The 71,859-nt window shown below is 41.0% G+C and overlaps 1 protein-coding gene and 2 pseudogenes across 6 annotated transcripts; 2 read left to right on the top strand and 1 right to left on the bottom strand.

Annotated features, from left to right (window-relative positions):
* The first annotated feature begins 3,347 nt into the window (after positions 1 to 3,347).
* LOC114697147 lies at positions 3,348 to 3,818 on the top strand (annotated as a pseudogene).
* Positions 3,819 to 15,560: 11,742 nt separating this feature from the next.
* On the top strand, positions 15,561 to 49,343 carry Hnrnpr (heterogeneous nuclear ribonucleoprotein R). 6 transcript variants are annotated; one of them, XM_028875415.2, is made up of 11 exons: positions 15,561 to 15,671; positions 18,734 to 18,902; positions 21,069 to 21,187; positions 21,762 to 21,869; positions 25,270 to 25,383; positions 32,863 to 33,039; positions 34,806 to 34,941; positions 38,934 to 39,148; positions 43,830 to 43,979; positions 45,964 to 46,085; positions 46,205 to 49,343. In XM_028875415.2, the coding sequence occupies exons 2-11, from the start codon at positions 18,746 to 18,748 to the stop codon at positions 46,812 to 46,814; spliced, it is 1,908 nt and encodes a 635-aa protein (XP_028731248.1). In that variant the 5' UTR covers positions 15,561 to 15,671; positions 18,734 to 18,745; the 3' UTR covers positions 46,815 to 49,343. The 6 variants fall into 6 exon arrangements, with proteins under 6 accessions (XP_028731248.1, XP_037058976.1, XP_037058977.1 ...); XM_037203081.1 differs by having other exon boundaries at positions 38,943 to 39,148; XM_028875414.2 differs by having other exon boundaries at positions 15,562 to 15,671; positions 18,737 to 18,902.
* Positions 36,870 to 36,971, bottom strand: LOC114697262 (annotated as a pseudogene).
* Positions 49,344 to 71,859: the final 22,516 nt, after the last annotated feature.

Raw genomic sequence — 71,859 nt, forward strand, 5'->3', positions numbered from 1 at the left:
AAGGAAGTGCAGGGATTTTCATTGTAAGTGTTTGGCTTTCGAAGCTGGTGCCATGGTCAGAATCTCAAAGGTAGTTTTGCTCTGTTTTCCACTTGGCTGGAGTTGAGGTTGATGGCATCACAATCCTTGCTTTGAGCTCCACCACAGCCCCTGTCTCTCAGCAGCTCCTGGTGGGAATTCTGATGCCTTGAAATCAAACTCCACAGCCCACTTTACCCTTCTCCCACTGACCCCATGGCTTCTCCTGAACTTTCCAAGATATCCCAGATGGAAGCTTGCATATTATCATTGCTACCTGTTTCCCTCCCCAGTCAGTGACAAACGTCAATTGGATAATTAGCTGTTCAGTCCTGTCCATGTCATCTCCTAAATATTTCATGAATCTAGTCTTCTTTGTCTGTCTGTCTGCCTGCCTGCCTGTCTGTCTGTTTAATTTTTCGAGGCAGGGTTTCTCTGTGTAGTTTTGGTGCCTGTCCTGGATCTCACTCTGTAGACCAGGCTGGCCTCGAACTCACAGAGATCCGCCTGGCTCTGCCTCCCGAGTGCTGGGATTAAAGGCGCGCGCCACCACAGCATTTCTACTGCAACCACCACTGGCTCAGTAAGCACTCTTAACTACTGAGCCATCTCTCCAGCCCCACTACCCCTTTCTCCCTTCAGTGCTGGAGATCATTTAGGACCTTGGGAAGGTTTACTCCAAAGTGTGCCATAGAGAGATCTGCCTTTCAGAAAGATCAGTAGAGCTGTAGAGCAAAGGAGAAGGGACTAAAAGGGACTGACATCAAGGGAACCCACCAGGTGGTTGTTTCGTTAAGTAAAATGTGGTCCTGGTGACAGTCTGATAACTGCCAATATCCTGAGTCCCAGTGTGTCATTTAACTCCTGTAACTTGGTGAGGTAAATATTCTAGCCATAACTTGCCATTAGTGGATGGGAAACTGGAAGAAAAACGCTAAGTAATTGCCCAAGTCATGCGGTTATCAGTGGCAGTAGACAAAGGCTTGATAGCCAGGCATGGTGGTGTATGACTTTAATCCCAGCCCCCGGGAGACAGACCCAGGAGGATCTCTGTGAGTTCGAGGCCATCCTGGTCTACAGAGCGAGACCCAGGAAAGGCACAAAGCTACACAGAGAAACCCTGTCTCGAAAAACTTAAAAAAAGAAAAGAAAAGAAAAGAAAAAGAAACCCTATCTCAAAAAACCAAAGAGAGAGAGAGAGAGAGAGAGAGAGAGAGAGAGAGAGAGAGAGAGAGAGAGAGAATGCTCTTGCAGCTTTGCAGCTTCTGGTCTCAGTACCCACACTGGGTTACTGGCATCCACATCAGATAGCTCACAACCACGTGTAACTTCAGTTCTAGAGAATTCAATGTCCTCCGGCGTCCACATGTGCTGCATTCATATGGTGCAAATAAGCTCATGAAGGAGGCACACATATATACTATAATAAGTCAACGTTTTTCTTTAAGTTAAAAAGCGGAGTGGAGGAAAGCCGGGTGATGGAGCACTTGCCGAGCATTTGTGGAGATTGGAGTTCACCCCTCGGCACTACAAATACAAAAATGAAAATTAGAATAAAGCCTTTGCAGTTGAGCATGGGGTCACATCCTTTAATCCCAGTGCTGAGAAGGCAGAGGCAGGTGGATCTCTGTGAGTCCAAGGCCAGCCTGCTCTGCATAGAGAGTTCTAGGACAGCCAGGGCTACATAGTGATACATCAAGAAAAAAAAAATCAAATAAAGCAAAGCCTTTGCATGTTAGGATGGAAGAGAAGACCTAGCAGTTGTGTGCTGGCTGCTCTAACAGAGAACCTGAGTTCAGCTTCGGGCTCACACAGGCATACACACACACACACACACACACACACACACACACACACACACACAAATACAAATAAAAACAAATCTAGACAAACAAAGCCCCTTTCTTCAATGCTTTCCGTAGCCAGCTCCAGACAGTGAAGCTCCTCCCCAGTGCCTGAGGAGGAGGCCGATTGCCTCTGCCTCCCAGCACCTGAGTAACTAACTACAGCTGCTGCTGTCCACTCTCTCTGGCTGGCTTTAGCCCTTTTCAGGTTTCCGTCCCAACTTCTTCCAGAAAACTGGACCGCGTGCTTCTTTTCCGATTTTCCTGGGTTGAGCACAAGTGTTTATCCCTGTTCCTCGAAGAGGACGTCACTGTCTGCTCCTTCTCTCCATCCCTTTCTTTTCCTCCCTTTCCTTCCCTCTCCCTTCCTCCTCTTCCTTCCTTCCTTTCTTTTGACAGAGCCCAGGCTGACCTTAGACTCCTGATTCTCCTGTGTCTGCCTCCCAAGTGCCGGGATTCCAGCTGTGCACCCCCATGCTCAACAACGCTTGTGCCCTTGCATCTTCAGGCCTTAGGGAATGTTTGGCCTGCAGTAGGCAGGTAGCAAATACTTCTTCGATGGCTAAGAGAGGATTTTACATTTGTATGGTGACTTAGTTCTGCTTTATCACCACACCAAACTAATCTTGAAAGAACTGTGGGGTATTTGTCATTGGAATATTAGGGAGGGACTTGTGCAAGAGCTCCCTGTGGTGATACACTGTGTACCCCAATATATTGTGTACCCTGATAAACTTATCTGGGGATCAGAGGACAGAGCCAGCCACTAGATTAGACATAGAGGCCAGACAGTGGCGGCACACACTTTTAATCCTATCACTCGGGAGGCAGAGATCTGTCTGGATCTTTGTGAGTTCAAGGCCACACTGGAAGCAGAATCAGGCAGTGGCGGCACACGCCTTTAATCCCAGCACTTGAGATCTCATGTCTTCGCTTGGGAAGCACACACGCCTTTAATCTCAGGAAGTGACATGGCTGGGTGGAGAACGTTATATAAGGTGTGAGGAGACAGGAACTAAGCAGCGGTTCAACTGAGACCCTCAGGGGTGAGGACTCAGGCTTTCAGTCTGAGGATTCGTGGAAATGGGATCAGCTGAGGAGTTGGCGAGCTGAGGTTGGCTGTGGCTGTTCTGTCTCTCTAATCTTTCAGCCTTTACCCCAATATCTGGAGCTGTATTTTCTTTCTTTCTTTCTTTCTTTCTTTCTTTCTTTCTTTCTTTCTTTCTTTCTTTCTTTCTTTCTTTCTTTCTTTCTTTCTTTCTTTCTCTCTTTCTCTCCCTCTCTCCCTCCCCACCTCCCTCCCTCCTTCCTTCCTTCCTTCTTTCATTCCTTTTTTAAAAATAAGACAGTTTAGCAATTCATGTCACAATTCAGCACATTTGACCCTTTGTCAGCTTGATACACAAACATATCACTGTTAAGCCACAACCTGTCCGTTCTCATCCATCCCCAATAGCTCACATTACAAACATAAATAACGGCGCACGGCGGGCAAGCCCCATGGAGGCGTAGGAGCAGGTCCAGAAGGGCCCCCTGAAGCTGAAAGGCATTGCAGAGCTCGGCGTGACGAAGAAGAAGAACAAAGACAAGGCCAAGCTGCTGGAGGCCATGGGGATGAGTAAGAAGAGCGAGGAGGAGGAGGAGAAGGAGGAGAAGAGGCGCTGCCTGGACGAGCGCACGCCGGCGCAGGTGGCCTTCAGGAAGATGCAGGAGAAGCGGCAGATGGAAAGAATCCTGAAGAAGGCGTCCAAAACCCATAAGCAGAGAGTGGAGGACTTCAACCGCCACCTGGACACACTCACCGAGCACTATGACATTCCTAAAGTCAGCTGGACCAAGTGACCTCCCCCGTGTGAAAGACAGGCCATGTGGGCTGTGTCGCGCCGCTCGGTGTTTTCTAGAATGTTCTACAGCTGCCAGTGCATCTGCTGAAACCAGGCTTTCTGAAACTTGACCAAAGTCAGGCTGTCTTTTAAAAATATATAAATAAATAGTTTTAAAAGTCCACAGTCGGGAGCTGGAGAGATGGCTCAGAGGTTAAGAGCACCGACTGCTCTTCCAGAGGTCCTGAGTTCAATTCCCAGCAACCACATGGTGGCTCACAACCATCTGTAATGAGATCTGGCGCCCTCTTCTGTGTACATAATAAATAAATAAATAAATATTTTTTTAAAGTCCACAGTCTTTACAAATTTAAACACATTAAAAATTCAGTCCCACCAGGTATGGTGGCACAAGCCTTTAATCTCAGTACTCAGGAGTTAGAGGCAGTAGATCTGTGAGATCTCTGAGTTCCAGGCCAGCTTGGTCTGTAAGAGTGAGCTCCAGGATAGCCAATGACTACACAAAGAAACTCTTATCTTAAAAAAGACAAAACAAGAAACAGAAGTTCAGTCCCTTTAAAATATCCAGTCTCTTTAAAAATCCAACCCCCCCACCCCCCCACCCCCCCCACCCCCTGTCTCTGTGTCTGTCTTGTTTTTGTTCGTTTGTTTTTTTGAGACAGGGTTTCTCTGTGTAGTTTTGGTGCCTGTCCTGGATCTCGATCTGTAGACCAGGCTGGCCTCAAACTCACAGAGATCTGCTGGCACTGCTTCCCAAGTGCTGGAATTAAAGGCGTGCGCCACCACCGCCCGTCCCAATATCTCTTTTAAAAGTTCAAAATCTCTCAACTATGGGCTCTTATAAAAATCACAATTAAGCCTGGTCTTCTGGGTTCTTCCAAAGGGGTCGGGTCACTCCCCAGGCTCCACCCTCTGCAGCACACACGACTCTGGCTGGCTCCACTCCCATGGTACTGACATTTCCACAGTGCTGACGTCTCTGCTGCAACTGGGCTACACTTTGACTAACAGCCTCTCTTCTTGGCACCTTTTCCTGGTGCCAAGCCTCAACCTCTCTTCATGACCTCGTCAGTCGTGGGGCTTCAACTGCTACTGAGGCTGCACCTTTACCAATGGCCTTTCACAGTGGCTCTCCATGACCCCTTCATGCCTTCAAAACCAGTACCGCCTGGGTGACTCTCACACATCATCAAGTTTGGCTGCCGGCATGAGGTACAGCCTTGGCTGTGTCTAGAACACAGCTCCTCTGTGCTCTCAGGAAACACTTCCCAGATTTCACCTGAATGGTGCTAGTGTCTTCTTGATCACTGCCTATTTCTTAGTTCCCGCCACCCAGCATTAAGTATCCCAGCAAAGCAAACTTTTCACTTTAGTAATTCTGATATCTCGTTAATCACAGCTGATTCTTCAGCCCCAGCCAACCAGAACCACAGAATCTTAATTCAAAATAATAAATGGCCCCCATAGAGTCTTTAAACTTCCCTCTGAAACTTGACAAGCCAGGCCTCCATCTTCTGCACTGCCCTCAACATTCTTATCGTCCAAGCTCCTAAAGAACAGCTCCCTGAGCTCTCAACACTCAGTGACTTACCTAGCCCAAAGTTCTGCAGTCTTCCCCCAGACACCATATCTGTCACAGCAATACTCCACTTAGGATACCAACTTGTCTTAGTTTGGTTTACTTTTGCTGAGATGAAACATCATGACTAAAGCAATTGGGCAGGAAAAGGCTTTGTTTTGCTTACACTTCCTCATTGTAGTCCATCAGTCAAGGAAGTCAGGACAGGAACTCAAACTGGGAAGGAGTCTGGAGGTAGAAGGTGATGCAGAGGCCATGGAGGGGTGCTGCTTCCTGGCTTGCTCCTCATGGTTTCCTCAACCTGATTTCTTACAGAACCCGGGACCACCATCCCAGGGGTGGCACCACCTACAATGCACAGCACCCTCCCACATCAATCACTAAGAAAATTCTTAAAACTAAAATTAAATTATTAAAATTAAAACCTTAGTCAGGTGGTGGCGGTGGTGCAAACCTTTAATCCCAGCACTCGGGCAGAGGCAAGTGGATTTCTTTGAGTTCAAGGCCAGCCTGGTCTACAGAGTGAGATCCAGGAAAGGCACAAAGCTACACAGAGAAACCCTGTCTCGAAAAACCAAAAAATAAATAAATAAATAAATAAAAATAAAACCTTATAGGCTTGCCCACAGACCAATTTTTTTTTTCCTGAGACAGGGTTTCTCTGTGTAGTTTTGGTATCTGTCCTGGATCTTACTCTGTAGACCAGGCTGGCCTCAAACTCACAGAGATCCGCCTGCCTCTGCCTCCTAAGTGTTGGGATTAAAGGTGTGCGCCGCCGCCGCCGCCGCCGCCGCCGCCGCCGCCGCCGCCGCTGCCACCACCACCACCACCACCTGGCTACAGCCCGGTCTTAAGGAGGTCTTTTCCTAATTGAGGTTCCCTCCTCCCAGACAACTTTAGCTTGTGTCAAGTTGACATAAAATTATCCAGCACGCTGTATTTGGAGAGTTGACAAGAATTTGGTCAGTGTTTAAATTCTTCAAGCCCAGTGCATAAACCAGTGGTTGCTTCTACTTAGTGGAGGATCCTGATTCCTTTAGGAATTTAATGAAAGTTTTGGGTCATCTGTATTTTTATTGATTTTTGAGAGTTTTTTTTAAAAAATATATTGTGGATATGAGCTTTTTAAACAGGTATTTGATTTGTGAATATTTTCACCAGTCTTTAACTTGCCTTTTCATATTTTCTATCTACCTATTATCTATTATCTGTCTGTCTGTCTGTCTGTCTCTCCTCTCTCAGCAGCATGATGTGATCTCAAGCTCTCAATCCTCCTGTCCTTCCATCCCAATTGCTGGGGTTACAGATGTATGCCAATATGTATGGCTTTGATAGGATTTTTATCCAAGATTCTCATTCCTGATTTGGTAGCTACTAATAAAAGTTTCATCTTCTGGCTGGGTGGTGATGGCGCTCACCTTTAATCCCAGCACTTGGGAGGCAGAGGCGGGTGGATCTCTCTGAGTTTGAAGCCAGCCTACTCTACAAAGTTTCAGGACAGAGCTACATAGAAACCCTATCTAGAAAAACACACCCACAAAACAGACAAATAAAAAAAGTCCATCTTCTGATTCAGGCAAGGGAGAGAAGAAGCATGCTTTCTGCACTCACTCCTGTATGGACATATCCTCTTTTTACCATTTCTCCCATTACCTCCATTCTCACTCAAACCACCATATAGCCATATATATATATATATATATATATATATATATATATATATATATATATATATTCCAAAGCCATGTGCCCATACACAGTCAACTCTTAGCCCCCTACTTCTATATCACAGTCTTTAACTGCCCAGGACCTTACAATTCTATGTCCAATTAAACAGCCCACTTCAAAGTCTTGTCTCCACATCCATTCTCTTGAGGGCAGATCAATCTGCCTGTGCGTACCCTGAGAGATTGTGGGAAGATAGACAGAGCTTGGAGCTGTGCACTGCACACCACACATGGATATGAGGACACCCCTAGAAGAGTAGAATCCAGGGGCAATGGGAAAAGAAGGGGTAGGCCTCCATTTAAGCCAGTGGTTCTCAACCTATGGGTCGTGACCCTTGGGGGGGGTTGAACAACCCTTTCACAGGGGTACCCTAAGACCATCAGAAAACATATATATTTTCATTATGACTCATAACCGTAGCAAAATTACAGTTATGAAGTAGCAATGAAAGTAACTTTGGGGCTGGAGAGATGGCTCAGTGGTTAAGAGTGTGGTTAAGAGCAACCGACTGCTCTTCCAGAGGACCTGGGTTCAAGTCCTAGCACCCACATGGCAGCTCACAACTGTCTGTAATTCCAAGATCTGATACCCTCACACAGTCATATGTGCAGCAAAACACCAGTGCAAATAAAATAAAAATAAATAAATTATATTAAAAAAAAGAAAGTAACTTTATGGTTGGGGGCTGGTCACCACAACATGAGGAACTGTATTAAAGGAAGTTTGAGAACCACAGGTTTAGACTCAGGCCTCAGTCCTGGTCCAGGCTCACTACTGTATGTTTTCATGAGAGACTTATTTGATAGAGAGTCAGAACCTTGAGACCCAGATTATGGAGGCCTGTGGTTTATTGTACAGTTTACTATGCTATTGTAGAATAGAACAAACAATGCCAGGTGGTGGTGGTGCACGTCTTTAAACCCAGCACTCGGGAGGCAGAGGCAGGCAGATCTCTGTGAGTTTGAGACCAGCCTGGGCTACAGAGTGAGTTCCAGGACAGGCTCCAAAGCTACACAGAGAAATCCTGTCTCAAAAAACAAAAAACAAAAAACAAAACAAAACAAAACAAAAGAATAGAACATACAAAGAAAGGGAGTGTAGGATGGAGAGAAAGACCACAAGATGCTCTTCTTTCTTTCATAGGCTCCAGGCAGGCACATGGTACACAGGCATACAGGCAGGCAAAACACCCATACACATAAAATAAACTGGAGAAGACAAAGATTTGGGTTTTATTGAGCTTGTATTTTGGTGGTGAGTTGGGCACCATGTCCTATGAAGAAATCAAGGCATATCAAGTGGTAGAAATGAAGAAAATTGAGGGGGGGTGGGAATTGATTTTATAGACAGTGGTCCTGGGAAATGTCTCTAAAGAGGTGCTGTTTGGGGTGCGGGCATAAATCAGTGGCAGAATAGTTGCCTAGCACATGAAAAGCTCTGGAATGGATCCCTAGGCTTGCAAACAAGCAAACAACGGCTGATCTCTGAGCAGAGTTCAGAGTGGGTGGGTGAGCGACCTGGGAGAAGGAGCTGAGCAGAGGTGGCTGAACTCAGGGATGAAGGGGTTGAACGGTGGGGGCAAAAGTTATCTTTTTTTTTTTTTTTTACAATTGTTTTATTTTTGTTGTTGTTTATTTTGAGACAAGGTCTCACACTGTAGCTTGAGCTAGCCTTGGAACTCAATGTGTGTAGCCCAAGCTGGCCTGGAACTTCCCATGGTTCTCCTTCTGTAGCATTCCAAGTGTTGGGATTACAGCTTTGAGCTGCACTCATGGGGTTAGAGACTAGTTGTTGAGTTGAAGTATGAATTCAAAGCTCAGGACCAGATAGAGATAAAGAGACATGGAAACTGGGCATGTGGCACATGCTGGTTATCCCTGTGCTTGGGAGGTTGAGACAAGAGGATTGCCAGCCTTGGGCTACATAGTGAGATCTTGTCACACACACACACACACACACACACACACACACACACACACACACACACCATATCTAGCAAATAGTGAGCCTAGCACTAATGTGGAAATGGTAGGGGCTGGAGCTGTAAGTTATTGGAGTACTTGGCTAGCATGCTCAAAAGTCCCGAGTTTGATCTCCAGCACCATGTCAGCCTGATGGGATGATTGGGACAGTGCACAGTCCCAGCACTGGTGAGGGCAAGTCAGGAGAATCAGAAACTCAAGGTCATTCTCAGTGCTACATAAAGAGTTTGAAGACTGCCTGGGTTACATGAGATCCTGTCAGGAATGAGGAATCCTGGATGGAGTGAGAGTGTTGTGAAGCATGGAATCCTGGGAACACCAACAGTTAGTGATCTGGAGGAGAGGACCCTGAAGGAAAGACCAGGACAGAAGAGTCACGGGGCAAAGGACCTGTATATTTCAAGATGTGCTAATGTGGGCAAGATATCTAGTGAAGTTTGGAATTTGGAAGGCTGTAAATGGAAAAACCTTATATTGTGGTTATTATTCCCGATAATTACAGAGCACATGCCCCGTCCTGCAGGGATATTTTAGCTTAAGGGTAATGAGGGCTTAGTTATATACACAGTCTATTTAGTGTTTTGTTGAATTTCCAAACATGTGCTAAAGTTAGACTGAACGCTGTAATTATTCCACAGCACCACACTGATGTTGGAAACAGGATTCACAATCCCTGTAGAATTGGATTTGTGAAGCTGTGTTTTTTTTTTATTTATTTTTTAAATATGGCTGGTGATACTTATCTTAGAATCTGACAGGATTTGAGTTAAAAACCTGCACCTCCATGGCCTGTGGCTCTTCTGCTTGCCTATGGGGAAGCCTGGAAATAATTAGGGTCAAAGGAGTTATATGAAGCAGTCTGCTGGGATGTGGCTTCTGGAACAGAGGTAATATCTCCTGCTGTTGCCTGTTCTGGTCTCTTTAAAATGGACGTGGAATTTGGTGTCACTGGGTGTGTGCTCTGAGACCATGGTGGTGAGTTGCCAGGGAATTCCACTATTGCAGAATGGAAGAATGTTGTGTCCGAGTATTTAACACTTTAAAATTGGATTTGATAATCCTAACTGGAATTAGAATTGACTGTTGCTTTTTTTTAAATTAGGCTGGGAAAGGAGAGATCTCTTAGCTAAATTTTCTGGTTTTCCTCCCAGTATTCTTCCTCTGAACCTAAGAAGAAAATTCATTTTTTAAAAAAGGGGAGATAAGCTGAAGGGGTGGCTCAGGGGTTAAGAATGCAAGCTGATTTCCCAGAGCACCTTAGTTCAGGTCCCAGCACCCATGTTGAATGAATCACAACCACCTATAACTCTAGTTCCTGGGGATTAGATGCCTTCTTATGGACTCAGAGAACACTTGTATTCACAAACAAATTAGGTTTATTAGTCAGGCATGGTGGCACACACCTGTAATCCTAGCACTCAGGAGGCAGAGGCAGGTGGATCTCTGTGACTTGGTCTACAGAGTGAGTTCCAGGACAGCTAGGGTGACATAGAAAGACCTTGTTTAAAAAAATAGATGTATTAATTTCATTTATGTATGAGTGTTTTGTCTGTCTGTATGCACGTATGTGTGCCACACATGCTTGATGCTCTTGGAGAACAGGAGAGGGTTAGATTCCCCTGGAACTGGAGTTATGATGGTTGTGAGACACCATGTGGGTTCTGAGAATGGAACCCAGGTCCTCTGCAAGAGCAACGCGTGTTCTTAACTGTTCAGCCATCTTTCCAACCCCTCCCCTAATTTTTTTTGTTTGTTTGTTTTTTGTTTTTTTGAGACGGGGTTTCTCTGTGTAGTTTTGGTGCCTGTCCTGGATCTCACTCTGTAGACCAAGCTAGCCTCGAACTCACAGAGATTCACCTGGCTCTGCCTCCTGAGTGCTGGGATTAAAGGTGTGTGCCACCACCACGCAGCCCCAACCCCTAATTTTTAAAAATATTATTGTAGGGGCCAGAGAGATGAAATCAGTAGTTAAGATCACTTGCTGGTCTTCCAGAGGGTGGGTGTTTGGTTTCCAATACCCACGTTGGGCAGTTCACAACTGCCTGCATTGCTTGCTCTAGAAGATCCCATTCTTTTTTTTTTTTCTAGCCTCCACTGCGCGCGCGTGTGTGCGCGCGCGCACGCGCGCACACACACACACACACACAACACACACACACACACACACACAAAATCTTTTTTTTTTTTTTTTTTTTTCTGAGACAGGGTTTCTCCTTGTAGCCATAGCTGTCCTGGAACTTGCTCTGTCGACCCGACTGGCCTCGAACTCAGAGATCCCCTGCCTCTGCCTCCTGAGTGCTGGGATTGAAATACACACAAAGGGCTGGAGAGATGGCTCATCTCAGCTAAGAGCACTGGCTGCTCTTCCAGAGGACCTGGTTTAATTCCCAGCACCCACACGGCAGCTCACAACTGTCTGTAATTTCAAGATCTGACACCCTCACACAGACATACATGCAGGCAAAAACCAATGTACATAAAATAAAAATAAATACATTATGTCTTTAAAAAATGAAATGGCAGCGGGAGGTGGTGGCTCACACCTTTAATCCTAGCACTTGGGAGGCAGAAGCAGGTGGATCTCTGTGAGTTAGAAGCCAGCCTGGTCTACAAAGTGAGTTCCAGGACAGCCAGGGCTGTTGCACAGAGAAACCCTGTCTCGAAAAAACTAATAAATAAATAAAATACATACCACAGCCGGGCCGTGGTGGCGCATGCTTTTAATCCCAGCAATTGGGAGGTAGAGGCAGGTGGATCTCTGTTGAGTTTGAGGCCAGCCTGGGCTACAGAGTGAGTTCCAGGACAGGCTCTAAAGCTACACAGAGAAACCCTGTGTCGAAAAACCAAAAAAAAAAAAAAAAAAAAAAAAAAAAAATTACATACCACAGTCTGGCTATAAAAATAACATCTTTAAGCCAGGTGGTTGTGGCTCATGTCTTTAATTCCAGCACTCAGGAGAGAGAGGCAGGCAGATCTCTGTGAGTTCAAAGCCAGCCTGGTCTACAGAGTGAATTCCAGGATAAACAAGGCTGTTACACAGAGAAACTCTGTCTTGGAAAAACAAACAAATAAACAAACAAAAGATTGATGCAAAAAGAAATCTGGAGTCACAATCCTGACCAGGTATGGTGTGTGGTGGTGCCAGCCAGTGATCTCAGTGCCTGTGGGTGGTGGGGTGGGGCAGGAGCTGGGGGGAGGGTCCCCCACGGGGAAGAGGCTATCATGCTGTATAAGACTGGTCCCCAGAATTCAGAAGAGGAAAGTCTGTAGAGGGAGGTATCTTCCTGGCTGGAGGAGTCTCTTCTAGAGTGTAGAATAAGGATTAAATCGAGCAGGAATTTAGAGTTTCACCAGAGTTTGGGTCTAGATCCCCTCACCTCACCTGAGCCGTCTTACATGCCAGTTCCATTTTAACTCTGTATGATGCATTTTCTCTACAAACCGAATTAATATTCCCAAGACATCTGGTTCCATATGAAAGCCAGCAATAGCATGTGTGACATACTCAATACAATAAATGATAGTGAAAATTATCTATAAAGATGCTCCAAGAAATGGAAACACATTTTCCATTTAAAAATACCTTTGATGAAGGGCTAGAGAGTTGACTCAGAGATAAGAGAAATTGTTACTCTTCCAGAGGATTTGAGTTTAATTCTCTGCACCTCCATGGTGGCTCACAACCATCTGTAATTCCAGTTCCAAGGGATCGGACACCCTCTTCTGATCTCTGCAGGCACCAGGCGCACATGCGGTGCACAGAATACATGCAGGCAAAATATTCACATTAAAGAGGAGGAGGAGGAGAAGAAGAAGAAGAAAAGAAAAAAACCAAAAATAAAAGCAAAACCAGAAAGAGTATATGGGCCAGACACAATAATATACACCTTTAATCCCAGCACTCGGGAGGCAGAGGCAGGCAGATCTCTGTGAGGCCAACCTGGTCTACTGAGTGAGTTTTAGGACAGCCAGGGCTACATAAATAGACCCTGGCTCAACAAACAAAGAAGCAAGTCTTCATTCAGGTTATGAACAGCACATGTGGAAGCTTTTATCTGAATATTCTGGTGTCCTGGAATTTCTCTAAGATACAAAAGCTTATTTAAAAATTTTTAAAAAGATTTATTTTTTATGTGTTTGGGTGCTTTGCCTGCAAATATGATCGCATATCATCATGTGTGTCTAGTGTCCAAGAAGGTCAGAAGAAGGAATTGAATCCTTTGGAACTGGAGTAACAAGACTTTTGTGAGTGATCATGTAGGTGCTGGAATTGAATCAGCTTCCAGAACTTTATTATTATTATTATTATTATTATTATTATTATTATTATTTCCCCAAGTTGGGGTCTGAACTTAGGGCCCTTTGTATGGAAGTACCCGCTTTAACATTGAGCTACAGTCTCAGCTCCCAGCATGTCTGTGTTTTACATCCTATAATATTGCCTTGCTACTAAACACCTAGTGGGTGCCATAGCCTCTTTAGTATAGCTATGGCAGAATACCTGTGATGGGATAATTTATAGAGAGCAAGGTTTGATTTTTGTGTTTGCGTGTGTGTGTGTAGGGAAGTGCAGACCAAGGGCAGAGGAGGATGCTGAGTGTCCTACTCTCCCACTTTCTACCTTATTCCCTGGAGACAGGGTCTCTCACTAAGCCTAGAACTAAACTGGCAGCAAGCTCCTGTGATTCTCCTGCCTCAGTCTCATCATCAGCACTGGGGGGTTACAGGTACATGTGGTGAGGCCAGGCTTTGTACACAGGTGCTAGATTCAAAGTCAGTTTTTTTTTTTTTTAAAGATTTATTTATTTATTACGTATACAGTATTGTGCCTGCATGTGTCCCTTCAGGCCAGAAGAGGGCACCAGATCTCATTACAGATGGTTGTGAGCCACTATGTGGTTGCTGGGAATTGAACTCAGGACCTCTGGAAGAACAGTCAGTGCTCTTAACCGCTGAGCCATCTCTCCAGCCCCAAAGTCAGGTTTTTTGTTTTGCTTTGTTTTTCAGGACAGGGTTTATCTGTGTAACAGCCCTGGGTGTTCTGGAACTCACTTTGTAGACCAGACTGGCCTCGAACGCCCAAGTGCTGGTATTAAAGGTGTGTGCCACCACCTCCGGCTCATTCAGGTTTCTAAGCTTGCATTGAGTCATCTGTCCAGCCCCGAGAACAGGGTTTAAATTTTTACAGTTCTGTGGGCAGGAGAGTCCAACGTAGTTGGGCACACGGGGTAAGAGCCTTCTTGAGGTTGTTACCCTATGGTGGAAGCGCAAAAGATGCGGAGAAAATCAGAGTCAGACATCAAACTCACAGCCTGAAGCCCTTCCATAGTCAGCACTAACCCATTGAGGGTGGAGTCCTAGTGTCTGAAACACCTTCCTTTAAAGGCCCCACCTCTCAACACTTTAACAGAGCCGTCAAGTTTGGCACACATGCATTTTTGCAGGTGCACTTTTAAAAGCCGGATGGCGGTGGCGTATGCCTTTAACCCCGGCACTCGGGAGGCAGAGCCAGGCGGATCTCTGTGAGTTCGAGGCCAGCCTGGTCTACAGAGCGAGATCCAGGACAGGCACCAAACCTATACAGAGAAACCCTGTCTGGGAAAAAAAAATACAGAGGTAGATGATCAATAATTACATTTTGGTTTCTCGGGTTTGAGAAACTTGATCTCCAGATACACTTGGAAGCAGATTCCTTGACCTCCACTGAGGTGGCGGTTGGGGTTGGGACAGGTGAGAGAGCGGTTTATGAATAACAGGAATTAGTCTCTTTGGGGGAATGAACGCTTTGCCCCCTGCGTAGATCCAGAGCCCTACCTACTCTGTGCTCCAAACTCTGGAGTCCCTTTGACTTCTGTGAACATGGCTCTTGAGTCAGATCCACTTTATTCTGTGCGGAAAGGAGCCAGGGAGGGGAAACAAGCAGTTTCCCCGATCGTTCCAAGGGATGCTTTTCTACAGAAAAACCTCCAGCCGAACGAGTCAAATCATCCTTCAGTTGTGTTTTGATTAGAGCCAAGATGATGTAGCGACGGAGCCGAGCGCGTGGCGAAGGGTGTGTTTGGGAACCTACGCTACCCGGCCTGCCAGCAAGGCGTGAGGGAGGATTGGGGAAAAGCAACTCCCGCGCCGGGCAGCAGCAGCAGCAGCGCCATTGCGGAGCGTGGCCGCAAGGACCCGAGGGGGCGGGGCTCCGGGGGCGGCCACGCGGCGCGAGGCCCAGATTTCCAGCTTCGCAACCGTGGCAGACGAAGTGGGAGGGGCTTCGGCCACGCAAGGCCTGCAGCCCCGCAGCCTCGCCACTACCAGGGGCTCCCACCAACAGACCCCTTTGTGTGCATGCCCCCGCCCCGGAGGCGCCTCAGCCAGGGGCGCTGAGAACCCTCATTGGCTCAGCCCGGCGGCCACACCGATTGGCTCTCGGAGTCACCGGCATGGGGGGCCGCTTTCCCTCTCTCTTATTGGCCCGCTGAACTGCCCATCAGGCAGCCTCGCGAGCTGATTGCTCGGCCGCACGGAGTCCCTGGAAGCAGTTCCGGGAAACCCCGCGTGCTGCCGGGATCGCGTCTCTGTCCATGAGGGGGGGGGAGGGGGTGGCGCGCGCGCCATTTCTAGTCGTTTTCAAAGCGCCTCGCGCTGGTTCTCACGGGCCAGGCCGCCGGCCCCCCGCTCTGCCCTGGTGAGTCTCGCGCTGGCCCGTGGGGGGAGGGGGCCGGGAGTCCCGGTCCGACCGGACTCGGCCGGGCCCAGGCTCTTGGCGACCCGCGCTCTGCAGTTCGGGTCTTTGCTCCGAGGCCCGAGGGTGGGGGTGGGGATGGGCCGGGGGCGGTTTCTGCTCGGGCCGGCCGCGCAGCCGTGGGCCTGAGCCCTGCCGCTGCGCCTCCTCTCTCGCTCCTTATCCTCAGCCCCTCCGGTGCCCGGCCCCTCGGTCCGCTGTCCTCCGCGCGGCCTGCCGGTCTCGCGGTGCTTTTCCCGCCTCCGCCCGCCGCTCTCGCCGGCCCGGCCGGGCGAAGGGTCCCAGGCGTTCCCCTGACTCCGTTGCCTCCCCCTAGGCCTGCGGTCAGGCCCGGTCGGCATCTCTCCGGGCCGCGAGTGGGATGTGTTGATAACCGGGTCGCGCCCGAGGGGGTGGGGTGAGCCGAGGGCGGGGTGCAAATCCTAGGGTTACCTGAGCTGGGAGCAAACTTTTGTGGGAGTCGGAGGCGAGGGGCCGAGGAGTGTGTGGGGTGCCTCCCACCCGATCCCCATCCTGCATGCTTGGAGCCGAGATTTGAAGGAAAAAATGACTACGTAGGGGCCGTGACACTTGGTTTTGAGCGGCGCCTGAGCTAGGTAATTCTGAGAATGTCATAGGCGCTCCAGATTGGAAAAGCGCTTCTTTTTCTTACACGGTAGTAACCATGTGGCCAGAATTTCAAGACGAAAGCCCAGGGGTTCTTGAAAGGTTCAGTCCTTTCTTGTTACCTGTTTGAGATCCACCCCCCCACCCACCCCGCCCCGTCCTTCAGAGGCAGAATGTATGTGTCAGGAATCAGTCGTAGTGATTAAGGCTTGACACTACCGAGCTTTGAGATAACGGTTAGCTTTCGTTGGTTCTTTTAAAGCCCGTCTCTTAACATTTTGCTTAGAGATGCTCGCCAAAAGTCAGGGAGGAGCTAGTACTGACTTCCCAAGTCTCCCAGCGGCCCTTATAAATCTTACTTAAATGGCTTTATTTTGTAAATTTTATTTTATTTTTTCTTTGCAAAAAAATGTTTAGGTTAAAGGATTCCAGTCACGTTAGTATATTTGCTGCATCCAGAAATATGGTTTGGCTGTGTGGCATTGTGTTGAATTGACATGAGTTTCAAATGGTCTCATAACATAAGTCTTTTAAATGAGCACTTTGTATTCGGCTTGAAGAGGCTTTTTACCCCCCCTTGTTCTGAAGGTTTTATTTTCTGGAGTCTATTTTACCCTTTTTTTTTTTTGTTAAAGTTGACAAAATGGAAAATTTAAAACAATTTCAGTATCGATGATAGTCATAAATATCTGTCTTGTGCTTAATACATAACTTGTCGTTTTGCTTCATGCATATTTTAAAAAACCACTTCACCTTAACAGTTGTTCATTGAACTTCTTTAATTTGCCTCTCCTGTAACGTAGTATTCACAGGTGCAGTGCTGTGAAGGTCTTGTGGTGATCTTACTGTAGTGTTTGGGAGGGATGGGAGGACAGTATATGTTTGAGGATTTTAGAATGCTTCTTCATAGGACTAGATTGTATTAATCAGTAAGTTATGCTCATCTTATGTGCTAATAGTTTCTTCCAGTTTTGGATGTTTCCATTTTTTGCTAGTTCATCAGACTCAGGCTTGCCTTATCCATTGCGACTTTAACTTCATTCCGCGACTCTCTAGACATTAGGGCTAGAGTGAGTTTTGTGATGATGGGAAGTCATGCTGTTCAGGTCATTCTCAGAGGAACACTGCTCACATTCTCCTTTCTCCTGTTGCCTCCCGCCCTCTTCGGCTTTTCCTCTTATTAACTTGAACTAAATATCAGTGGGTGTTCAAATGCAGAGTTGTTTAATGTCAGGAAACAGCCCCTGGCACATTTGCATAGTGTTTGATGAGTAATCTGGAAGTGATTGGTTATCTTCGGCTTTAGTGCTCTTAGGTGACTTGTGTTTTCTTCTTAGCTGGCTATCTGGAGTTTCTCTAAGGAAAGTAGGCATTTCTTGAGACTCACCTTCATCATGCCTTTATTTCAGTGTGTGCCGCACTGTCTTTATTGTGCCACCAGTTGTCTTCATCACATTATGATTTCACCACAAACACACTTAAATTCCCTGACTTTGAGGTAGTATAGACTGGCTTTGTATGTTTTTGTGATTTACTCTCTCTTCAGGGAATTGGTCCATTTCAGCATTATATACAGGCTGAACATACAAAATGATTTTGGTAGGTTAATCTGAGAAATCTGGCTGAAGTTTATGCCAACTAGATAGTGTTTGTGAAGTTTTTTGGAAGTTGTCCATTCTTCAGTATTTTTTGCAACTTTCTTTCACTGACAAGAAAAGTTTAATTCGTACTTCTGATTTTTTTTTTTTTAAGCAAGAAGCAACCTCAACTATAGCTCACTTATTTTTATGTAGACTTTAAACAATGGCTTAGCTTTTTAAAATTGGTCATTTTTTCTTTTAAATCTGTGAACGGGAATAGCGAATTAATCTTAGAACAAAATTAATGTGAAAGTTGTGTTTTTTAAGTGAGGTGGAGAGAACCCAAGCCACTAGCTCATTGAACTAGATACAACATGGATTTATTTCATACCTATGTTGTTTCTGAAGCAGAGCTAGGAAAAATGGAAAGCTCTTAAACCTTGACTAAGGGATGTGTGGGTGTTCATTCTGTTTTAAAGCAAACTTTTAGGCTTTTAGGATTTTGTGGTGGTTTGTTGATCTGCTCCCCAGAACACAATGGCTGCTTTTGTTACTCAGCAATTGTACCTTCAGTAAATTTAAGCCCTTTTAACCCAGAGTACATGAAGTTGCTTAAGGCTCTAATACTTCCATGTACATTTTCTATAGTTTCACAAGATTAATATTGAAAATTTAGATCAGATGCTCACAAAAGGCATAAAATATTCTGGATAGTTGTTATTAGCAGCATGTGTACAAATTAGTTCAGATAAATCATGCATTGTCCTACAAACTAGTTATTTCTGGCTTAATGTAATATAGCTCCTGAATTTTTTCCAGCAGCATAATAAAATGGCTAATCAGGTGAATGGTAATGCGGTACAGTTAAAAGAAGAGGAAGAACCAATGGATACTTCCAGTGTAACTCACACAGAACACTACAAGACACTGATAGAGGCAGGCCTCCCACAGAAGGTGGCAGAAAGACTTGATGAAATATTTCAGACAGGTATAATATGCATTTCTTGTTTCTGACTGGTTATGAAAGTGAGGGCAAACCACTTTGAATTTTATAGATTTTTAAGGTTAAATAATGCTTACTGTTTCTGTGTAGAATATACTTTCCCTTCATTGAGGGCATATTGGGTTTGACTTTGATATTCCTATTTCATTATTTTGAAGCCTTCTTAGTGTTGAAAATGCAGTCTTAGTTGTTTCAGAACAGATCATCAATTTGTCTTAGATTTACTACCAATTAAAATGTATGTTTCAGCATACCAAATTTTGCATTTCCCCCTTAACCTAAATCAGTCATCATTTTGCTTTACTTTTCTACTTTTAGCTTTTTTAAAGTGACTGTTAAATCAGCTTAGGTATGATTAGGTGGCATAGTAAGAGGAATAGTTAGACTGTATTTTCTGAAACGATAATATATGTCAGACTCCTGGAGAGTTTGTGGCCTGTCTAGTTTCTAACAGACAGAAATTCACATCTCTCGGTAATTTGGAAGTGTTTGGTTTGTAACAGATGTTTTTTGTTTTTGTTTTTTCTTTAATGTGTTAAGTCCCATGGTTAAGTGCTTAAGCAAATTTGAACATCTTAATATGGTCGGTTGTAAGTGGTTTGAAGTTTTAAAGAGGGAGAGAAATATTTACCCTTAGGGAATGGTGTTCGTAAATAAATGTGCCCTCCTTTGGGGCCATAGATGGAAACTTTCTTCCTCTGTGTTTGTGTGCCTATCCAGATCAGTAGAGAGAATTGAATTGTTTCTCTTAGAAATATGTCTTAAATACAGTAGACAAATAGCTGTGCTTTTTTTCCCTTAAAATATTTTAAATCTCAACAGCTGAGATTTAATTTTAGATACTAAAATGGCTTTTAAAAATGACTCCTGGGTGATGGTCCCATTTGAAAACCAGTTCTCAGGAACTTTCTGTGACATTCTGCCCTAGAGAACTGGCAGTGATCTGCTTAGAGATGCTCCCTTGTATAGTGTTTCGTTACTGCTAAGAGGCTGATGGTCTGGGTGTAGGGTTGGATTCATAGGATGGATTGATGATTGTACTGAGTTGTGGCTTTGGGTGGTGATGTGAAATATTCAAGTAAGGAAACTTTAGTCACTTAGCCATGCTCATTTTGAGCTTTTAAAACATGGCATGGCAACATTTTTTAGCAATAACTTTGCAAGTGGCATTACATTTATTTTCAGTTTATTTACTATAGGAAATAAAGTTCATTTTGGCTTTACCAAAATAGAATCACTTTCGGTGTTGGTTCATATGGACTTGGGGAGGGGGCTGTTAATCTGTCAAATATTTCTGTTTTACATTGGACCAATTCTGAAAAGGTGTCTTATATATTGTTATTTTAAACAGATATTCTTTGTGTCGTTAAGTAGACTACATATGTAGAATGCAGCACATGTATATATTCTGCATACTTTATTTAAAATTTGTAACATTTTTACTGGCATTTAAAAGAGATTGTCATTATTGACAGTGTTGTGAATGCCACAGCATCTTTTAAGTCTCAGCTTGTTACTTCAGAAGAAAAAGATTGGCTTAAAATACGGCTTCAGAATTGATTTAGCAAGCTGCACTTGCATTTGTAGAATAATTTAAAATTATGCCTTTCCACATTCTGACTGCAGCAAAGTAGATGCTTGGATAAACACATTTTAATTTATTTTTGGTGCTAAGGAAGGAAAACCTTTGACATGCCTTTGGAGTGGAAAGAATTTAAGTAAAATTGGTTCTCATATTTTCTCCTACCTCTTCTATAGTAAACAATTATAACAACCTGTAATTTGAATATTTATTCTGAAGAAATAGTGTATTCTTGCCACTCTAATATAAACCAGAATTCCTTAAATGAATGGTTCATCTGTAGTACAGTATGTGTATCAGACTTTCAGAACTTACTGCTGTTTGGGGAGTTGGAAAAAATTTAGGATTCTAAGTTTTTTTAAGTTAAAAATTCATGTTTCTAGTTGACATTTTATGTTTGATTTTTGTATTTATACTACCTATATCTTATTTGTATAACTGTATATGCATATAGTTAAATGAGAATGTAATTTGTCAGAGATGGTATTGAATGTAACAACTCTTGTTAGGACAGTGTAGCTTGCCCCTTTTATTGCAATAATGTTAACCCTTTTCAATTTGATTTTTAGGGTTGGTAGCTTATGTCGATCTTGATGAAAGAGCAATTGATGCTCTCAGGGAATTTAATGAAGAAGGAGCTCTGTCTGTACTACAGCAGTTCAAGGAAAGTGACTTATCTCATGTTCAGGTAAGGTCAGTACTAGCAAATGCCTCTGAGCAGTTGATGATCCGAAGCTGTTGAATTGTGACGTCCTCTTTTTCCCTGTGGGGAAGTGGTCTTTTTTGTTTGTGACTATCTCTCCTTTGAAAAACTTACGGGAAAAACGGTCAGTGTCAAAGTTTCAGAAGCATAAGCACAAGGCAAAAGCCTTCCCCCACCTTATACAGTAAGTTTCTTCAAAAACTTAAGGCCATGGTTTGATTAGTGTTACTGTTAAGTTTTGTATGTTTGAATTGCTTACATTTAAAAAATATTTTTTGGGTTATTTGATCTATTTTTGTATGAGAAATACTTTTAGACATCTTGGAAAGATAGTCCAGCTTCAATTAAATATTAACAAATGGAAGACCATTTTTTCCCAGTGTTGAAGGTAAGCTCCCTGAGGCACTGTCTTAATGTTGTCTGCTCCAGCCTCTGGTACATGGTGACTACTCATCAAAATATTTGTTGAATGAATGGAATGATTATTAAATTTCATTGTGTATTTGACCCTTCAGAGATTCCTGGTAATTCTTCCTTTTGGATTGCTTGCATGTTTTAGAACAAAAGTGCATTTTTATGTGGAGTTATGAAGACCTACAGGCAGAGAGAGAAACAGGGCAGCAAGGTGCAGGAGTCCACAAAAGGGCCAGATGAGGCAAAGATCAAGGTAAACGCGACTGGGGGGCTACAGCATTGATGAGAAGCCCTAATTCAGACTCTTCCTTTTCTGACCGAGGGGCATGTTTATTACTTTCTTTATAAGCACTGTTTATGTTTTGTTTGCTACAGGGTCCCATTATGCAGCTCAAGCTGGCATGGTACTCACTATGTATCCCAGGCTGGTCCCAAATTCATGGTGATCCTGTCTCAGCCTCCTGAATGCTAAAATGATAGACCTGAGCTATCATGTCTGGGACTTTTTCCCTTGGGAAAGAGCTATTGTATTGTAACTTTCTTCCTTTTGAATTTCCCCTGACCTCAGTTTATTTATAAAGTGGTAATGGTTGTGCTTCCCTCCTGGAGTTGTGAAGATTCAGTGGATTCATATGTAAAGTGTCCACCCTCCCCAGTCATTATTATTATTATTTAGATAACTGCTTTGAAAGACAAATAGGCTTTTCCTGAAAGACCTAATTAAATGGGTATTGTTGATGTTGCAGAGATTACCCCCCAACCCTAGCCCTGGGGGTCTGACCCAGAGCCTCACACTTGCTAAGCAAGTGCTCTATCCTGGTCTGTACTCCCAGATTTAATTGGAATGGTATTGAATATTGGCGTTGTTTGTTCAGGTGGTTTATGTTTAAGTATAACTAATTTTGTAAAGTACCTTTATACTTTTCTCCTCATCATTTATAAAATGACCTAGTCCCATTCTTTTAAAAATTCCAGACTACTATATAAAAACTCTGTTTGGCTGACCAACCTTAAATTGGGGGAGAAAGACCTCTCAAAGACCCTTAAAACCCCCAGCCCTTAAAGACTTTGGCTTCTTGAGTACCCTCTCTGTTTTGAAGAGGATCTTTCTCTGTGTATCCCCATTTTTCACATCCCTAATAAAAGCCTTTCTTTACTGCCCCCATTTCTGGTTTGAGGTAATAGTTTAAAAATTTACATTCTCTGAGTAGTTGAGTAGCTGGCTACTTTAGTAATGGGTAAATTATAGAAATATTATTGTATATTTTTGTCTTAGTTAAGCGTATCTATTGTTATGATAAAACACTATGATCAAAAGCAATTTTGGAAGGATAAGATTTATTTCATCTTACACTTTCCTATTACAATTTATCACTGAGGAAAGTCAGAGCAGGAACTCAAGGTAGGAACCTGGAAGCAGGAATTGATGCAGAGACCATAGAAGAATCCTTCTTACTGGCTTGCTTCCCATAGTTTGCCCAATTTGTTTTCTTATATACCCCAGACCACCTGCCCAAGGTGGCACTGCCTCCAGTGTACTGGGCCCTCCTATATCAGGATTAGTTAATCAAGACAATACCCCAGAGACTTGCCAGGCAGTTTTATAGAGGCATTTTTATCAGTTAAGATTCCTTCCCAGATATACCTAGGTTGTGTCAAGTTGACAAACCAACCAGTACAATTGCTAATTTGTATGTTATTTGTATAATATGTATACTTGGTTATGTTGCTATTACATATATATTTGTGTTTAAAGGCTTTGAGTCAAAGGTAGAAAAATGGAAGGCCCAAGATGTCTATCCCTGTGGAATCCCAGGGTTAACTAAACCTAATACACATAAATGTGGTTTTGCTCTGTGCAATTAAAAACCTTACATGCAAAGCTCTTCTCTTTCTTGGTAGATTGCAGATTGCAGGGTTTTTTTGGTTTTTTTGTTTTTTGGTTCTTTGAGACAGAGTTTCTCTGTGTAGCTTTGGCGACTTTCCTGGAACTTACTCTGTAGCTCAGGCTGGCCTCGAACTCAGAGATCCACCTGCCTCTGCCTCCAGAGTGCTGGGATTAAAGGCGTGTGCCACCACTTCTCGGCTTGATTGCATATTTTGTTTGCCAACAAAAGATGTTCTATAGGCCTTTCATGTGAATGCTATCTATATATAGTGCATGCTCTTTGAGGGCAAAGACATATTTTCTTTCTTTTTTTGTGCGGGGGTGAGGGGGTTGGTTGAGACAGGGTTTCTCTGTATAGTTTTGATGCCTGTCCTGGATCTCTCTCTGTAGACCAGGCTAACCTCGAATTTACAGAGATCGGCCTGACTCTGCCTCCCAAGTGCTGGGATTAAAAGTGTGTGCTGCCGCCGGGCGGTGGTGGCGGAGGCACACGTCTTTAATCCCAGCACTCGGGAGGCAGAGGCAGGCTGATCTCTGTGAGTTCGAGGCCAGCCTGGGCTACCAAATGAGTTCCAGGAAAAGGCGCAAAGCTACACAGAGAAACACTGTCTCGAAAAACCAAAAAAAAAAAAAAAAAAGTGTGTGCTGCCACTGCCAGGCTAAGGGCATATTTTCTTTTTTTTTTTTTTAGGTTTATTTATTTATTATGTATACAGTATTCTGTCTGTATGTGTCCTTGCAGGCCAGAGGATGGCATCAGATCTCATTACAGGTGGTTGTGAGCCACCATGTGGTTATTGGGAATTGAACTCAGGACCTCTGAAAGAGTAGTCAGTGCTCAGCCCCTCTCTTCAGCCCAAGGACATACTTTCTCTGACTTCTCTTAACCAATGTTAATGAGATAGGATGATAATCAAGAAATAGTAAGGTTTCTTCTTTTGAAATCTGAGTATTATTTGGTAGTTGCCAAATTTAGAGTCTATATTGTGAGATTGTCCAGTTTTTCTGGAGCTTGTGTTAAAGTAAGAATATGCAAAAAACAAATGGAACTGGAGTTAAGGACAGTTATGAGCCGCTGTGTGTGCTGGGAATCAAACCTAGGTCTTCTGCAAGACCAGCAGGTGCTCTTTATTACATCTCTCTGGCCACCCCCTTTTAGATATTTTATTGTTGTTTTTAATAATATGTATAGGTGTGTGTCTGAGTGTAGGTTTGTGCACATGACTATAGTGCCCATGGAAGCCAGGAGAGGGTATTGGACACTGGACCTGGAGTTAAACATAGTTAATTATGAGATATTTTACCTGGTTGCTGGGAATTAAACTGTGGTCCTCTGCAAGACCAGTAAACTCTTTTAACTGCTAAGCTATTTTTCTAGCCCTTTTGTTTTGTTTTGTTTTGTTTTTCAGGACAGAGTTTCTCTGTGTAACATTCCTAGCTACTCTAGAACTTCCCCTTGTAGACCAGGCTTTTCTTGAACTCACAGAGATTAGCTTTCCTCTCTCTGCCTCCTGAGTGCTGGGATTAAAGGCATGGACCGCCACAGCCAGACCCCATACCAGGTTTTTATGTAATACTGGGGATAGAACCCAGAGCCTCAAGCTAGCTAGATAAATACCTTTATCAACTGAGCTATATTTGCCCGCTTTTAATCTAACCATTAAATACATTTCAGAAAATGTTATAGTAACTTTCAGAAAAGACTAATGTGTTGATTTGTGTGTGTTTATAGTTTCAAGTATAACAGATGTGTAATTATGTTTAGGCCTTGCTTGAGAGGACTGGTTATACTCTGGATGTAACCACAGGACAGAGGAAGTATGGTGGTCCTCCACCAGACAATGTGTACTCGGGTGTGCAACCTGGAATTGGAACAGAGGTAAGTGTTCTTATCCCTTTGCCAAAAATCTTTCCAATCTATTAACTGTATTATCTAGTGTATGATGTGGGTAAAGTACTTCATTCCTTTCAAAGTGGCTAGTGTTATATTGGTGATATTTATGTGCACTCTGTGTCATTGTTAGCAAGGATAATCTTGGTATAGATACTTTTTTTGTTTTTGTTTTTGCTTTTTGAGACAGGGTTTCTCTGTGTAACAGCCCTGATTGTCTTGGAACTTGCTTTGTAGACTGTGCTGGCCTTGAGCTCACAGAGATCTGCCTGCCTCTGCAACCACGTGCTGGGATTAAAAGTGTGCACCACCAAGCACAGCTTGATACTTTTTAAAATTAAGAAATAACATATAATTCTTGGAGCTTACTGCTAAAGGGAGAAGTATTTTATTTTTTTGGTCCTAGACATTTGAGTTTGGGGCCTCATGCATTCTGAACATGTGTTCTACCACTGTTCTATGCTCTTGTCTCAGACAGACCTTTTATTTGAAATGGTATCTTAGTGTGTAGCCCAGACTGGTCTTGAACTTGCAAGCCCCCCTTGGGAGTGTTGCAGTTATGGGCATATGCCAGTGTTCTCAGCTCATGTTTATTTTAAGACAGCTTATATGTAATCCTTCCTGGCCTAAAGTGCTCTATGTAGACCAGGCTGGCCTTGAACAATTGGCAATTCTGTGTGCCTCCCAAATACAGGGGTTGTAGTGCTGGGGTGAGCCATCATGTCTGGCTCCATTTTTGTTTTGTAATGTTAGTACTTTGTAAACTGTGCTTGTCATTACTCTTTGCTTTCTCTTAACACATAAAATGCATTTAGTAGTTAATGAGAAACATTGTAAATGGGGGGAATTCCACAAGGGAAGGTGTAGCTGTAGAATCAGAGAAAAAGAGTTGAGCATATTGGTTCATACATGACTAAGGAAGTGACTCTTAGGCTTTTGTACAAGTTTCTCTCTTGCTCATACTGCTGGAGTGCTGGGGTGACAAGTTTACTCCATACCAGGTTTATGCAGTGCAAGTTTATGCAGGAGCCAACCCAGGGTTCTTGTGTGCTAGGTAAGCACCCTGCTCATTGGGTTCCTACCACATCCTACAGCCCTAGCCATGTGCTTTTAATTGTAGCATTCTCTGATCTTTTAAATGGAGAAACTAGGCAACAAAAAATAACCTGTTACAGCAGGGACTGTTTTCTGATTTGATGTCTCCATTGTCTATATTTAGTATTTAGCATAGTGCCAGGAACACACTGCACATAGTATTTGATGAAAGATTTGTGTGTGTGTGTGTGTGTGTGTGTGAGAGAGAGAGAGAGAGAGAGAGAGAGAGAGAGAGAGAGAGATAGAGAGAGAGACACACGGAGAGAGAATATATCACATGGTGTGAGTGGTGTGATGTAGGATATGTGTGTAAGAGTACATACAGGTCTGTGGAGGGTGGAGGTCAGAGAACTGCTTTTGGGAGCCTGTTCCTTCTACTGTCAGTTCTGGGGATTGAACTCAGATCATCAGACTTATATGGCAAGTACATTAACCTTCTGAGGTATTTTGCTGGATCTCATACAGTCCAGGCTTGAACTTGCTGTCTGGCCTCTCAGATACTGTGATTACAGGCATGTGCTACCTTTCCTTGTTTGTAGGAATTTCTTAAATAAACAACATTGATGGAGGTGAGGAGAATAAGGGTAACTTCTTAGTCATGGTGTCTGCTCATTATTTGGGGAATATTATCATTGTTAGACAGAGTTAAGTGTTTAGGTTGTCTGTTATAAGAAATTAAAAATGTATTCTCCTATATGAACAGTTTTTAAGGAGACAGTGATGTCTTTATACTGTTAGAAATTGTATGATCATAAAAGCTAAAGCTTACTTTTCAGATGACCAAAACCAAATATCATATTTTTTTTGTTTGTAAATGGATAAGCAAAGATGACTGTAGTTAGCATTACTCTAAAGAAAAAAGTGTGTGTTATGTCTGATGTGTAGATGTGTGTGTGGGGATTAGAGGACAACTTTGTGGAGTTGGTTCTTTCTTTCTTTCCACCCTTACCTGGGTTTGAGGATCCAGCTTAGGTCCCCAGGCTCGTGTGGGAGTACCTTTACTTGCTGAGCCAGCTCACTGCTGCCGTACCTATTTTATTCTCTTAGTATAGTATGCTCAGTGCCTTTTGTTCTTTGACCTTCATTATCATGATATAGTTAATATTCTCTTTCTTAATGCTTGATAGTAAAAGAGATCCTAAGCATTTTTGGGTTTAGAAACACTAAAACCATCTGCATATTATTAGTTTGACTGATTTAAAATCATATAATGTGAGCCTGTTAGAGGACTCAGTGGATTAAGGTGCTAATTGCCATGGCTGATGACCTGAGTTGGACCTCCAGGACACAAGATGGAAGGAGAGAACCAACTCCTGAAAGTTGTCTTCTGACATTAACATGTGTGCCATGGTGTGTACTCCCATCCCCAATATAAATGTAATGAAAGAATAAAATTGTGATTATCAGTAGGGTTGGAATTGGGATTCTGAGGCATCTAGGTTCTTTACAGAAACATGTATCCTCAGTGAAACATGGGATACAAATAAGTAATATTTTGGTCTTGTTTCTCTCTTGACCTCTTATTAACAGCTTTCTCCATCCTTCACTATTTTTTTGGGCAGGGAGGTGGTGGTGGTTTGGGGACATTTTTCTATATGATCCTGGCTGTCCTGGAACTCCCTTTGTAGACTAGGCTGGTCTCGAACTCAGATCCATCTGTCTGCCTCTGCTTCTCAAGTGCTGGGATTAAAGACAGGAGCAACCAATGCCTGGCCCCATCTTTTACTTTTTTTTTTTTTTTTTTTTTTTTTTTGGTTTTTCGAGACAGGGTTTCTCTGTGTAGCTTTGCGCCTTTCCCAGAACTCACTTGGTAGCCCAGGCTGGCTTCGAACTCACAGAGATCCACCTGCCTCTCCCTCCTGACTGCTGGGATTAAAGGCGTGCGCTACCACCGCCCGGCCCCATCTTTCACTTTTTAATATATAATTTTAATTGCATTTATGTATGTACATGTCACAGTGTACATGCGTAGATTAAAGGACAACTTGTGGGAATTGTTTCTCTCCTTCTACCATGTGGGTCCTAATAATGGAATTCAGGTCATCAGGTTCTGTGCAGCAAGTGCTTCTACCCACTGAGCCTCTCACCAGCCCCCTACCCACCCTTCATCTTTTCTGTCTGTCTCTCTTTTTTTTTTAAAGACAGGGCCTCTCTACATAGCTTGGCTGTACTGGAACTCATATGTAGACTAGGTTGGTCTCAAACTCACAGAGATCTATCTGCCTCTGCCTCCCGAGTGCTGGGATCAAAAGTGTGCATTACTATGCCCCGCTCTATCCTTCATCTTGATTTTTCGAGACGAGGTTTCTCAGTGTTTACAGCCTTGGTTGTCCTGGATCTCACTCTATAGACCAGGCTGGCCTGAAACTCACAGAGATCTGCCTGTCTCTGCCTTCTGAGTGCTGAGATTAAAGGTGTGCAGCAGCAGCAGCAGCAGCAGCAGCAGCAGCACCACCACCACCACCACCACCACCACCACCACCACCACCACCACCACCACCACCACCTGGCTTATTTATATACTTTTAAAGCAATGTAGAAATGTGGTTCATTTGGGCCTGGTGGCTCAAGCCTGTAATTCAAGCCTACTTGGGAAGTAGAGACAGGAAAGTCTCAAGTTCAAGCCTGTTTGGGCAGTTAGCAAAACCATATCTCAAAATAGAAGGGAAAAGAGGCTAGGGCTGGTGTGGTTGGTGAGGCGGCTTACACTTGTAATCCCAGTTCTTGTGGCAGGTGGGTCGCTGTAGGTTTTGAGGCCAGCCAGGGCTATATAGATCCTGCTTCAAAAAACAAACAAATAAATGGAGAGAGGGAGGAGATAATAGTTAGTGGTAGAGTCCTTACTTAATATGTTTAAGGCTTTAGGTTCTATCCTAACACCACAGGAAAAAAAAAGAGAGAGAGATTGTGATCCACTTTTTGAACTCCCAGTGTTTTTTTTCCCACTAGTTTTAATATTGTTTTTACTTGTTTGAGGGAAGGGTCTCATGTACTCTTACACCAGTATGATTTTGAAATCTACAAATACAAGTAAATTCATATAAAAATGCTCTAAGCATGGGTTAGAGATAACAGTTCTTACGGGTACTTGGCTACTGTGTGTGAGGCTCTAGGTTTAATTTGTAGTATCCTTCCGATGGATTATAGCTAAGAATGTAATTCAGTTGGTACAGTGCTTGCCTCCATTCGTGATCCTTGTGTTTGGTGCACAGTAGTACATAAAGCAAACATGGTGGTGTATGCTTGTCATTGCAGCACCAGGACAGAGAAAGAAGGATCCGAAGTTCACAGCCATCTTCTGCTGCACATTGAGTTGAAGACCAGTCCTGATACACATGGGACCCTGCCTTAAAAAAGAGGGAGAGGGCTGGGTGGTGGTGGTGCATACTTTTAATTCTAGCACTTGTGAGGCAGAGGCCGGTAGATTTCTGTGAGTTCGAAGCCAGCCTGGTCTATGGAGCAAGCTCCAGGACAGCCACGGCTACACATAGAAACCCTGTTCCTGGGGTGGGGTGGGGGGCTAAAGAGATGGCTCTGTGATATGTAGTTGGCAGGTATGATGGTACAGGCCTGTGATCCCTGCACTTGGGAGATGGAGGCAAAAGGATCAAGAATTCTATGTTATTTTTAGCTACATAGTGAGCACATAAGAACTTATTTAGAATAAGGGGGGAAAAAGATTACATGGACTCTCTGCTATCATAGAAGTTGAACCTTGAATGTGTGGTTGGAAAATGAGGAAATTGGCTCACTAATTAGAATACTTGTTCCAAGTAACTAGAAGTATAGATTTGAATTGGTCACCTGTCACTAAATTAAGCCACAATTGTAGCTTGCCCAGATTGTCCTGTTAACCCTGCCTGATGGGCTTGTTCATTTTCTACCATTATCAGTATGCTTCCCTTAGAATGTAAATCATGGCCGGGCGGTGGTGGCGCACGCCTTTAATCCCAGCACTCGGGAGGCAGAGCCAGGTGGATCTCTGTGAATTCGAGGCCAGCCTGGGCTACCAAGTGAGTTCCAGGAGAGGCGCAAAGCTACACAGAGAAACCCTGTCTTGAAAAAAAAAAGAATGTAAATCATACCTAGTCATTTTCCTGCCCAACACATCTTGAAAAAAGTTCTAAGCATGGTTTAACCTAAGATGGCACTATTTTCTGACTTTGCACCACTCTTCATTGAAATGGAAAGCTATAGCCTTTGGGCTGCCTGCCTCCCCCCCCCCCCTTTTTTTTTTTAAATAGCCAGGGTCTCTGGGCAAAATTACTGACTAGGCAGGACTAAAGGCCTATGCCACAATACCTGACCATTAATAATGATTTTTCTACTTTTCTTATTTGTAGTGCTAGGGATTGAACCTAGGGTCTTACTTGTTCGAAAGAGGCATTCTATCATTGAGCTATATACCCAGTCCTTTCAGAGTGCTTTTGTTACTTTATTCATTATCTGTGGTTTGGGTTATTGTTCTGAATTTAAAGTATTGAGGTAGATGAGTTTTTCACTAGAAAATTTTTCTCATGTAAATATTAATTTGCTGTCTCATATTTGTAGCTTATAAATGTTATATCAAAAGATTGTTTTAGAGCTGGGCATATGGTGCACATCTTTAAACTCAGGAGGCAGAGGTAGGTGAGTTGGAGGCCAGTGTGACCTGCAAAGAGAGTTCCAGGGCAACCAGAGCTACCAGGGCTACACAGAAACCCTGTCTGGAAAAACAAAAAGACAACAGCAAAAAGTTGTTTTCATGTTAATGTTAATGTTAATGTTGGAGAAACTTGAAAATTTTTATGTAAATGCTGATTTATTTTTACTTTAATGTTATTTTATAGCTGAGCTTTGTAATTTTATTTTTTTCTTTGTTTATAATTAAAGAAATGCCACTTACTTAAATGGTAAAAAAGAATTGTTTTCATACCTTAAAATTAAATGTGTTTGCCAAGCATGGTAGGTACTTAGAAAGGAGGCTGAAGGAGGAGGGTCATCTAAGCACAGAAGTTGGAAGCCGGCCTGGGCAACATAGTAATGCCTCATTTTCAAATAATTTCCTTATAAAGGAATAGACTGAAGACAAGAGTTTTTTGGAAACTATAAAGGTTGTCTTTTAAATAATGAAGATTTTAGTATTGAGAAAACTCAGTGAAAGCCTGGTCACTTTCTTATTAAATTATTGTTATATGAAAATGATGAGTTAGCCTTTAATCTGAGCACTTGGGAGTTAGAGGCAGTCTGATTTTTTTAAAGATTTATTTGTTTATTATGTATACAGAAGAGGGTGCCAGATCTCATTACAGATGGTTGTGAGCCACCATGTGGTTGCTGGGAATTGAACTCATGACCTTTGGAAGGGCAACCAGTGCCCTTAACCTCTGAGCTATCTCTCCAGCTCCCGAGGCAGTCTGATCTTTGTGAGTTCGAGGCCAGCCTGGTCTATACAGGGAGTCTCAGGACAGCCAGGGCAGTTATAATCCTGTCTCAGTAAACAAACAAAATGAGTGTTATATTTCTATGAAGGCACAGATTAGCTGTTCTATCTTCTTTCTTCTAAACACTATCTCACTGTATAGACCAAGCTGGCCTGTAATTGACAGAGATCTTGGAGACAAGGCAATTTTAAAATTTTGAAGTTTTTAGAACAGTTTTGTGCGGCTACCAGTTTCCATTTTATTTATGTGCTTAACTTTTTGTTGATAGCACTAGGCTTTTTTGTGTTTGTTTTATTTAATTTTTGTTTTTGTTTTTTGAGTCAGGGTTTCTCTGTATAACAGTCTTGGCTGTTCTAGAATTTGCTTTGTAGACCAGGCTGCCCTCTAACTCACAAAGATCCTCCTGCTTCTTCCTCTCGGGTACTGGGGTTAAAGATGTATGCCACCATGTCCAGGTGTTTATTTATTTGTTTGTTTGTTTGTTTGGAGACAAGATTTCTCTGTGTAACAGCCTTGGCTATCCTGGAACTCCTCTGTAGACCAGGCTGGCCTTGAACTCACAGAGATCTGCCTGCCTCTGCCTTGCAGCATTGGGATTAAAGGTGTGTACCACCACTGCCTGGCTTTATATTAATTTTTTGAGACAGGGTCATACTATGTAATCTTAGTTGGGCTGGAACTAGCTGTGTAGACAAAACTAGTCTTGAACTTATAGACATCCACCTGCTTCTGCCTCCTGAGTTCTGGGATTAAGGGTGTGTGCTACCATGCTTACCTGACTTCAAGATTATAATAAAAGAGTTCATATTTAATCTAAACCAGATTCAAATTGTGTTCATTCTACCTTAAGTACCTTATGCTTTTTATACCCTGACAAGACAGGAATTCTGCCTCTGCCCCTAAAATGAAACGCTTACATTTGGATTCTAACAAGGACATTTTATTTCAGGTCTTTGTAGGTAAGATCCCAAGAGACTTATATGAGGATGAGTTGGTACCCCTTTTTGAAAAGGCTGGTCCTATCTGGGATCTGCGCCTCATGATGGATCCGCTCTCTGGTCAAAATAGAGGATATGCATTTATTACCTTCTGTGGAAAGGAAGCAGCCCAGGAAGCAGTTAAACTGGTATGTGATAAATATCCACTGTCCAGGAACTTACCATTTGAGAGAATAAACCAGTTCAAAAACATTTGCAGTTAACATTGTTTCATTTTCTTTAGTTACTGCTCTTAGTATCTTTATATTGACTGAGTTGGTATGTAGTCTTTGCTTTATTTTTTCTGATTGTAATTCTAAGTTAACAGATTGGTTAGCACCAAAAAATTCAGCAGGTTTTTTTTTATTTAATATCAAGCCAATTCAGATTTTTCTTTTAGATAAAAACAATGTCAGTTCTTGCTGTTAGACTTTAGGCTTGGCACTCAGTATCATGGAGGCTGAGATGGTTCTCAGAACATAACTGGATGACAATGACTTTTTTAGGACTTGGTTTAGGAAACGGTGTGAATCTGTTTTATTTTTGTCACAATCTAGCTGTACAGTTTTAAAAAATGTATTTTCTTTCTTTTTTTTTTTTTTTTTTTAAAGTATTCTAAATCTCCCCTTTTTTGTAATAGCCTTCTATAGTTTTCTTTTTCTCCAGGGCTATTTCCATCTTGTACTTGTTAGAGCAGCAGTAGGTTTTACGGATGGCTTGTGTTCCTACTGTATGCAGGTGACTGACTCAGTCTGTGAAAGGAGCAGTGTCAGTGTTTCCAGGCAGGCTCTTGCCAAGCATTGGAGGGCATATGCCAAGCGGCAGATAGTTCCTGCCCTTGAGCACAGCTGTATCCGTCAAATGTTTGGTTTCATTAGTGAGCTCTGAATTAGTTCTTTCCTGGTCTGGCCCAGGTTTTAGTTTTTCTGCTGGATTTTTTTTCTTCAAACTTGTTTATTCAATATTAAGAAAATTTCCAGGCTTTATTTTTTTATTTTTGATTGTATATGGGTGACACCCCTCCACCACAGGGTTTCTCTGTATAGTTTTGGTGCCTGTCCTGGATCTTGCTCTATAGACCAGACTGTCCTCCAACTCACAGAGATCCGCTTGTCTCTGACTCCTGAGTGTTGGGATTAAAGGTGTGCACCACTGCCGCCCAGCTATGGGTGACTTTTTTAATCATCTTTTTTAGTAAACTAATGGTAAGTAATGTTAAAATATAAACTAAAATTTATTAAAGAATATGTCACTATAGTGAGTTCAGATAAAACATTTTTTATTGTCTTCATAAAGTTTTGAAAGTGTTTTTGTAGTTTACAACTTTATTTAGAATTGAGGTTTGTATACAGTATGAAACTCCTGTAAGTTTCTTTGGCATTGATTAATCCTAATTGTTCCTTTTTACATATTATTGTTTTGGCTGTTGCTTATATATATATCTATTTTATCCTCAAGGACTCTGAATAGTTTCAGGTATTCCTTCTGAAATTCTCTGGAAAAGAATTTTCAGGTAGATAAAATTGAAATATGTAGCCAGGTAGTGGTGGTGCACGCCTTTAATCCCAGCACTTGGGAGGTAGAGAGAGGCAGATGAATATCTGAGTTCAAGGACAGCCAGGGCTACATAGAGAAACCCTGTCTCAATCCCCCCCCCCCCAAAAAAAAAAGAAAAAGAAATATTCAACGTTAGAATGAATATTTTTGAGCCCTTATTATATGGATGAACAGTAGAGGTTACAAAACCAAGCTATAACTGGAGATTGTAACAAGTTTAAAATACACACTCATGTTTTGGCAAGCTTTCAGGAGCTTGGTGAGTGAGTGACCTTAAATTGTGGGGTTCTTTAGATTTATATCAGTTGTCCTCAGTCTGGGGTGGTTTGGGGGTCTCTGGTTCTTTTCTTCTTTGCAGTGTGACAGCTATGAGATTCGCCCTGGTAAACACTTGGGAGTGTGCATTTCTGTGGCAAACAACAGACTTTTTGTTGGATCCATTCCAAAGAATAAGACAAAAGAAAACATTCTGGAAGAGTTCAGTAAAGTCACAGGTAAAACAAAAATGATTGAGAAGTCGGTTTGTGGGAATTGTTGTATTATTTATAAATATGTATCGTCCCCCCCAAAGAATTAAAGTCTACTATATCTAAATTGCTTCCTTTCTGCTTTAATAGTGGTTGGACTGAACACGTGTCTTAAGTATTCTTGATTTCATGGAATTTCTTTTTCACTTTGTCTTATTCGAACCTTGGTTTTTGCCAGAGCCTTTAATCTCTAGCCCTCAAGTGAAAGCTTTTTCTTTCAATAACTTTAGGATTAGGGAGAAGAGAGTTCTCATTTCTTTCTGTTGACCTGTCTATGTAATTTTTAAGAATTTCTAATTGAATTTATGCAGTTGATTGAGAAGTACATTTGGTATCACAGGTCCACATACTTAAATCACTGGAGTCATGCATCCAAGTGCATGGTTGTACTCCTTGAACTCGGAGGTTAGGAGTTTGTCAGCAGAACTAACTCAGGGACAATCTGGGAAACAGAAGACTTTATATATAATCTGAAAGAATTGAATAAAACCATACTTTGATTTATTACAAATGATTCATCTTATTTTCCATTCCATTTCACTTTTTATGTGGGTGCTGGGGATTTGAACTTAGGTTCTCTTGCTTTCACAACAAGTAAGTACTCTTACCTACTTACTGAGCCATTTCCCTAGACAGCAAACATTTTACTTTTTTTTTTTTTTTTTCCTTTGGAGATAGTCTTTAGCCTTGGCAGGCCTTGAGTTTGCCATGTAGACCTGGCTGGCCTCAATTACAGAGATTTAGCTGCCTCTATCTCCGCCTCTGGAGTGATGGAATTAAAGGAGCATGCCACCACACCTGGCCTGCATTTCACTTTTTAAATTTTGAGATTGAACCAGTGAGATGGCTCATCTGGTAGAGGTGTGCTGGCTGTAGGCCTGATGATCTGAGTTCAATCCCCTGATTACACAAATTGGCAAGAGAGAACCCACTCATGAAAGTTGTTCTTTGACTTCCACAGATACATCATGGCATAGGAGTATCTGCTGGTATGCCCATTGGCATGCTGTTTCTCTTTTTCTCTTTGTGTGTGTGTATCTCCTTGTCTCTCTCTTCCCAATCCTCTCTCTCTCTCTCTCTCTCTCTCTCTCTCTCTCTCTCTCTCTCTCTCTCTCTCTCTCTCTCTCTCTCGCTCTCTCTTATAGATAGATAGATAGATAGATAGATAGATAGATAGATAGATAGATAGATAGATAGATGTTGGATTATCATTTGAAAGCACTATTTTAAGACCATGGCCACTTCTTCTAAAAAACACTACATTCCTTTAAAATCTGTATAGATAACCCATCTAAGGCCAGACTTCAGTTATCCAGAATAGAGCTGGATCTTTTCTACAGAAATTCTACTCTGAAACCTTAGTTTCCAGTGCTCATTTTGTGTTGGTCAATTGCTCTACTGACTGTTTATATATCATCAGTTCCTTTCTGTTCATGTCCTACTTACTTCTCCAGCATGTGCTTATTAAAATGCCTGCTATACACTGGGATACAGTGGTGGATAAGAGACCTATTCTTTGCTATTCTTTGCCTTTATAGAGCCTACATTTGGGAAAAGAGTTAAGATAAAAAATTAAAGAGGAATATTTCCACATTGTAAAATATTATAAAAGGGAAAATACAGAATATTTAGCTACAAAATATCTACTGTCTGTTCCCATGGTTAGCTTTTCTGATAAGGTGTTATTTCAGTCAACTGAAATAACTGAAAACTCAAGACTATATAGCATACAAAAGAACAGAGCGTCCCCCATGGCTGGAGAGATGGCTCAGTGGTTAACAGCACTGGCTGCTCTTCCGGAGGACCTGGGTTCAAGTCCCAGCACCCACTTGGCAGCTCCCAAAGAACAGAGTGCATTCCAAAAGAGTAATATATATCAAGTGTCTGAGTTAAGAAAAAAACTTGTGTTTTTTAAAACTGTATGCGTGTTGTTAGGCCCAAGGACCTCTTCTATCCTTGTAAAGGGAGTGCTAACCTTTTCTCCTTTCATACAACACAAGAAATAACTTTTTATGTTAAAGTAACTAATAGAAAGCTAATGTTTGTTTAAAGGTAATTTAAAGCAGAATTATATAAGATAAAGTAGGCAGGACTCTTTTAGACCATGTAAGAAGTTTGTATTTTATTGAAAACAGAATGAAAAGTGTTTACAGGAGAGATGGCTCAATGGTTAAGAGCATGGGATGCTCTTCCAGAGGACCCAGGTTCAATTCCTAGCACCCACATGGGAGCTTATGACTGTTTGTAACTCCAATGCCACAGGATGTAACACCCTCAAATGGACATCCAGGCAGGCAAAACACCAATGAACATAAAATAAAAATAAATAATAAAATATTAAAAAAAAAAAAAAAAAAAAAAGCCGGGCGGTGGTGGCGCACGCCTTTAATCCCAGCACTCGGGAGGCAGAGCCAGGCGGATCTCTGTGAGTTCGAGGCCAGCCTGGGCTACCAAGTGAGTCCCAGGAAAGGCACAAAGCTACACAGAGAAACCCTGTCTCGAAAAATCAAAAAAAAAAAAAAAAAAAAAAAAAAAAGAAAAGTGTTTGAAGGTCTTAGGCATGGAATAACAGATGTTTCATCTTTACAGAATGCTTTTTCTATTGTTCTGTAGATAAGGGCTTAGAGCTTATCAGAATTAGTAGGTTAGAGAGAAGCATGAATCAGGGCAACAGTAAGATGGGAAAAAGTAAATGTGTTGGATTTGGACCATAGAGATTGAATAAAGGGAAAAAAAATACTATTATTTTCTGGCTTGAGGGCTTAGCTGATATGGATGATTGTTTATTAGATAGGGCTGCCTAGGGAAAATAGATTTGGGGTGTAGGTGTGCTGTTTCGGACGTGTGAAATTCATCCAAGACATTTTAAGCAGCTGATAAACCTGGCTCTCAGAGAAATTAGGCTAGAAGAAAATGGAAGCATTTGTTTATAAGGGTATAGAAAGTAGTTGGTTAGCTCACGTGACCTAGAAGGGACACACGTGAAGAAGGGACAAAGGAAAGGACTAAGGTTGGTGACGTGAGACAGCTGCTGATCATCTTTGTCCATGGCAAAAATAGTAGCTATTAAGTTGGGTGTAAGGATGGTTTTTGTTTATTTGTGTGTTTGTTTGTTTGTTTGTTTTGTCTGTGATTAGTTGAAAGGTAGTTCCCTTGCATTTAAGTAATTGGAGTGTTGAGGTTCTGTTAGTGTTTATAAATTATGAGGTCATGTTTTATCATTAATTGTACAATTTCATAGTTATTGGACCTACTTTGAGATTCTAAAATTATTTAACATTAAAAACAGGTTATAATTTAAAAGTCCAGGGTTATTTTAAAGAGTAAAATATTTTCTCTGTAGGAAATAGTATAAATGATAACATTTCCCAGTAAGCCCTTTTAAGCCAAATGATAGCTGGATTATACATATAAATATTGATAAGATTCTGGGATACAGAATAAACCTATCTTTATCTGTTCAGAGAGCTAGGTTTTACTTAAGTTGTGTAAGTAAGGTTCCTAATCATCTTCCCTTTCACTTGAGTTTGATTTACGGCAGACATTTTTCTATAGGCTAATCCATATTCTAAAAAGATTTTAGCCTCCCTTCCTGAAAGTATGGCCAGCATTTTCTTTCATCAGCTTGATACGGTACAAATTCTTATCCTAATAGTGAAATGTTTCACTAAATCTTGCCCAGTGCTTGGGTAAAACCAAAACTTATTATAAGCCACAGTCATCTAAGGGTGTCCCCTGCTAGGTAGCCTCCCTGGATCTGTGGGTTGCAGAGATTCTAAAATTAATAGAGAACACATAATACTGTCCCAAATCTGCATTGAATAATGCTGATCTAATGTTTACTACTGTGAGGCTTCTTCAATTATTTTTTTTTTTTTTTGCTCATTGGCAAGTGGATTTAGGTCTGCCTAATCGCTAGACGTGTGGTGGATGCTTTTGGCTTATATATCTGGCTGTTGGTTTAACAGAGGGTTTGGTGGACGTTATTCTCTATCATCAACCCGATGACAAAAAGAAGAATCGGGGGTTCTGCTTCCTTGAATATGAGGATCACAAGTCAGCAGCACAAGCCAGACGCCGGCTGATGAGTGGAAAAGTAAAAGTGTGGGGAAATGTAGTTACAGTTGAATGGGCTGACCCTGTGGAGGAACCAGATCCGGAAGTCATGGCGAAGGTAAATACAGCTGCTGGGCTGCGAGTAGGGTACCATTTCAGTTTTGTATTCACAGCTCAAACTTTGTGATAGTAAATACAAAATGTAGCTCTTTACTGTAATTGCTTAGAAAAGCAAAAAGGAGTCTATGTAACACTAAACGTGGTAGCCTGTCTTAGCAGCTGGTTAATTTCCTCCAGATCAGATATGCCAAAAGAACTGAAATCCAGTTTCTTCAAGTAAGTATTTCATACACACTGAGCATTTATTTAATGTTAGTACCATGAAAAATAACAATACATTCACCAGATATAGTGTGTTTTTTCTTTTTTGAACAATCTCCCTATTTAGCTCAGACTGACTGTGTAGCCCAGGTTGGCTTCTAACTTAGAATCCTCTTGCCCAGACTCCTGAGTGCTGCTAATATAGGCATACAGGCATGAACCAGCTCATGCTATGATTTTTATTATATGAATGTAACTTATACTTTATTTAGTTTTTTTTTTTTTTTTTCCCCAGACAGGGTTTCTCTGTGTAGTTTTTGTGCCTGTCCTGGATCTCACTCTGTAGACCAGGCTGGCCTCGAACTCACAAAGACCCGCCTGGCTCTGCCTCCCGAGTGCTGGGATTAAAGGCGTACGCCACCACTGCCCGGATATACTTTATTTACACTTATAGTTAATTTATTTTAATGTATCCAGTTTTTTCCCCTATGGAAAAAGACAAAAGATTGCTATGCTTGTTGATTTTTGGTCATGGCAGAATAGACTTGACAGATTCGACAAAGAGCCTGTCCTCAGTTTCCTCATTGTTAGGACCTTTGCTTGGGAGTCCTGGTTCTTAGACTTTTTTTTTTTTTTTTTGGATGGCTCCTGGGACTGAAGGGATTCATCTACTTCTTGCAGTGAGTTTGTATATTTCAGTTATGTCTCTTTCCTCAGGGAGGGAACTTTATCAATAACCTTAAATTAGTATTTGAATTTTCATGACTGAAATTTTTTGTTTGAGTTTTTTTTTTATTCCAGATTTGAAAGAGGCTGATGTTCCCTTTGACTAGTTTGGAGACTCTGGTCTATATTAGTATGATGTAATCGCTTTGTATTCAAAGACATTTTGAGGTTAAGCAGATATGATCCAGAGAGGCTCTCAAGAATTCTGCTTCCTGGTTTTTGTCTCACATTCCTTGAGTAGATGAGTATCCAGGGAAGGGACTAGGAATCTGAATAGTCCTGGTTGTTCGTTCGTTTTCGTTCTCTTTTTTTCATTAGCTTGATTTCAGTCTTCATTGTTTCTTCTTCTAGTACATTGTGGCTTTGTGCTAACTACTGGACCTTGAATGCCTTGTGTTTTACTTACAGGCTTCCATTGGTTTATTCACTCTTTTAAACTACACTATAGCTCTGACTATCTGTACAGACAAAGCATATCCTCTGCTGCCATTTTAAAAAGAAAAATAAAAGTTAAAAGGTGTATTATGCATTGGGATTAGTAAAATTCCCCAGACATCTTCAAAATAGAACTAGTAATTTTGTTTTATCAATCACTTTTCACTGAATCCTGTTAAATTTTTAAGTGGAAGTTCAAAATAAATCCTCCCACCACTATCACCCACCAGAAAATGGCAAGATTTTAATCTTGTAACTATTGTTTTCTGGTTCAAAATACGTTTCAGTTGGTAGAGTGCGCTTGCCCATCATACAAGAAGCCCTGGCCTCCACCCCCAGTACCAAATAAAACTGGAAATGATGATGGTGTATTTGGTAGGTAAAGACATTAAGGTTAGAAGTTTAAGGTTGTTGTTGGCTACATAGGTAGTTTAGAGACCCTATCTTAAAACAAACAGAAGAAAACCTTCCAAAATCCATGAGAAAAAAAGTCTTCAGAGTGGCAAGGAAGCCTCTGTGAACTTGGAATTGAGTAAAATTGATACCCTATTTCCTCTCTAACTTAGAAAGCTTATGTACTTTGGTAAAGCTTCGCTTCTTTACTCACTGGTTTCACAACCTACCTTTTAGCAAGTCAGATCAGTTTTACAGTCAACTGGAACCTGAAAACCTAAATGTAACTCTTAGAGGTACCCATTTTCTTACTGACTGTATGTAACTTAGTATTTCAGTATGTTTTTGTAGTGCTGGAGTTCAGGTCTAAGACCTTTCGGTGCTTAGCAAGTGCTATTTGTACAAAGGAGATAGACTCTAGAACTCTGTTGAACAATTTTTAAGTGCAATTCCAAACTTGTTTTTATCTTCTTGTTTTGGTGCTACAGACCAAACCTACAGCCTTATACATGTGGCTCATATATGTGAGCCAGCACTCTATACTGAGTTAGTTACACTTCCATCCAAGTCCAAGGGAGTAACTTCCTTCTTTTCAAAAGATGAATAAGCCAATGGAAGCCTGTTTAGTCTAGAGGCTAGATCTTAGTCTGAAAGCATGGAAAATATAAAGGCACAGGGAGAGGTTAAAAAAAAAAAGTGTGCCGAGCAGTGGTGGCAGTGGTGGCGCACGCCTTTAATCGCAGCACTTGGGAGGCAGAACTCTGTGAGTTCGAAGCCAGCCTGGGCTACCAAGTGAGTTCCGGGAAAGGCGCAAAGCTACACAGAGAAACCCTGTCTCGAGAAAAAAAAAAAAAAAGGGTTATATTTTTTTCCTTTTTGAATTAATACAATCTTTCCAAACCTTTTTTTTTTAAGTTGAGTTTTGTGGGTTTTTGTTGTTGTTGTTGTTGTTTTGAAGACAGGGTCTCTTTATGTAGCCCTGGCTGTCCTAGAACTCACTATGTAGACCAGGCTGACCTCAAACTCACAGATTTGCTTACATCTCTGCACACACACACACACACACACACACACACACACACACACTCACACACCCTGTGCTGTGACTAAAGGCATGTGCTACTATGCCTGGGCTCAAATCTTTCTGAATCAAATAGCCCTTTATCTGAGGCAACAGCTTGTGGGTATGTTTTTTTTTTTTTCTTGAATAGTTAGTTTCTTAATTCTAGGATAGAAATTACACAGGAACGTATACACAAGTCCACCACTACCATCATGTCTGCCATGATTCCTATAAGGTACCTAGTTTTAATAATAAATTACCCTTTTAGCCTTTACTTAGACAAGTATAGGCAAATAAAAAGTATATGTTATTTTCCTTAATTCTCAGATGAGTGGCTTTAGGCAGCCTTTTGTGTAAATTAATCTGTATTTGCTTTATTCACCATTCTGTGTGATCAGCTCTGGGAAGATACAGCATTATTATGTGTTAACACTAAAAAGTTACATGATGCTGCCAGTTAAATTAGCATGGTGTTTACTCATCTGCTGACTGTAAGTTATGTCTCTGCTTCAGAGATGTGACGAGTTGGGAAAGATTGTCTCTTAGCACCCATAGATCCTGGTGCTCTACCAACTCATACAGAACCTCTTATTTTTTAGTCTCCATATTATGCTCAGTCCTATATAGGCACTGGATTGTAAGTATAGTAAGTAAGAGTGTCCTGTGTGTGTTGATACAGAGCAAATGTCTTGTGGGATAGATACTTAGGAAAGAATTAGGTCCAAAGGGTGAATGCGGTTGTTAAGATATTCCCATGCTTTCCTCTGTGGCATGTGTGTGTGCCTCATACCTGACAAAATAGTATCCGGTCAAACTTCTGTTTCTGTTCAGTGCTGTAGGTGGTTTGTTTCTACTACTACGTTTGTGTTTGAGAGTTTAGTATATGAGGAGCTACATGTAATTCTTGATGAATCATGTCATGAGTTTTGCCTATTTTTCTATTCATTTGTTGAGCTTTTTCTTACTTTCTGATGCTCTGATGCTTCTCTGTGATGTAAGTTGCAAATTTCTTTTCTTTGTTTATCATTTGTCTTCTGACTTTGTTTATGATGGCTTTGCCATACAATGCTGTTCTCAGTAGTTGGTATCATTCCTTCATTTGGGTTTTAGATTTTACATCATCATAAGGCTGCTCCACACCAACACATTTTTTCATTTATATTTGTGACTTGTAAAACTTAATCTTTTGAGATTATATCATTTCCCTCTTCCGTCACACCAATACTTTCTAAAGAAATCCCCCTTGTTTTCCTCTACTGTGCAGCGCCCACATTCCTTTTATGCTCTTTTGATCTGTTTGGAGTTTATCTGGGTGTATGGTGTATAACGTGGACTTTGTTTTTCTCCATTAATGCTGCTCTAAATGATTTAAGCACTGTAGTTTGTTTCTAGATTTTGTTCTCTTTCTCCTCAGCCCAAGTATTTTCTTGTATAGTTTTTAGATGAATATCTACAGTTTTAGGGGTGAAACAGATAAACTTGTTTTGGGGGGTACTTAGTAGCTATGATACATTTAATTATTTAATTAAATAATGATTTATTATTTTCAATCATTATTAATTATGGTTTATATGGATTAATAATGATAATTATGTGTTGGTGCCTTATAGGTTTTGTTCAGTTGAGAGAGAAGCAGGAGCCAACACTTTGTATAACTTGGTTACTTTTTAAAAATCCTTAGTAAAGTAGTAGCTAATGTGAGAATCATTTCTTAATGTTTCAAAGGCTCTCTATAACTGTACTTTTAGACTTACTGGTTTAGCATTGAAAAGTCAAAAGCCTATGCATGAAGACAAGAAGTATGTTTAAAGGTTTGAACTAAAATTTAGCAGTGCCAATTTTGTGTGTTTATTGCTGTTAGGTGAAAGTTTTATTTGTGAGAAACTTGGCTACTACGGTGACAGAAGAAATATTAGAAAAGTCATTTTCTGAATTTGGAAAACTGGAGAGGGTGAAAAAGTTGAAAGATTATGCCTTCGTTCATTTTGAAGACAGAGGAGCTGCTGTTAAGGTAGGAGCTTTGGGTTTTTTCTCATTGTTTGTTTTCAAATATGGTAGACACATAAAATAACTATCTTAAGATTTTTTTTTTAATGTTTTGTCTTGTTTTTTGTTTTTGAGACGGGTTTTTCTGTGTTGCCCTGGCTGTCCTGGATCTCACTCTGTAGACTAGGCTGGATTCAAATTCATAGAGATCCACCTGCCTCTGTCTCCTGAGTGCTGGGATTAAAGGCAAGGGCCACCACTGCCCAGCTAAGATTTTTAAAAATTAATTATAATTAACTAAATTTATTAATTTATATATGTGTATGTCTGTGTAAGGGTATGTGCATATGTGAGTATACAGATGCTCAGAGAAGTTCAGAAGGGGGTACTAGATTCACTGGAGCTGGTGTGCCAGGTGGTTGTGAGCTACCCAGTGTAGGAACCAAACTTAGGTCCTCTAGAAGAACACTACACTCTCCTGACCTGAGCCATCTTTCCAGCACCATAAAGTAGATTTTAGTGATTGTGTGTTTGTGTTGCTGCAGTCTGAACCCAGGACCTCATGTGTGTATATATATATGGCAGGTGCTTTTCCTCTGAGCCACACCTAACTGTCGTCTTTTTTGCTAAACTCTGAACTTTAAAAAAAAAAAAAAAAAAAAAAAAAAAAAGTAGAACCAGGCAGTGGTGGCTCATGCCTTTAATCCCAGCACTGGGGAGGCAGAGGCAGGCGGATCTCTGAGTTTGATTCATCCTGGTCTACAGAGCAAGTTCCAGGACAGCCAGAGCTACACAGAGAAACCCTCTCTCAGAGATAGACAGAGATGGTTTTTGCTTTCTTGTTGCTTAAGACTTCATTAGCATTTCCTGTGCTCTGTTTTTAGTTTGGGCACATTAAATTCTGTTAGATGTGAGGGAAAATTAAACTTAGTATCTTGTTGAATTTCACAGCTATATTCAGTTAGCCTTTGCATTTCACATCTATGAAATGTCTGTGCAAGACTCGAATGTTGAATACCACACCTTTATTGATATCTGAAGAGTTAGTTTTTTGTCTGATGTGTATTGATGCTTACATTGATGGATTGCTTCAAGAATTATTTGGAATTAAGGACTTTGGCTAAATGCAGCTTTTCTCCCCCCCCCCCCTTAGAAAATCTTTTAGATTTATTTTGTTTATTTAATGTGTATGGCTGTTTTGTCTACGTTTGTGTATATGTACTTAATATACATATATGTTTGTGTACCTGGTGCCCTCAAAGTTCAGAAGAGTACCAGATCCTCTGGAACTGGAGTTGGGGATGGTTGTGAGCCAACATATCAGTGCTGGGAATTGAACCTGGGTCCTCTGCAAGAGCAGCAAGTACCCTTTACTGCTGAGCCATCTTTCCAGCCCCTCTTTCACCTTTTAAAATATTATAGTAAAGTATTGCTTTCTGTTGTCTATAGTAATTTATGTATAAAACATATGGTTACCGGGCAGTGATGGTGCACACCTTTAATCCCAGCACTTGGGAGGCAGAGACAGGTGGATCTCTGTGCGTTCAAGGCCAGCTTGGTCTGCAGAACGAGATCCAGGACAGGCACCAAAAAAACACAGAGAAACCCTGTTTCGAAAAAGCCAAACCAAACCAGAACATAAGGTGAAGGAAAGAGGTGGGTTTTTTGTTTTTTGTTTTTTTTTTTTGGGTGAGCGGGGAGCTAGACTACTCTTGTAAGTTAAAAATATTTACTAAGAGTCAAGATATCTATATCTATATCTGTATCTATATATTTAATTTTAGTATATAGTTATTTTGCTTGCATGTATGTCTGCACTATGTGTGTGCATGGTGCTCATGGAAACTAGAGGGGATGTCATGTTCCTTGGAACTTGTGTTATAGATTCCACATGGGTCTCTGGAAGAGCAGCCAGTGACCTTAACTGCTGAACCAGCTCTCAAGTTCCCCATTTATATTATGTTTTAAAATACTGTTTCTTATACAGTAAACTTCCTTTTGTAATTTAGGCTATGGATGAAATGAATGGAAAAGAAATAGAAGGGGAAGAAATTGAAATTGTCTTAGCTAAGCCACCAGACAAGAAAAGGAAAGAGCGTCAAGCTGCTAGACAGGCCTCCAGAAGCACTGCGTGAGTTTATATTTTGCTATTGGAATAAAGGACACTGGTAACATCAGATAATAAAGGCAGTGTGAATCTTGAAGTAAACTGATTTGTTGTTGCTTTTCTCCCTTCCCTCCATTTGCTAGGTATGAAGATTATTATTATCACCCTCCTCCCCGAATGCCACCTCCAATGAGAGGTCGAGGTCGTGGTGGAGGGAGAGGTGGATATGGCTACCCTCCAGATTATTATGGCTATGAAGACTACTATGATGATTACTATGGTTATGATTATCACGATTATCGTGGAGGCTATGAAGATCCCTACTACGGCTATGATGATGGCTATGCAGTAAGAGGAAGAGGAGGAAGGGGAGGGCGAGGTGCTCCACCACCACCAAGGGGGCGGGGAGCACCACCTCCAAGAGGTAGAGCTGGCTATTCACAGAGGGGGGCACCTTTGGGACCACCAAGAGGTTCAAGGGGTGGCAGAGGGGGTCCTGCACAGCAGCAGAGAGGCCGTGGTTCTCGTGGAGCTCGGGGCAATCGAGGGGGCAATGTAGGAGGCAAGAGAAAGGCAGATGGGTACAACCAGCCTGATTCCAAACGTCGTCAGACCAACAACCAACAGAACTGGGGTTCCCAACCCATCGCTCAGCAGCCGCTTCAACAAGGTGGTGACTATTCTGGTAACTATGGTTACAATAATGACAACCAAGAATTTTATCAGGATACTTATGGGCAACAGTGGAAATAGACAAGTGAGGGTTTGAAAAACGATACTGGCAAGATATGATTGGCTCTAGATCTACATTCTTCAAAACAAAATTGGCTTAACTGTTTCATCTTTAAGTAGCAGTTTGCTGCCATTTGTATTCAGCTGAAGAAATCACTATGTGTATATACTCAAGTCTTTTTATTTTTCTTCTTTTCTAAATGCTCTTGGACATTATTGGGCTTGCAGAGTTCCCTTATTCTGGGGTTACAATGCTTTTATCGTTCCAGGCTTCATTTAAGCTTCAAAACAGACTGTTAAATCATGATTTTGCAGAACCTTTGGTTTGGACAGTTCTGTTTTTTTGGATTTGGAATAGATTACATAGGAGTATGAAGTATGCTGTAAATAAAAAAAGTACAAGCTAGTGCTCTGTCTTAGTAGTTTTAAGAAATTAAAGCAAACAGATTTAAGTTTCCTTGTATTGAAAATAACCTATGACTGTATGTTTTGCATTCCTAGAAGCAGGTTAACTGTGTTTTTAAATTGTTATAACTTCACACCTTTTTGAAATCTGCCCTACAAAATTTGTTTGGCTTAAACGTCAAAGCCGTGACAATTTGTTCTTTGATGTGATTGTATTTCCAATTTCTTGTTCATGTAAGATTTCAATAAAACTCAAAAATCTATTCAAAACATTACCTATTTCAAATTCAATTGTGTCCTAAAACATTATTTTATTCGTAATCCTTGAAGGAATACTGTTTTCAAAGTAGAACTGCCTATGTGAGTGATCAAATTCATGAAAAATTTCTTGTCTATTCCATCATGTATTGTGGATACCAGATTTGAGGATTATTCTAAATTCACATATTCCAAATAGCATTTCATTGATTGGTGTTCTCTCATGATCTCTTCTAATTTTGAAATTTTATCCTTAAAACAAAAACAGACTCAAAGGTTTTGAACAGGTATTGGATAATTTTCATTAAAGCAAAATGGAGCTGGGGAAGCAGAATACAATTTATTTTGACCCACATTCTTTCAAATCAAGGATAATTTATGACTGAAAACTTTATTTGCTGGATAAGTAAATACAAATACAGACAAAATTTAGTATTGTGGTGTCATTTGCACTGTGAACTAAACTTCAGTTTTAGTGTTTATGGTCAGCACCCCTGTATCAGTTACTGGACCATCATTCCTATTGCTGAGTACACTTGCTTTGGGAAGCAGTCATGCCTTAGAAGAGGTTTTTAAATATCAAGTAGTTATGTCTCTGGCTTTCTGCTGAATCCTCTTTATTTTTAAATTTTTCCTATGTCTACTGGCTAAATTTTTGTTGGCCAAGTAATAACATCTATTTCCTTGTTTCTTTTAGAAATTCTAATTTATTCTAATGACTTTTTGCTGAATGAAAAGAGCAGAAGAATGTAAATTTTCAGTTAAGTTTTTTTTTTCCTTTTAGTGCTGGGAATTGAATCCAGGGCCCAGTACACATGCCACCATTGAGCTGTATCTCTAACCCCTCTAAAATGTTTTAAATTATAAGACATAAGCCACTGGGGAATTAAAATGGACTCCCTTGTTTTATGCTTTGTTCCTGTTTGGTGTCTTTTGTGGTCACAATTTTAGATTTTGGAATCATAAGCCATTTAATTCCTGTCGGCACAGTCAATCATATTTTCAGTTTTGTGACTTCATTTTGAATTTTAAAAATTAACATTTGCTGATGAAAGCCAAATACCACATTTTTTTTTCAAAGTTTATTAACATAGCATAATAATTTAACAGGCTTTATTAGTAGTCCTATTTTGTAGAAGTTGATAAAGGAATTATGTGGCCTGTTGTTATAAATTAAGATGGGTGTTACTTGGTAAGGTTTAGAGTCCAGTTTTAAATTTTTCTTATGGCCATGTATACAAATAGAGCAGATATTCTTTAAACACTGCTTTTAAACTTTGAAAATATAATTTGAAACCTTGAGTGTAAATTAGACTTAAATCACTAATTTTTTCTTGGAAAGAACAAAATGTACAAGTTAAATTTTCATTGCTAATGTTTTTTTAAAATACATGTTATGGGCTAACAAGATGGCCCAGCAAAATGCTGTCAGACCTGACTCTGTGAGTGTGACCTCAGAGCCCACAGTTGTCCTCTGACTTCCATAAGTGTGCTGTGACACACATGCTTCGCACACAGTTAATTTTGATTTAAAAAAATGTTTAATTAAATGTTTGTCATAAAGTTAGGAGAGGAAATAGAAGTGCTTCTGAAAAAGCAGTTCATTATGCTTCTATCAGTGACCCTAAAATACAAACTAAGCAAAAACAGTAAAAACTCAAGTTCCATTTCAAAATCCTTTTATTGTACATTCTATTTCAGATTTTAAGTGGGCACTTCCTTTTATGTCCCTCTCACTAATTAAAGATATATCTAGAGATATTTCCTTTAATCCTTGTTTTAAAAGTTTCTATTGTTAAAAATCGGTAACCCTATTAAAAGTTTTATTTTAGAGCTTTTCCTATTTGATATCATTTGAGTTATGGCTTGAATGTTCACCCCCCCCCCCAAAAAAAAAAAAAAACAAACCAAAACCCAAACCAAAAACTCAGTGCTCACCTTTTCATGGAAATTGAACAAATGTCAATCAAAGAAAGTTGTAGATTTGTGGTAGGGAATTTTATTTATTTGTTTATTTATAAATAAATAGGCACAGATTATGAATTTTGAGGGATTTGATTTCCTATTCGTCTACTTTTCTATCTTTTTTTTCCTCCCCAACCTAGTTGATGAAGCTTTATTTTTGAGCCTGTCAGATGAAATAAGTGTTGGAAGTAATACCTATATTGAGGTAGACCTCTTTGTAGGTATTCTCCTGCGTTAATGAGTATATTCCTTCCCCATAATGGAATGCTAATTTTTATTTGATCACTCATTTATAGCAGTTGTTTAAGTATGTATATTTATATGAAGGTGTTCTAATTAAAAACAAAAAAGTTCTAATAAGTTGCCAGATTTCTAATTAAATTCAGATTTACCTGATCCAAAAAGATAAGAAAAATGAATTATGGTTTTAAAATTCCTTTTTTTAAAAAATGTACAGCAGATTTGTTTTTCATTTTTCTTAGTTACAGGGGTTATTCTGCAAAAGAAAGCCCAATGCTTTCTCCTAATTAGAAATATTTTTTTTCATTTGACTGGTTTAGGATATGAATCCTCTTACAAAGATTAGCATGCATCAAAATAAATTATGTATTTTAACTTATAGGAGAGAAGGGACATAAAATTCCACTCTATCATAAAGCCTTATAAAATTATTCTTGAAACTCATTACATCATTTGCCTCCTGCCCATTTGAATATAATCATACCTATGTTTTAATTAATTGTGTATTATTTGTAAAACAAAACCCAGTAAATACTTGCTATAAGGCTATTCCTTGTTTTTTCTAAAGACTTACAAATTTATTAAAAGTTTGCCTTACAAAGTCTTTCCAAAGACAATCTAACTGGACCAAGCTGTCCTCAGAACAGTCAGCTGTACTTAACTGTGCGCTGCACTTTGATTTGGAATTTCCTAAGTGAGCAGTGAAGAGAAAGCCTTATAGAAAGACTGCACTGGACCTGTAAATGTGTTTCTGTTTCTCTAAGATGGGAGCTTCTGTTAACTTAGGGTCCAGTTCTGAGTAAGCCTGTGGATCACATGACTGCTGGGGAGTCCAGAATAACAGATCCATGAACCAAACATGTTTACTTCTGCATTAGAAGTTTGTTGGTCAGCTCTTACTTTTTGAAATGCAAAACCAAGCTTTAAAAATACTACTTAATATATTGGTCAGTAATTTAATACTAATATTTAATTTGAAACAGTTACTGGTACTCTTCCTAGAAATTTTTTTCTTTTTAAAAATGTTCTTATATGCCTATATATTTGTTATTGTTATTGTTATTTTGAGGTTACCAGAAGCTCTGGTTTTGTTTTGTTTTTGCTTTTTTTTTTTTTTTAAATCATTTTCAGATGTTGTCCAGAAATCTGCAAGTATTCTTTTCCTGTTTTAACTCCTTCCTTTTATCACCTGACTATCAGGGAAGCGAGGTTGAGGCTGCCCTGCCCTGACATGTCATGATGTCGACTTGCTAGGTGGGGTTCGCTGGGGACCATAACCAGTGGAATTGTTGGTAAGAACTTTATTTTTCCTATTTCTTTCTTTCTTTTCTTTTCTTTCCCTTTTTTTTTATTCATTAGTGGGGAATTAATTGTGGGAAAATGCTGCCCATATCTTACCAGTAGGCAGTTGTGTTGGCCTTATAGAAAAATAAGATTTTAAATCCTATTTGTATTCTCGGTAGGAACATATAATAAGGACTTCACTCATTCTTAGATTAGTAGGTCAACTGGAAAGGCCTGTAGATATTAATGAAATATTCCCAGGTATAAATTACTGAGATAGAGATACTTTACAAATCTAGAACATCTGTTGAAACAATAATGACATTTTATTTTACTGTGATTTTAGCATCTTTGTTATCTATTATATTTTTGTTGGATAAGTTAGTTTATTAGTATTTTAAGAGATTTATTGCACACTAATTTTTAGTGAAAAAGAGAAAGTATTGCCTAGACTGAAGGGTTTAAATGGTATATTACGTATTTTTATTTCTATAAAATTTTGATATTGTAAAGTTAAACTTGAGAGTTTTAGCAATTTAATAAAATAGCAGTATTGATTTAAAGATATGTTAGGACCTTGAACATAAACAGAAACATAAAGGTGGACTTGAAGGTATGGCTCAGTGAGAGCTCATACTTACTATGTCTGAGACACTAAGTTCAGTCCTCAGCACCATTCTAGATAAAAACCCGTTATAAACCTGTCACTGCCAAGAATAGTAAAAACTGCTAGAATTAATGCTCAAAATCTAGATGATACTAAATTACAATTCTGTGCTGCGTGTAGTGGTGGTCACCTGTAATCTCAGCACTGGGGGACTCTGAGGAAGGATGATTGGGAACTCCTGGCCACCCTGAGTAACACGGTGGGACCCAAGGCTCAGGATATAGTTGAGTGGTGGAGCACTTCTGGCTACCTAAGGGTCTATCTAGGTCAGTACCTAGTAGCACAAAAAAAGTTTTTAGGCAACAATAACAACAACAACCAAAAACTTATCCCAGCTTATACTCAGGGAATTTCATGATGATTATGTATAAATTGAGGGAAGCCAATTTATTAACTGTAAAAAAATAATTTCAGTATAATTTGTAACAGATTAAAAGTAATTATGGGTTTCCATGTCAGGAGAACTGTTCTCAGTATTCTTGTGGAGCTTAGTCTTTTATTGGCAATATCAGTATAGACAGAATCTGGTAAGTGTTACCCATGTGTGAGTCAGTGTTGTGAGTATAAATGCTTAGCTCTCAGTTTGTTTAGAATGGCTAGCTGAGTATCACAAATGACATCAACAAGAATGACTGGCGATTTCAGGGTTGGGTTCAAGTTTTGTGTTTCTTTGTACATATTTTATACATGTCAGTGCTAGAAGAAAATCAGGTGTAGAAGTTGAATGCTTGCTAAAAAGCATGCCTCTTGGGAACTTTGTTGGTGTTAGGAGCACTCAATTTTGATGAGTTTGTATAAGTTAAGAGAAATAACAGTGCACATTTATTGACCATATGCATTTGCAACAAAATACACTTAATGGGACCAGAAAGGGAAAGGGGCACTATGGAAGAACACTTAAATTGCTCCAATAAGGGCTTCCATTTCATGTAACAGCTGTGTCAGGATCCCAGAACATTCCTTACCTTGATTTCTCACAGGTAAAGGCCAAAAGAGAGAGCCAAAGAGACTCTCTGGCCTGCTGAAGAACATAGATAGACTTGTACTTTAAAAAGTCACTACAGTGTTTGGAGTTATATTCTCTGGCTATTTCTAGAATTGAACTGAAAATGCTTACAGACACTAAATTCCTGGTGTGCATACAATAACATGAGCTATTTTCAAATTGGGAAATTTACAAGATTTTTTTTCCATTTAATTATTTTAAGAAAAACCTGCTTTTGGTACAGTGTTTATGTACCATAACTGTATTGGAATATTTGTACAATGTTAATATTTTTAATAAAATTTAACATGTTCAAAATGTTGTGTTGGTGATTTGGGGTGGGGTGGGATGGATTCAGTTGTGCAAAGCAGATTCACTAGCTGTGAAATTCATGTTTTTGTAGTCAATAGGAATTCCTCCCAAATTTGGTACTAACCTATTTGAAGTAAGCCAGTAAGCAAAAGTAGTTACTTGTACTGAGTTCCTGGGTGCGGGTCTTCCTGGAGGGTACTTAGAGTACCTTGGATGAGACCTGGTCTCGAATAGGTCAGGCAGGAATATTGAGTTTGGCATTACAGGCTACCAGCAAAGTTTTTCTGAGAAAAATTTAACAACCACATTAGAATTGATCTTGAGAATCTATGAAGGGGCAAATGGAAACACCTATATGGTGTTTTCAGTAGGATTTTTATTGCCTTGAGCCTGTAACATAATGTACCACAAAGAGAGGTGGCAAGAGGGGGTATTTGATGACAGCTGTGTTGGAGGGTTTGGGTGTGTAGTCGAATACTGCCAGTGAGCAGGAAGTTCCATGTGGAGAGTTCTCTGTGTGTTCAAGTAAGTTCAGTTTCTGTTTTCATACAGCTCCCATTCTCTTGCAGGTTTCCTTGATATGGCCAGTTCTCTTCTGTTACTTTCCTTGAGGGTGTACTCATCCTTACCAATGGTAAAGGTGGAAGTTCTGCAGCTCACAATGAAGATTTACCTGAAGCCCTACACCCAACCCTCTTTGTACTGTGCCATTAATATAAAAAAGACTTAGGGGAAGGTCATGGGGGTCAAATGGTCAAAACAAATTGAATGAGTAGCAAGGAGTCCTAGTATATTCTGTCTTATCTCTTGAATGAAGATTGTTGATAAGTGTGAGTTATAAGTAAGATGAGACTGATAAGTAAGATGAGACTTCCCTGGGATCACTGGTTTTTAGTTTACTGGTTTTTTTGTTTTTGTTTTTTCTATTGGTCTCCAAGACAAAAGATGAGTGAACCAGGAAGGACTGTTGTTTGAAGAACATTTGAAGCTCTTTCAGATGTTGTCATAGTCAATGTAGGTAGGGCAGAGGCCAGGCAAGTACAGTGTAAGTACTGATCAGGCCCTACCCTGCTTATCTCCAAGATCAGATGTGGGCCACAGTTACTCTGAGATGTCTGTAGGCCATGTCTGCTGGTGTCTAGACCCTGAATTCATTTAATTCTTTGTAGAAATGAGTATTTTCCTGTGCAGTTGTGTTATTAACATAGAAGGATATCTTGTACCTGTATTTATGAAAAGATTGCTTTTCTATTTAGAAATTTCATAAAAATTAGGGCCATGTATAAAACATTTCCTGCAAGAAACCCTATTTTTTCTTTCAACTATTTTGCAATTCCCAGATAGTGACCTAACTTTTTTTTTTAATGAGTCGTAACTATGTAGCCCTTGAACTCAGAGATCTGTCAGCTGCCTAAGTGCTGGTATTAAAAGCATATGTCACAATGCCTAGCCTCAGAAGGTGACTAGTTGTTAGTAGGACACAGGGGTCTGTGATAATAGTTTGGAGTTCAGTGGTGAGAGGACTTAATCCTGTGCATAAATCCCTAGGTTTAATTCCTAGCCTGATGGGGAAAACAAGAGGCTAATAAATTAAGTCACAACATCAAACAGTTAGGCTCATGAAATATCTGAGGCTAACCTGGGCAACCTATATAAAAACAGTTTAAACTTTACAGCTTCATCCTTTTAAAATCACAAAGAAGCTGATCGTCTTAAAACTCAGCTCCACAACTGTGGGTGTGAGGGTCAGTCCGGAAAGCTGCAGTACTGGTGGGAAGGGCTTGGCCTGGAGTTTCCAGCTGTGCAGAGGGAGAAGTATTACCTTGGATGGAAAGGGACTGCATCATTTCAGGTCTCATAATACTCCACAGAGGGATTTGTGTCTGCCCGTGTGTTTTTGGGAGATTAATTTTATGCTCAAGCCAAGAATTTTATAAGTCTGTATATTTCAGTTGACTAGATTTTTAAATAGATTAAACAATATATTATACTTCAAAAACTATTTTCTGTTTAAAAATTTGGGCTTTAAAAGGAAGTCTGCTTTCTATTGCTCAAAATGTTATCACAACAAATCCTGTCAATGAACTTGTTAGGTATAGTGGGGCTTAATTGTTTGGCTTTTGTTAAAATACTTAAATTGGTTTGGTCAGAAGAACTTAAATGCCCTTCCAGCAAATCATGGTAAAACTCAAAGATTTTGAGCCTGGCAATGGTGGCACACACTTTAATCCCAGCACTCAGAGGCAGAGACAGGGTCTCTGTGAGTTCAAGGCCAGCCTGTTGGTCTACAGAGTGAGTTCTAGGACAACCAGGGCTACACAGAGAAACCCTATAACAAAAAACCTAAAAAGCAAAGCAAAAACTGTTGGTGTGCCTCCTGTTGGGAAATAAAGTCCTGTTGGTGCAGTGTTCTGGAGGCTGCGACAGGAGGATCAAAGTCTGAGACTCTACAGGAAGAGTCTGTCCTTCACATATATGTTGTGAAGAGGAATGTAGTGTTCCTTCATTGTAATCATTTCTATTTGATTTTCCTAAATGAAAAAAGTGCTGAATGAGACCATTTATTGTAGATATCAAAATGATGGCTGTGTCATCCTAGCTACACTAGACTAAGCTGGGGCTGGAGGATTACCATTTTGAAGCCAGCTCGAGCAATATATAAAGACTATTTTCTCTCTCTCTCTTTTTTTTTTTTTTTTTTTTCGAGACAGGGTTTCTCTGTGTAGCTTTGCGCCTTTCCTGGAACTCACTTGGTAGCCCAGGCTGGCCTCTAACTCACAGAGATCCGCCTGGCTCTGCCTCCCGAGTGCTGGGATTAAAGGCGTGCGCCACCACCGCCTGCGATAAAGACTATTTTTTAAAACCTTTAGAAGGAACAGTGGGGGTTAATTAAATGTTTGGAGTTGTTCATGTCACAGTTCACTCAACAGTGTTCCTCAAAGCTGTTATATATGAAAGCCTTTTGGGAATTTTCCAATTTCCTTTTTTCTCAGAGTCCATTTCCCAGGCTAACACTGGACTTTCTGATTGATTGGAGGGTGGGGGGAAGTGTTGAAACGATTTACCTGATCTGAGATGAGAAAAGAATCTTCTGTTTCAGCAAGCTCTTAGGTGATGCCCGGGTCATGATTATAACACATTTCAGGGACTTAACAAAAGAAGATCTTAGTAGAAAACCTATCAAAAAGTCTTTGGTGGTTGTTACTTTATATTTGTTTTTTTGTTGTTTTGTTGCCTCTTTTTTTTTGAGACAGTTTCTCTGCATAGCCCTAGCTGTTCTGTAATTTGTAGACCAGGCTGACCTTGATCTCATAGATTAGCCTGCCTCTGCTGGGACTAAAAGTATGTGCCACCACTCCCAGCTTATTATTGAAATAGTCTCATTGTGTAACCCTGGCTGTCCTGGACTCATGTATATACCATGCTGGCTTCAAAATCAAACGTCAGCCTGACTCCTGAGTGCTGGAATTAGTGGTGTGTACTACCATGTCTGACAATAACGAATTCTTACACTGATTTGCCTAGATCTAATTGTATGTTATGGTTTGAGGACTTGGTTGTACAGCTCCTGGTTTGCCACCTACAAACACTGGTGAAGACTGTAAATGTCACTAGTGCTTGGAGTCCCAAGGAAGTGATAAGAAATTAAAATGGATCTGGAAGGTATTTTAATAGTTGTAGGAGGTTGTTAGGAAATCAGGCCACTGAGGCAGGGTCACTGGATGCTTGCTTAGGAGTGAGGTCAGAAGACAGGTTCAGGAGCTCCTGAAGGTAGAGATAGATTTAGAATGGGGATGTTGACTGGTTATTAAGAATATCAGTGCAGGTTGGTTGGTTTTGAGATGTGTTTTTGACCCTAAAAGAGGCCCAGTAATGCTGACTAAAGGGGAACTCAATAGAAATGACCTTTTGAAAATAACATTTGTAGATTTAGAACAGATGGGAAAAGCTTTAAAAGATAGAACAAACATCCATCTTTCCATGAGAGGGCCTGGATGAATACTGATAAAATATCTGACTTTCAATTTTAAAATCTTATTTTGAAAAGCAAAAATTGATGAAGTATGGAAACATACTCTGTTTCCTTTTCATGGCAAGCTTTTTTTTTTTTTTTTTAAATGGTAGGTTGATAACTACTATGAGTTCTGTGTACCATCCTCTGCTAAGCAGATGTTGTACATGGAATCTGCAGCACTGTAAGGTAGGTTTTATATATAAGCAACTCAGAGATGGAAGGTAAGTAAAAAGATTTATAGCTAGTGGCAACCAACCTTACTATTGTTATGTAGTGACAAGGCTGGAATTCAAACCTTGACTCCCAAGTATTTTTGTACTTTTATTTTGAAACAGGTGTAGCCTAGTCTGGATTTGGACTAGCCCTGTAGCACAGGCTGGCTTTGAATGCTGATCATTCTGCCTCAAGTCCTGAAGCCCTGAGATCACAGGCATGTACCACTTTGCACTGTTGTACAGCTAGCTTAACTACTAGATTGGAAATAGACATAAAATGAAGTAAATGATAAATTTAATATATACTTTAAAGCTATATTGTGTGCAAACTAAAGCTACCCTAATTTGAATTTAAAGTAAAATAGGTTGAGGGTATGGTTGAATGGTAGAGCATGTGCTTGGCATCATGTACAAGCCTTTGGGCCTATTCCAGCACCAAAGATGAAGAAAAAAAGGTAAAATAGTTCTACCATTTATTTTAAAAACTTAGGTCAGTAACTGGACATGGTGACTCATGCCTTTAATCTAAGCACTCAGGCAGAATCAAGTGGATCTCTGGGAGTTTAAGGCTAGCCTGGTCTACAGAGTGAGTTCCAGGACAGCCAGGGATATACACAGAAACCTTGTCTTGAAAACAAGATGAAACAATTTAGGTCAAAGTATCATTAAATTTTGGTCTGTGAGAAACCCAGTTTGGGGCTGCAAATGTCCAGTGGTAGACAGCTTATCTAATGTACACAAAGCTAGAATTTGATTTAGAAACCTAAGGAAAAACTTTAAGAAAAAAAGGAAGCTAGTTTTTCCCTAGGAAAGCTTATATTTGATTTGAAAAAGAAAGCTCCTTAAAAAAATTATGCGTATGGATGTTTTGTAGGTCTCTGTGTCTGTGTACCATGTAAGTGCCTAGTACCCTTGGGTTCCCTGGGACAGAAGTTTACAAGTGTTTGTGAGCCGCCATGTAGGTGCTGAGACTAAAACTCTGGTCCTCTGGAAGAGCAGTCAGTGCCCTTTACTACTGAACCATCTCTGCAGCCTAGAAAGCACTTATTTAAACATCTGAATTTGTTTTTATTCCTGAGTTCTATTTAGTAAGTCTTGTTTTGTTTTGTTTTTTGTTTTTTTTTTTTTTAAGACAGGGTTTCCCTGTAGTTTTGGTGCCTGTTCTGAATCTCACTTTGTGGACCAGGCTGGCCTCGAACTCACAGAGATCCACCTGGCTCTGCCTCTCGAATGCTGGAGTTAAAGGCGTTGGCCACTGCTGCCTGGCTTAATAAGTCTTTTAAAGTACCAGTTTATTAAATTGTGCCGTCATCTTCAAGTTTATTCTTTCACATTTTTAAAGGATGTGGTGAAATTTTGCTAAAGGACTACCTATTAGATTTGTTGGTGTGTGAATGTGTAAAATACAAAGCCAGGCCTACCTGTACATGTTTCTAATCCCAGCACTAGGGAGGTAGAGGCAGAAGGGTTAACACAAGTTCAAGCCCACCCAACCAGGGATACATAGTGAGCTACTATCTTAAGGGAAACAAAACAGTAACAAAATAGAATTACATAGCAAGCCCTGAATTAGTGTGGAGAACCTACTTTTAAAAAAAGTCAATGTGAAGAACATTCTCTTAAAAATTCTGTCTAAGCCAGGCATCCTACAAATGCCTATAATCCCAACACTCAGGAGAGCTGAGTTAGGAGAACCAAAAGTTAGAGGCCGCTGGGACTTCATTCATAGTTGAAAGTTGGGGCTGGGCACACCTTTAATCCCAGCACTCAGGAGACAGAGGCAGGCAGATCCCTATGTGTCCCAGGTCAGCCTGGGCTACAAAGTGAGATCCAGGACAAACTCCAAAGCTACACAGAGAAACCCTGTCTTGAAAAACCAAAAAAAAAAAAAACCAACAACAACAAAAAACTATTTTCAGCTAGGCTTGGTGGCACATGCCTTTAATCCCAGTAGAGGCAGAAGCAGGTGAATCTCTTGAGTTTGAGGCCAACCTCATCTGCAGAGCGAGATCCAGGACAGACAGGGCTACACAGAGAAACCCTGTCTCAGGGAAAATAAACTATTTTCCCAGATGTAGAAACTGGGAATTTCTGGGCATTGGTGGCCCACACCTTTACTCTCAGCACTAGGGAGGCAGAAGCAAGCCTGGTTTACAGAGCAAGTTGCAGGACAGCCAGGGCTATTACACAGGAAAACCCTGTCTCGAAAAACCACAAAAAAGAAATAATGGTGAGTGGAAAAAAATAACAGCTTTAGGTTAGGGTATTTTTGTCTTTGCCATTGTACCTCTTGAATATCTGAGCACATTTGAAAATTACACAGAAGGTGTTAGGGTTCTAGCTTGTTTGGTGGCAGGACTAGTTACCCAGCTAGCGAAGTCATACTCAGACACTAGAAGGCAAGAGCTGAAACCTATTTGCCATGCCGTCACCTTTGAGTTTCTCTAGCTTTCCTTAAAATGTTCATCCGATTTTGAGTGTGTATGTATACACATGTAGTGGTCTTGTACATACTAGGCAAACGCTGTACACGTAGAACCCAGCTATATTCCCAGCCCTTGAATTAAGCCTTACTGTGGGGTCCATGAGTGGTTTTGAACCCACATCCTCCCGCCTATGCCTCTTTGGTGGTGCTAGGGTTACAAATGTGTATCACCACACTGGGCCCACAAGGCTGCTTTGGGTTAGGGTAGATTACATGGCTGCTAGAGGAAGACAATACATATGATGTGAAATATGACATCAGTAAAAGATACATCCAATCTTTTTGGAAAGTCACCTTCCACAGAGTCTTAGGGCTAAAGGTATTTGGTTGGTAATGTGCTTCCTCACCATGTGTGAACTCTTGGGTCACACATGACCCAAGAGGGTAGTATCTTGTACATTGGAAATGGCAATGCACTTATGTAATTCTGGGGAGGCTGAGACAGAAGGATCAGAAGTTTAGGGTTTTTCTCAAATACAGAGCCAATTTGAGGCTGGCTGGCCTATAATCCATGAGAGCCTATCTCAGAAGAGGGGAAAAAGCTTGAGTACTGGGGTGTTAGTCATCACCCCAGGTTTATTGCTATTTTTTTAGGAACAGCATTTGTATTGCAGTGGTACTGTGTGTGTGTGTGTGTGTGTGTGTGTGTGTGTGTGTGTGTGTGTGTGTGTGTGTGTGTGTGTGTTCACGCTCGCATAGCCAAACATGGTACACATCTATAATATTAGCACACAGGAAGCTAAAGCAAGAGGATCACAGATTCTAGGCCTGCCTGGGTTTCATGGTGATACTTCAGTTTAAAAAGATGCCTTGGGACCAGCAATGGTGGCTGATGCCTTTAATCATAGTGCTTGGGAGGCAGAAGCAGGTGGTCGAGACCAATCTGATCTATGTAGTGGGTGCTAGGCCAGCCAGGGCTACATAATAAGACCCTGTCTAAAAACAAAAGATACCTTGGTATGATGTCACCACTTATAAGGCCTCAAAAGTCTGAGGTAGCAGTCTTCAGTTTGAGGCTAGCCTGAACTCCATGGTGAGTGAAATCTTGTCTCAAAAAACTAAGGGCTGAAGATTTAACTCGGTGGAGTGCCTGTTTAACATGTTAGAGGCGAAGTCTTAGCCTTTGCCCAGGATGCTGCAGTAGCTCCAGCCACTTGCTCCTGCTTCTTTACCCATGGGGAAGATGGGTTTGCCATTGAGAATAGCCCCATTTGGACAAGTCTGCTCTTGATCGTAGTTTCTCGGGGACAAAAAGCAAGAAGAAAGGGAAGAGGTTGCTAACAGTTTCAACACCCCCCCCCCCCCCCCCCCCCCCCCCCGCTCAATTTCTAGGAGCTTGGCAAAGTCTTTAAAGGAAGGGGTAAGAATGCCTATGTTAGAAGAAGTGTAGGAAAGACACTTTTTTTTCAGGTAAAGAAGGGTGCTGTGTAGAGGTAGAGCTCTTTTCCTAGAATGCTTGGTTACAGGGGATGAAGTAGCAGCCTGCATTAAGGAAATGGAGCATAGTATTATGCAGGTTGTGTTCTTATCCTTTCTATACAGATCACTTAAACTAACAAAGTGAGTGTTTATTTCTTAAGGACATAGTTGTGGAAGAATAGGAAGCCTGCCTAGAGGCACATTTGCAGCAACTGCTTTATATCCAGGTAGCAGAAAAGACTCAATGGTACTGGGACTTTTCAATCCAAGGACAGCATCTCCAGAGGTGACCTTTGCTGTCTTAAGGCTGCAGATAAGGTTCAAGAACAATGTTTTATTAGTGGCTTGGTCATTGGGAAGGACCTGGACGTATTCAGTGGTAAGTATTTGCCTAGGATGTGTGAGGCCCTAGATTCAGTTCCCAGCAACACAAGCACACACAAGATCATGGAAAAGTAGGAAGTACAGGAAAGTGAAATGCTCAGGATTTTTTCCCTGGCATGGCTCCTTAATGTCACACAATTAACATCTCATCTCGAAACTGAAATGACTTTCATAAACAGTCAATTATTTTTAAAAAGGCATTTCATGTGCTAAGACTTCAAAATTGTCATTTTCCAGGGCACAGTTTATATCTGACCAAATTAGAAGACATTGCCTTTTAATGTCAGCTATTTTATCTTGATATTAACAAGGGCTAACGTTTAAATTCAGTTTTTTTTGTTTGTTTTTTGTTTTTGTTTTTGTTTTTTTTTCGAGACAGGGTTTCTCTGTGTAGCTTTGCGCCTTTCCTGGAGCTCACTTGGTAGCCCAGGCTGGCCTCGAACTCACAGAGATCCGCCTGGCACTGCCTCCCGAGTGCTGGGATTAAAGGCGTGTGCCACCAACGCCCAGCTTAAATTCAGTTTTGTGCTTGACTTGGACCCTGGAACTAGGGGGAAATGTGAGGCAAAACCAGAAGCATTACTCAAAATATCTCTGGATCTGGTATGTGTGTGTTTTTAAAATAATGGTGTTGCTCAACAGTGACTGAAAGGCAGGCATGGCTCACGCCTTTGATCCAGCACTCCTGAGGAAGAGCAGGGGATACCTATGAGCTCAAGACCAGCCAGGGTGACACAGTGAGATCATGTCTCAGAAAGTAAAACAAAAAACAAGTGTTGCTTATATTTGAAATTGTTTTAAAGAACTATACAAACATTTGAAGTGTGGTTAGATTATTGTAGTCAATAAAAAACATGGCTGCTACCATGAAGTTCTTACTAAGAGTAATTTGACTTATGAGTGTTTATAGGCATCTTTCTCAGGAAGAGTTGATGTCCTTGGAATTTCTTTCTTATTACAAGGGCCTCTATTTTTCTGAGGTTTATAAACTAGGTAGAAAAAGAAACAAAAATGATCTGTTATCCAGGTCATCAAAACGGTTGTCTCTAACAAGGCACAGACAAATTGATTGTGTTTGTTATTGGGCCTCCTCTGTGTGAAGCTAAGCTTCTTGAGGTACCAGTGAAACTTGAGTGTTAGAGAAGATAAACACTGATGGTGAAGGTGAAATTGACCCTGTAAACTCCCAGGGATGGACTTGAGGGCTGGGACGGGTTGGTAGAGTGCTTGCCTAATTGCATGAAACTCGGGGTTTGACCCTTAGCACCTCATAAACTGGGCATGGTAGCACCTTCCTATAATCCCAGTACTTAGACGATGGAGGCAGGAGATCAGAAGTCCGAAGTGATTCTTGGCTACCTACATACCAAATTCAAAGCCAGCCGGGGCTACCTGCGGCCCTAAATCAAAAAATACCTTGGAAATTGTTGTTGCCTGTTAATGACAATAATATGAGCTAGGATGTAGACAGAAGTCTACTTTAGTTTCTAGGCTTAATGTACCTAATCTAGGGTGTGTTTCAACCCTGCAACTAACTTTATTTTTGCCTTCTTTCCAGATACCGATTGTAACACATGTTCCCTGCCACACTGATAAGCTCTGAGTGTGTCTTTTATTTGAAAGGATACTTACTGTCTTTGATGTGAATATTCCGTCAAACCTGTAGGCTAAAACAATTCAGCGATACATGCAGCTTTTTCTCTCACGCCTACTTAAATTTGAGCTGAGACCATTTGAAATATGATTCACTTTCTTTTTGAGTTCTATCTTGTTTTTCTTTATAAAGTAAACATAGTCAACATGAGCTTTGCTGTCAGGATCTGACATTAACAACAATGGCTGATGTGTCTGATCTATTGAGTCCAGTCTTGCCTATTTTAAATCAGCTGGCTATCCTTCCTGTTCAGTGAATACCACATCATGAGATCATGGGTTCTTTACACTTTTGGAATACCAGCCCCAGAAACTGACCATATGTTGAAAGACATTTTGGACCTTTTGGGGGTTGGGTTACTTAAACCAAAATAGTTTTTATTTTCATTGGTTCTGGTCATCATTAACCAGCATACTTCCCTGATTCCTAAAGTAGCTTTATATGCTAATTTTGTTTGCCTTTTTAGCTGCTAAGATATATAAGTCATTGCAAAGTGCACATTTTTAAATGATTTCCTCTGAGGATCACTTCCGATCTACTGATGGAGTGTGCCTTGAGAAGGAATGTGTCATTTGGAATCAGGACTGTCCAGCAAGGATGACTGCCTAGTCACATGGTCAGAATACTCAAACTGAACGGCATTCCCCTAAAAGCAAGTCTTGCCAGTCTTGGGGTCTCTTTCAGCCATTCTCATTTCCATTCCCTAATGAGTGATGACTAGTCCTGTCATTTCCGGGGATCTCAGGGAATTGAACTGCCCTAGTCAGTTTGGCCAACCTGTCGTGAGTTACAGAAAACAAGTAGAATTTGGTTTGCTAGCTAGCTAAACTAAAAAGTTTTGGGTTTTGGTTTATGATTTTGTAAAGAATTTTTTGATTCATTTCAAATGAGTTTTTCAATATTTTTCCTACTCTTTACTGAGCTCATTCCAGTGTTTATTTCCTATGACTCAGAAAGCAGTTGAATAAGCTGGGTATACACTTGTAATCTCAGCACTTGGGAGGCTAAGGTACGAGAGACTCAGTTTAAGGCTGGCCTGAGTTGAGCTGCACATTGAGATTCTGTCTCAAAATAAATATTTTAAAGAAGAAAAATCAGTTGAATAAGAAACCTTTCAAATTTAAAGCCTGTGCTAATGCTCATCAAATAAAGTTCACCTTTTTTTTTTTTTTTTTTTTGGTTTTGGTTTTTCAAGACAGGGTTTCTCTGTGTAGTTTTGCGCCTTTGCTGGAACCCACTCTGTAGACCAGGCTGGCCTCGAACTCACAGAGATCCACCTGGTTCTGCCTCCAAGTGCTGGGATTAAATGTGTGTGCCACCACCGCCCGGCTAATAAAGTTCTGGTTTAAGTAGTTTGTACATAAAGTCTATTTAAATTCAACCACTTAGAAGAGTTTACGAGTCTGATTGATTCCTATTATCAGAATTGTTTTTCCTTTACTCATTTAGCAAAATCATCAAGAGACTTTAGTCAGTTTGTGTTTGGTCTTTATGGGAATCACACCTTTTCTCACTGAACATTTTATTAAAAGAATGTAGAAGCCAACTGTGGTGAAGTGTACCCACATTAACCAGCTACCCAGGCAGGAGGGAGAACCCATCTCAAAAGGAATAGAAAAATTCAGCCTAAACTGGGGAAAGAAAGAGCAGGAGGTGGGGAGGGGATGGACTAGTTGGGGAATTTATGGGGGAATGAATGCAAACAAATGATATGGTACCTCTGACTGAAGATGCCATAATAAAAACCATTACTTGGTACCCTAACCTAGAAAATTAAGAAGAAAGAAAATGTCTGCACATAGGTCTTGAGCATGCCAAAGAGCCTTTTTTCATTTAAACAGCTTGTAATTCATTTCCATGTACATCAAAGTGTGACTCTTCCCAATTGAAGTTGTGAGACCTCAAACTATGTCCCAGTGACTTAATTTTATGTCCTTCCCTGTTTACTGTGTCTAACCTTCAAGATTTCGTGACTGATGTTGAAGTGGAAACCAGCCAGTGCAGACGTTTGGGGAAATGGCATCTGAAGAATGCAAGGGGAAGTAGGAATTCATGTCTAGCATTCCCAAACCTGCTTTGCCTGCCTTCCACACTACAGTGAGAGGAAAAGACCAGAGCTGATGGGATTTTCCACCTAAGCCTTATGGCTGTGTTTGATGTTCTTAGGAAAGGTACCATGAAGGTGAGTGAACTGTTGTCTTTGAAGAAAGACTGCCCTTGTATTAGAACTATGCCTCTACTTTTGTAAAGACCAGTAGCTCCTTCCTGGGCTCCACAGCCCTGCCTCTCTATTGTATGTGTCTCAGGACTGTGGAAAGTGTAGAGTAGTTGAGCCTGCAAGTATTCCACTTCACCCAGGCATGGTGGTGCACACCTGCAGCCCAGTACTTGGGAGACTGAGGCAAGAGGATTATGAGTTCAATGAGGGGCTGGAGTGATGGCTCAGCGGTAAAGAGCTGAGGATCCAGGTTCAGTTCTTAGTACCCACATGGCCGCTCACAACCGTCCATAATTCCAGGTCCATCCAGGAGTCCAATGTCCTGGCTTTGGCAGGCACCAGGCATGCCGTGGTATGCAGACATACATGCAAGCAAAACATACATATAAAAACGATATATTTTAAAACAGTTCAGGGAGAACAACAAGAGCCTGGTACAATGAATTTTTGTTTTAGTTTTGTTCTTGGTGTATACATTTTTTAATTGTTTAATGTTCAAAGGTCCCACCAGAATTACATTTGCATTTGATATGAACAAATACAAGTAAACTGAGTATTTTAGTTGTTTCTGTGAACATCCATTTATTAGTTTTGTAGAAAAATTACTAGAAATTAATTAAGTACCTGTGCAGTACCAATCCTGCAGACCTTGGAGGTATACTAGTATAGAGTTCATGACCTTAAGGAACTCACTTTTATTCATAAAATGTAGGGAGAAGTTTAGTTTAAGGAATCAAAATCTAAAAAAAAAAAAGGGGGGGGGCTAAATTCCTTACTAGCATTCCATGCTAGTAACTAATATGCTAACCTGACCACAACACATTCTAAATGGAAGATCGAGGTAAGGTATGTTGTACACTTGGAATCCCGGCATTAAGAGGCTGAGACAGTTGCCTCAAGAATTTGAAGGCAGCCTGAGACTGTTAGTCACACACACATACACACACACACACACACACACACACACACACACTTCCTATGTGTGTGGGTTTGTATGTGTAATATTTCAAGAAAGGCAAAGATGTGAACTGACTTGGCCTAAGTTTGTATAACTCTAACGTAGTACCAATACTAAACACAGCTAAGTTGGCTGCAGAAACTGTAGGTTTTTTTTTTTTTTTTGGTTTTTCGAGACAGGGTTGCTCTGTGTAGCTTTGGAGCCTGTCCTGGAACTTACTCTGCAGACCAGGCTGGCCTCGAACTGTCAGAGAACCACCTGACTCTGCCTCCCGAGTGCTGGGATTAAAGACGTGCGCCATCACTGCCTGGCTTGAAACTGCAGTCTTTATTGAGATAATTTATATGTAGTACCTGCAATGAGTACCCCCAAAACAGCCTGAATTCTTAATGAAATTTGTCTTAGTTAAAAAAACAAAAGTGCTAGTTGTATTGGCACACTTTTTAATCTCAGTACTCAGGAGGCAGAAGCAGGTGAATATAAGTTGAAGGCCAACCTGGTCTTCATAGCAAATTCCAAGCTAGCCAGGACTGTACAGTGAGACCCTGAGAGAAGGAAGAGAGGAGAGAAGGAAGAAAGGAAAGGAGTGTACAGTTGGTGATGAATGTTGATGGATGCAGCAGTAGCTTGGTACTCAGGCATTCAGTTTGTATGCTGACCTTCCTCCTTGCCCCAGACACAGAAGTGGAAGATGTGGAACAGAAGCAGCACATTCTGCTTTAGAATGTGGACGGGTGGGGGCAGGTGTTTTTATTTTAGCTGTTAAATCCTGACTCTGACTGCTGAGACTTTCTCCAGAATTCCTCTAGAAACAGTAGATTGTGTGGCCGGAGAAGCAACCCCTCTCGAGAAGCCCAGGTAGGTCAGTGCCCTGTGCTGTATGCAGCGCCTCCTCACTCTGTGTGCTGTTGCCTTTTACTTCTGTAAATCTGATTTTAACGTCAATAAACTGCTTTCTGAAGTCATTGGATAGTTTGCCTCATTTCTACGTGTTAACTGCTACCCCCTCAGGACTGGGGTTTAAGTAGGAGTGACAGGAAAAAACAACTCCGCAGGTTCCACTCACCACTGAAACTGCACCATTTTAAAGGAAAGGCAGAATTCGTAAAATCAGTCAGAAAGTGTTGGGTCAAGTAGTTCAACCAGTTGTGGCAGTGACAGAAACTAGAGCTGCCCTTCCTACGTGTGCCTGTGTAACCCTTGCACTCTGGAGGAAGCAGGAAGAAAACGAGTTTAAGACCACTCTGGGACACATAGTAAGACCCTTAGAGCCTTAAGGAGCTTTCCCTGATGAGGGTAAGTCCTGGGATCAATCTCAGCCCATTAAAAATAAGAACTCTGCCCTAGTATAATAGAGATTGGTCTGAAGAATAAGATTAACTGGAGGAACAGGGTTGACCATAGTTCACTTAGATTGCTCCTTCTCAGACATTACGTTATGTAAGTCGCCCAAGGATCTTGTTAAAATGCTGGGTTTTATTCAATAGGTCCGATCAACCTGGGAATTTTGAGTTTCTTTTCTAGGGCACAGTAGCATATGGGCTGTATAGTGACTTCCAGGCCAGTCTAGACTTCAAAACAGGATCCTGTCTCAAATACAAAACAAAAAGTCTTATTGAAGTAATGATCTATATGCATACAGTTCATCCACAGTTCACAGTTCACATTAAGTGGATTTTAGCATGCAGAGTTTCCAGCTACTGCTGCTATCTAATTTTAAGATGCTTTCTTGCAGCTGCAGCTCAATTGTTCAGTGCCTAGCACTCATGAGGCCCCAGGTTCAGTCTTTGGAAGGAGGCTGCCATCCCTCTGAAGAAGACCCCCATCTCATCTAAATTGGTCTCTTCCCTCCCCCAGCCTAGCATTTACCTTGTTTTTTCAGTTGATCTGTCCCAAATATTTCATATATGTGATTACATGTATTATGTTAACTTCTGTAACTGGTTGCTCTCATTTAGTTTATTTAGGGTTCATTCATGAGGTAGCATTTGTCAATACTTCATTCTTTTTTATGGCTGAGTAATATACCTCAAGTAGATGTATATATGTATTTTACATTTATTAGTTGATAGGCACTGGGTTGACATATGAATAATGTACTGAGATTTGGCGTGTCCATCTGTTCATTTCTGTTAGGACCATAACTAGGAGTGAAATTGTTGGGTCAGATGGTAACCTCAATTTCAAAAATTGAAAACTGTGTTTGTTGCTGATGCTGGAAATTGAACCTAGACCTGAGGCATACTAGACAACATTCTACCACTGAACTGCTTTCCCAGCTCTGCACCTTTTTCTGGAAGTGGCCGTGCTATTTGAGCCTGCATTTTTAGCAATGGGATGCAATTACCTGGCTGCAGATTCCATTCCAGCCCCTGCAGAGAAGAATGTGAACTGATGAGCTGGTTAAGTCTGATGAGCCTTCACAGTTGCCTCACTACTACAGTTCTGGGGATTATTGTTCTTGACTTTAAACTCTTGGTCTGATTTCTAGAGAAGGGATTTCACTTTTCGTTGAAGCTGTTTTAAGAATGTGCTTGCCAGGCATGGTGGTGCACATCTTTAATTCTAGCACTCGGGAGGCAGAGGTGAGCAGATGCCTGAGTGTTTGAGGCCAACCTGGTCTACATATCGAGTTCCAGGGCAGCCAGGGATGTGTATAGAGAGACCTTGTTTCAAAACTACCAGAAAGAGTAGTATAATGAAATAGTTTTTTAATTTTTGTTAAGTATAAAAATAGGAGTTTTTGGGTTTGGGGCCTTATTATTATTCTGTTGCTGTGAAGAGACACCATGACCAAGGCAACTCTTTTTTTTTTTTTTTTTTTTTTTTTTTTGGTTTTTCAAGATAGGGTTTCTCAGTGTAGTTTTGGTGCCTGTCCTGGATCTCGCTCTGTAGACCAAGCTGGCCTCGAACTCACAGAGATCCGCCTGGCTCTGCCTCCAGAGTGCTGGAATTAAAGGCATGCACCACCGCTGCCCAAGTAGACCAAGGCACCTCTTATTAAAGAAAGCATTTAATTGGGCCTTGCTTACAGTTGCAGAGGTTTAGTCCGTGATCATCATTTCTGGGAGCACAGCTACATACAGACAAGTGCTAGGCAAAGGGACCTGGCTTGGTGTAGACTTTTGAAACCTCAAAGCCTACACCCAGTGACTTACTTCCTCCAATAAGGCTATACTACCTAATCCTTTTAATCCTTTCAAATAGTGCCACTCCCTGGCGACTAAGTATTCAAATATATGCATCTATGGGGGCCATTCTTATTTAAAGCACCACGGGTGCTTGTGTGCTTACTGGGCTTTGAACTTTGGTCTTTCACATGCTGTCTACCACTAAGCTGCATTGTAGCCTTCAAAGAACCATGCTTCTCTGAATGGTTTGACTTGGTGCTCGAAGTGAAAAGCCTAGGAAACAGGGATGCAAAGGTAACTCAGAGTCGGGTGTATCGCGTACCAGTAATCCCAGCACTTAGGAGGTGGAGGCAAGAGCATCAATCAGTTCAAACTGTACTTGAGGTACATCGTAAGCAGCCTGACCCAAATGAGACTCTGTATCAGAAATGTAAATTGGCCTTTTTTTTTTTTTATACTTCTATCTACATTGGCAGAAAATGGTCTTAAAAAGTCTAATGGTGGTTAATAGGCAACAGGAGTCTAGAGGTTGTTTTTTTAGTCATTGTGTGATCATAAAGTCCAGGGAAGTCTGGTCCTCATTTTCAAAAAACAAATTATGTTGGTTAATCTGAAGCCCAACTACAAGTTATGCTTAGAAATTGTTAGTTGGAAGATCATCTTATGGAGTGCTCTTCAAAGTTACTTGAGGTACATATTCTCACCCTTTCTTCAGTTCACAACTGTGAGTTCTTAATTGTGTTCTTTCAAGTGGACAAAACCACAAGATGAGTTTTCCATTCTTCATATTGAACAGTTGTGTCTCTAGAACTCTAAGACATGTATTGCTACATAGCAATTTACCCCATCCCCAAATGTAGTAGCTTAATGTGAATAAGATCCTATACAGTTTGTCTGAATCAAGAATCCTAGGGGAAATTTGTTTAAGGGGTAGAGCTATGGCTCAGTGGTTAAGGGCACAGGCTGTTGAGTCTAGATTCAATTTCCAGCACCCACAAGGCAGTTCACAGTTATCTGTAATTCTACTTCCAGGGGACCCAATGCCCTCTTTTGGCCTCTGGGCTTCAGGCACACGTGTGCTACATGCTAGTAAAATGCATATCCTTATTAAAAATATTTTTTATGCCAGGTGTGGTGGCACACACCTTTAATCCCAACACTTTAACCCCAATGGGCAGGCGGATCTCTGAGTTTGAGGCCAGCCTGGTCTACACAGTTCCAGATCAGCCAGGGTTATTTATGATTTAGACCCTGTCTCAAAAAACAAAACAGAAAAGAATCCTAGGAATGTAGCTCAGTTGGTACTTACATAGCACTGGAGAAGCCCTAGGTTCTTTATAAATCGGATGTGGTGGCACTTACCTGTAACCCTACCCCTCAGGAGGATCCAAAGTTCAAGGTTACAGGGCTGGGTAGATGGTGCTGTTGGTCAAGTGCTTGCTGTGCCAGCGTGAACACCTGAGTTTGGATCCCCAGCACCAGATAAAACCTGAGCAAGTTGGAGCTGTAGAGGCTTGGGAGTTAAGAGCACAGGGGACCAGAGTTTGATTGCCGGCACCATGCCAGGTAACTTACTACTACTCAAAGGCTCCAGTACCTGCCTTCTGTGGGTACTTGCACTCATGTGTACATATACACACTTACACATAATTAAAAGTAAAGTCTTGGGCTGGTTAAGAGCATTGGCTGTTCTTCCAGGGGAAGAGTAATTTCCAGTGTCCACATGGTGACCCACAACTGTCTAACTAGTTCCAGGGGGTCTAATGTCTTCTGCTCTTGCAGGTTCCTACATGCATGGGGCACATAAGCTCACACAACTACACATACATACAAATAAAAATTAAAAAGCAAGGCATGGTGGCGCACGCCTTTAATCCCAGTACTGGGGAAGCAGAGGCAGGTGGGTCTCTTGAGTTAGAGGCCAGCCTGGTCTACAGAGCGAGATCCAGCACAGGCACTAAAACTACACAGAGAAACCCTGTCTTGAAAAACCAAAAATACAAAGATTAAAAATATATTATTAAAGTCTTTAAAAAAATCTGAGTAAGTTAAAAAGTTGACTGTGGGATCTGGAGAGATGGCTTAGTGGTTAACACAAGAACCCAGTTTACAAATAACTCAAAACTGTAAATCCAGCTCCAGGAGATGTGACACTGTCCTGAGGATACCAGGCATGCACATGAAACACATATATAACATGCAGGCCAAACAATTACATACATGAAATCTTTCAAAAGAAAAAGACTGCACATTTGTAATCTCAACATTGAGGAGACAAAAGCAGGAGGATCCCTTGAACTCACTGGCCAGCCAGTCTAGCCAAATTTGGTGAGCTCCAGGTTCAGTGAAAAAGACCCTGTCTCTTTAAAAGGGTGGAAAGGAATAAAGTACTCGACCTCTGGTTTATATACGTGCACACATCAGCACTACATATTCATACAAGTTCAAGATTGGGTGTTGGAGAGAGAGCT

The sequence above is a fragment of the Peromyscus leucopus genome, chromosome 2 (assembly GCF_004664715.2).
Source record: "Peromyscus leucopus breed LL Stock chromosome 2, UCI_PerLeu_2.1, whole genome shotgun sequence".
Taxonomy (NCBI): Eukaryota; Metazoa; Chordata; class Mammalia; order Rodentia; family Cricetidae; genus Peromyscus; species Peromyscus leucopus.

Coding starts and splice junctions, on each gene's coding strand:
- Hnrnpr (XM_028875415.2), top strand. CDS start 18,746: ATGGCTAATCAGGTGAATGGTAATGCGGTACAGTTAAAAGAAGAGGAA. Junction 18,903..21,068: donor TGATGAAATATTTCAGACAG/GTATAATATGCA, acceptor TTTGATTTTTAG/GGTTGGTAGCTTATGTCGAT. Junction 33,040..34,805: donor CCCAGGAAGCAGTTAAACTG/GTATGTGATAAA, acceptor TCTTCTTTGCAG/TGTGACAGCTATGAGATTCG.